This window comes from Schistocerca serialis, chromosome 5 (genome assembly GCF_023864345.2).
Source record: "Schistocerca serialis cubense isolate TAMUIC-IGC-003099 chromosome 5, iqSchSeri2.2, whole genome shotgun sequence".
NCBI lineage: Eukaryota > Metazoa > Arthropoda > Insecta > Orthoptera > Acrididae > Schistocerca > Schistocerca serialis.
The window spans coordinates 673,818,734-673,890,822 of NC_064642.1; positions in this window are offsets into that span (position 1 = coordinate 673,818,734).

Here is a 72,089-nt window from a genome sequence, read left to right on the forward strand (position 1 = left end):
TGTCTGTGACGATTACAGTGTCATGATGTACCGGTTAACGAACAGGCATTTTCCGTGTAGGTGAAGCAAGCAAAGACAAAATTCTTTCTTGAAAATAAATAAAAATGCTAGCCAGACCTGCAGGTTGCATTGTTGTGTTTGTGCACGGAACGGTACCTTTGCAATATCCTCAATATGTTGCAAGCTTCAGTCATTTTCCGACTAGTACTCTGTGTAGTTATGAGCGCATTATAGCGGAGCAAAGCGAATTCTAACGTTGCGAGATTTTTGCTGCTCGTTCGGTAGGTGCTTCAGTAACCAAGGGAGTGGAAGTGCTTGGTGTTAATGTCAAGAGGCACGGTGTCGAAGATTTGTACCACACACATAAAAAGCGTAAAGAGCATCATGGGTCATCATGAAAAGTGATCGCAACAGACAGTTACTGAAGAGGATTGTGACGACGAAAAATTTGACAACAGCTGGAAAAATAAATGCAGAATTAAATATCATACTCGCGAACCCTGTCTGTACTAAAACAAAACGAAGGAAACTCCATAAACAGGGAATTTCAGGACGAGTTGTAGTTCCAAAACAACTCATCAGTGATGTAAATGCCCGTAAAAGGAAAATGTGATGCCAAAGCCGTGAAACCTAGATTATAGCGCAACTGCAGAAAGTCACACTGTTTCAGATCTCCGGCTGAGTTTACCTCCCAAGAGTGACATATTCCATGGTTCCCACGGTTACTGAGAAAGGTCGCGTTACTGCCACGAATTATGTGATCATTTGGCCGGTTAACTCCGTTTTCTGCGAATGGCCTCACTTTGGTTTTAAAAAGACACAACATATTAAGATCTGAACAGCTAGGGGTTACTACACCAACGATAAGTGTAACGCTTGGAGGGAAAATAATAAATAAGGTGGAAACTTCAAAATCTTAGGTATCCATACTGATGAGAATTTAAACTGAATAAAGCATATTTCGGAACTCCTAAAACAAATTAGTTAAGACACATTTGCACTTAGAATCATTAAAAATATATTTGTGAGAGGCAAATCATCAAGTTGACATATTTTGCATATTTTCATTCAAAAAGTCATATGGAATAATGTTCTGGCGTAACTCATCTTTAACAAAGTCTTCGTTGCTCAAAAAGTGCTGTAAGTATAATATGGATGTTTAGCCACAATCATCTTGTAGACATCTGTTTAAGGAGTTGGGAATTCTGACGATTACTTCGCAGTATATTTATTCCCACATGAAGTTTGGTGTAAATAATCCACTACAGTTTAAAAGGAACAATAATGTATACAATTACGATAACAGAAGGAAAAATGACATTCATTATTCCACATAAAGGTTGTCTTTAGCACAAAAGGGGTGCACAATGCGGCAACAAAAATTATTGCTCACATACCCAATGATATAAATTGTCTGACAGGGAGCAAAGTAAAATTTGGTAACAAACTGAGAAAGTTTTTCCTTGACGACTCCTATTCCGTTAAAGAATTTTTGTTGTTGTAAATGTGTAAAAGGTGGTGGGAAGTTACTAATCACTCACATCTGTATGTCTTTTATCTTCTTAGAAAAAGGATTAATTTTAGCATGTAACCATTTGCACAAATTAATTTACGCTGTGAATGTAAAATGACTCGTTCCACATCATTATGAATTATCGTGCAGAATGTTCCGTGGAACATAAAACTGTGTATCGTGCATGTTCCATTTTCGTACAAGGTTATTCACCAGACACCTTTTGAACATTTAAATTTATACTCTATATTAGCAAATTTGTCAGAACCACTTTCCTTGTTACTAACTTACATTCAAATTCTGACATAACGAAACAGTAATCGCCAGTAGTTTTCTGATGTGTGGAAAATGCACGGAGCCTTGCACCCTCTCCAGTTTTCTGCCTCCGGGAACTGATGGCAAGGTATCCGGACAACACGTACGCAGTTTGTACGCCTGAAGAACCTATTCAGTGAGTTGAAGAAGGCAAAAAAAATGGCTCTGAGCACTATGGGACTCAACTTGTGAGGTCATTAGTCCCCTAGAACTTAGAACTAGTTAAACCTAACTAACCTAAGGACAACACAAACATCCATGCCCGAGGCAGGATTCGAACCTGCGACCGTAGCAGTCTTGCGGTTCTAGACTGCAGCGCTTGAAGAAGGCAGCTCAGCATCGATGGATGGTGCAGGGTACAACCGTTTGCAGATTTCCACGTACGTCACTATAAATAAAGTCAGTCACAGGTTCCGAAATAATGCTTTTCTTCTGGCAGAGAGGTAAAAAATATCAGAGTTGTTCTAGATGTCTCGCCAGATCTGTGTAAAATGGTCTCGGCAGTCTCTTTCAGTTGCCTTGACGTTTTGCGAAGACTGAGATAGACTTATCTTTCTATTCATACTTGAAGCGGCAGAAATACCGTAATATTCCAATCATTTTACGAAAGTCATAGAAATATGGTCTATAAGAGGATTCACCTAACAAGACACCAGTACAGAACAATCATCCACTGGCAGATCACAGCGAGGAACGCCTCCTCGTTTCAGGATGTAGTTGCTAGATCGGGTTGTTTGTGGGAATTCACAGACCAATAAATGTAATATGTATACTAGTGCGTCATCTGCTGTGACCTCGGAAAGCAGAAACGTAGAAGTCATCTGGCCTATTCCACGGGCACCAGGAATGCGGCAGAGCTTCAGGTTGAAGCCTAAACTGTGGGAGCCGGTTCGCCTTGGCAGTCTGCAGACGCCCACTAGCGCGTTGTACCCAACAGCCTCGTCTTCGTCCTTCAGGCCATCGCCATCATTTGCATAAGCGACCGGTACTCTTAGCGCCAAGTGCCGCGTTTCACTGACCACTTGCCACTTCAGAGGTGAACCGATCGTGGGACTTCCTAGCTGGTGCTGTAATCGTTTCCTCGCGCGTTTTCTACGCGCTACGTTCTCATTGCACCTTGCAACACCAATCTAGCTAGTTCTCTTCCTCGTTGGTAGTCCTGCTTCGTCATTACTGGTGTCAAGTGTTGAAACAGGTGCCTCGTCTGCATGCGATAAAATAATTTCACCTCATCGTGCCGCGCATGATAAGGCTCACTCGTACTGTAGGAAGCAATCCGCAGTTTCTAGCATTTATTTTCTTCAACCTCACCAGCCATCACTAGCGAGAGATTTACCGACGATTGACCACCTCAAATTTGGTATGAAAATAGGAAACAGTCAATCTTGATTTTTCATACGGTTTCATGTCGATAATGGAATGAAACGGCTGAAAGTAATGAAGAACAACGCAAATTCCGGTTCCAGGGATCAGGAAGGTCAAGTCTGAACTCCGCAGAGAGTTTTTCTCCTGCACTACCCCTTATGTGATTGCTGGCACCCTTTTGATGTATCGCTCTGTAAGCTACGGTGACATGTTTACTTTACTAGTGCTGACCACCAAAAGTTTTCGCCATCAGAGTGTACCTTCGCACACTAAATCACCTAAGTCCACATCCTGTCAATCATCGCGACGCGCGCGGCTAACTACATTTTTTTACAGTTCATTCACGGACACAAGTGGGGTAGAAGGACAGAACGAATGCTCTGTTTTAAACATCAGTGCTCTTAATATTCACGATAACTCAGTGATATTTAGTAGAAATTGAAGGCACTCGTGAAATAACCGATATGCCCACATTTGGTCTAAAATGAGGTTTTGAAAACTGGTCGATTACATGGTGCAAGGATGATATTTGTCCACGGGACCAATCAAGAATAACATAGGGAATGGACTTGTCTACAACGACTGCTTGGGGCAGGAAACCAGATATGTCTGGGACTTGACTTGTTAAAGCATCAAACAGTAGACAGATTCTGAAAGGTGAAAGCAGTAGAACAAAACCCAGCTATTTCTTCAGTGAAATCTTTATGTACAGAATGCCACGCTTAAATAAAAGGACATCTATTTATTTTATTGAATTTGTGCAATATAGCAACATATAAGGGACAGGCAAATGAAAACGAGACAAACTGGGAGAAAGTAGGTGAACTGTTAATTATCATAAAAGTAATCGCCAGAGCAGTTAATACATTTATTCAGTGTGAGACAGTTCGGTCAATGTCCTCACGGAGAAATGTTTGCTGTGGTCTATGGAATCAAGATTGTATCCAGATGGACACCTCTTTGTCCGAAGCAAATAGACGACCACGCATGTCTCTCTTTAGGTCACCAAAAATGTGTAAATCGATGGAAGGGATCGGGCAACCTCAAACGTTTTCGCATGAATGCACTGACCGTCTCATCTCACGATTGATGTAACTGTATTAACAGTTATGTAGTTCACATTTGAGATAATAAATAGTTTCATTATTTTTATTCATCTGTCTCGTTTTCATTTGACTGTCCCTTTATATAAACAGTATTTCACTCCAGTTCTCCGGTTCTGGATAAGTGAAAGACTGTGCATTCAGATAGGAGGTTTACTGTTTGTTGTATCTACTTGTTAGAATGTAGTTCTGACGTGTGTTCATAATTACTGTCATGTTATCGTAATGATAACAGATGTCAACACTATCGGCGGTATTCGAAAGGAAACAGCTGGTTAAGTTCGTTCCTGCTACTTTGCCTTTGGCTGCTAGTTGTACAACGCAGCTGAATATGAGATATGTGACGGAGATTTAAGTGCTTCAGAAGGTAATTAGAAAACTGATACGTGTACTTCTAATAATGAAGAAGTGTACCAAAAGCTTCTGTGAATCTCGCGATATAAGAAAAACTTCCTAAACTGCCTCTACCAGCAGAATCTGAGAAACAAAGGTGTTTTTAAGCTTGCCAATAAATACTTGCCAACTTTAGATACGAAGTTCTACAATAAACTGATCTGTAACCGAACTGTTGAGGATACTACGTCCAGTTCATCAGAAGCAGAAGCACGATGAACTCATCAACCTGCCACAGATTCGACTTTTATTAAAGTATAAATTTTTTTTAATTATTTGATTCCTCATAATATTCAGTAACCTGTAAAATTCTCGTAGTGGTCGTTTCCTCAGTTTTCATTTGACGTTATACTCATGAAACAAAGTCGTACGGTGCAGAGGAGAGACATGGTGTGATTTTTTAATAACTCAATAAATATCTGAAGAAATCTTTGTTTGGCCGGCCTGGGTGGCCGAGCGGTTCTAGGCGCTACAGTCTGGAACCGCCCGACCACTACGGTCGCAGGTTCGAATCCTGTCTCGGGCATGGATGTATGTGATGTCCTTAACTTAATTAGGTTTAAGTAGTTCTAAGTTCCAGGGGACTGATGACCTCAGAAGTTAAGTCCCATATTGCTCAGAGCCATTTGAACCAAATCATGTTTGGTTGCTGAATAAGCTATTTTGGTGTGACTTTGGTCTAAATAATGACTGAAAAACACCTATTAAAAGCTTTTTCCAATTTTTGGACAGTTTTTTGCGTTTTACTCGAATATAAGTAAGGGTGACTTATCTGTTTATCGGATGAATGCCTTCAATTCGAAGTTTCTAATCGGCGCTGCAGTTTGTTAACTGACGGTTTTCAATTACGTTTTTGTTGTATTGAAGGCGTCTGTTCTGTCGATCCAGAATTTACAATCTTTCTCACCAACCACCCAAAAGGGCCAGTTCTACTTAGAGCTTGACGCATCTGGTTAGTCTTGCCTCATACAGACTTAAAACATCACACTAGCGTTCCTTTAAAGGCTCTACAAGCGCTTTATAACCAGTGTCATTGGCACCCAAACTATGATTTCCTAGTATCTTACAAATTAACTTAAGTCAGCAATTTGCTTTAACTGCAAAAGAGTTAATATAACAGTTCTGTGCTTTGTTAGTCGCACATTTGTTTGATAATGTGACTGACGTTGAGATTCATTAGGCGTGCTTTAAAATGCTACGTTATTCGAGAACATAAGTCTTTATTTGTACGTATTAATAGTTGCAGATCGTTGTCCTGGTTAATATTTTCTCTGAATATTATTAAGGTACTATTTCCTCATTGAACAAGTCTGAGATTTTAGCTAACACTATGCAGGTAGGTATTCGCACGTAACGTAAACAGTACTGGCTATCACAGTTCATTGGAATAGTTGCAAATTCTGTGTGTCTGCAGATGACAAACCGAATAAGAAAATTTGGAGCCTTTTGCCCATCAAGAATAATTTAAAAACCTGGGCACTTACTCAACATAAACACATTTGCTTTATTGTGGTATCAAGTCTAAAACAGTTCGGGAAAAGAGAATAACATAACTTTCAAAATCAATATTTCACTCTACAACGAACGGTATTCTGGTTTGAAACTTCCTAGAGAGTGAGATTCGAATCGTAAACTTCGGCCAAAGTATGAGGGCGGCTTTTGTATCCCAGTGAGTAAGACTTTTCGGTTCCAGCCCAGGTCCGACTACAGTTTTAATTTGCCGGAAATTTAAAAACAAATCTACTTTCTCCACTTTATGGAGGGATTTACTGTGTAATGAGTGAAAACAGTTAGTCATTCAGCTGCAACGTAATTAGAAAATAAGTCAGGCTTGACGTCATAGAAACCAAAAATGACAAAAAAAATTATGAGGTTGGCCAGTGTAGCAGACTAACGCTCTTTATCCAGTGCCACTGGAGCTTTGGTGAACTGGTGTCATCAACGTGTAGATGGATTAACAGCAGATAGTTACACTGTCATCTAAAACTGCATCTACAGAGTGGGTGAGAAGTCACTCCCTAGATTTAAAAGTTCACAAGTTTTGTGATTGTTGATATGTATTACTTAATGTTATTGTCTTTTGTTATGAGTACCCTGAGAATACATCAATCGTTGCAGCATCATCTTACGGTGAATGACGCGATTGCAGGAAAGTTGACCGTACAAGAGAGCGCTCAGATCGATTCACGTTCCTGAGTGTACGATCTGTAACACTTGTTCAGCGATGGTGCCGGGATGTTTATGGCCCACATACTTGATCGTAAAACCATAGGGCATTGTCACACCAAACTAATGTCAACTGGGTCAGTTGTGAATAAGCCACGAGGAGCACGACCTTCAGTGGTGCTATCACCGGAAAATATAGCAACAGAGAGGGACAGCTTCACACACGGTGCAGGCGAATCAATACGCCAGGCAGTTCGTGAGAGTGGAATCAGCAGGCACAAGGAGAGTGATGTTTTAAGGAAGGATTTCACTTGGCCAATTAGGAAACCTCATTATTTAAATTTATCCACGTTATATGGATCTTGTTTAAGGTCTGCGATTGTATTATAAGATTACGTGGAATAATTCATACTGCTGCAATCACATTTTATTAATATTATATTAGCACAATGCATTTCTGCAGCATGCTGCCAACATCAGGTGCATTAAACTTATACATCAGCTGATAGGTTATTTGCATTAGCTGTGTGTGCCAGTGGGGTAGACGTCTCTCCAAGACACTAAAACGGCTGCGGTCGACGCACGGAACCTCTCCTGGAAGTGCAGTAGCTTCAATCTGAGGCACCACTAACGTTTACTGTAACCCTCGCACCTTTCCACGTTGGATGCGACAAAGAAATCGCGTCGCGAATGAAAACTATAGCCTCCATGACGTATTCTCTCGAAGAGACTAACATGGTAGCAGTCGCCGCATGGAACCTCTCCTGGGAGTCCAGTGGCTTGTATCCGATACACCACTAACAATTTACAGTAACCCTCGCACCCTCACATTGACGATGCGAAACAGAAATTGCGTCGCGATTGAAAACTACATGCTCCATGCCGACTTCTCTCCAAGACACTAACACGGCAGTGGTCGCCACATGGAACCTCTCCTATGAGTGCAGTAGCTTTTATGTGATGCACCACACCCGGTTTACAGCACCCCTCGCACCCTCATATTACGATGCGACACCGAAATTGGGTAGCGATTCAAATGTACAGGCTCCATGACGACTTCTCTCCAAGAGACTAACGAAGCTGTGGTCGCAGCATGGAACCTGTCCTGGGAGTCCAGTAGCTTGTATGCGATGAATCACTGCCGATTTACTGTAACCCTTGCATTATCCCAGTGAAATTGCGACACAGAAATTGCGCCGAGACTGAAAACTACATGCTCCATGCAGACTTTTCTTCAAGAGACTAACACAGTAGAGTTCACTGCATGGAACCTCTCCTCGGAGTCCAGAAGCTTGTAAGCGATGCAACATTGCCCGTTTACTGTAACCATCGCACTGTCCCATTGACGATGCCACACAGAAATTGCGTCGCGATGCAAAACTACATGCTCCATGCCGACATTCCCCCCAAGAGACGAACACAGATGCGGTCACCACATGGGGACGTTCCCAGGAGTCCATTAGCTTGTATCCAATGCACGACTGCCGATTTACTCTAACACTTGCACCCTCCAGTGCGAATACGACACAGAAATTGCGTCGGGATTGAAAACTACATGCTACATGCCGACTTCTCTCCAAGAGACTAACACGGTAGTGGCTGCCACATGGAAACTCTCCTGTGAGTGCGGTAGCTTTTATGCGATGCTCCGCACCCGGTTTACTGTACCCCTCACATCTTCCCATTTCGATGCGCCTAAGAAATTGCATTGCGATTCAAAAGCACATTCTCCATGGCGACTTCTCTCCAAGAGACTAAGAGGGATGCGGTCGCAGAGTGGGGTCCAGTACCTTGAATCCGATGCACCACTGCCCATTTACTGTAACATTCGCACCCTCCACAGTGAGGATGCGACAGAGAATTTTCGGGGCGATTGAAAACTTCAGGCTCCATGCCAACTTCCCTCCAAGACACTAACACGGTAGCAGTCGCTACATTGGAACCTCTCCAGGGAGTCCAGTTGCTTGTATCCGATGCTCAACTGCCTGTTTACTGTACCCTCACACTCTCCCATTGACGAAGCGACAGTGAAATTGCGAGCGATTCAAAAGCACAGGCTCCATGCTGTCTTCTCACCAAGAGACTAACATGGCTATGGTCGCAGTATCCTAGGCGCTCAGTCCGGAACCGCGCGACTGCTACGGTCGCAGGTTCGAATCCTGCCTCGGGCATGGATGTGTGTGGTGTCCTTAGGTTAGGTAGGTTTAAGTAGTTCTAAGTTCTAGGGGACTGATGACCACAGATGTTAAGTCCCATAGTGCTCAGAGCCATTTTGTCGCAGTATGGTGCTTCTCCTGGTAGTCCAGTAGCTTGTATGCGATGCAACACTGCCCGTTTACTGTAACCCTCGCACTGCCCAACCGATGATGCGACACAGAAATTGCGACACGATTGAAAACTACATGTTCCATGCGACTTCTCGCCAAGAGACTAACACTTCTGCTTTCGCCACATGGAAACATTCCTAGTAGTCCAGTAGCTTCTACCCGATCCACCACTGCCCGCTTACTGTAACTCTCGCTCCCTCCAAGGGTTGATGGGAAGCTGAAATTGCGTCGCGATTCAAAGCAACATGCTCCATGCCGACTTCCCTCCAAGACGCTAACACGGTAGCGGTCGCTACATACAACCTCTCCTGGGAGTCCAGTAGTATGATTATGATCCACCACTGACGCATCCTCTAAGTGCGGATGCGACACAGTAATTGTGTCGCGATTGAAAACTAAATGCTCCATGATGACCTCCCTTGAGACGTCATGGTGGTGGTCATAGCGTGGATCCACTACTGCGAACGCAGTAGCTTGTATCTGATGTACCACTGCCCATTTACTGTAACCTTCGCACCCTCCCCTTGATGATGCGACACAGAAATTGAATCGCGAGTGAAAACTACAGGCTTCATGCCAACTTCTCCCCAAGAGACTAACGCCTCTGTAGTCGCCGTATAGAACCTCCCGTCAGAGTCCAGTAGGTTGTATGTTATGAATCACTGCCCCTTTACTGAATTCCTCGCACCCTTTCATAGACGATGCTATACAGAAATTGCGTCGCGATTGAAAACTACTGGTTACATGCCGATATCTCTCCAAGAGACAGGCTTCATTCCGACTTTCTCTAAGAGACTAACATCGCTGCGATAGCCACATGGAACCTCTCCTCGGATTGCAGTGGCTTCAATCTGATGCCAATCTGCCCGCTTACTGTAACCCTCGCACCTTCCCAGTTAAAGCAGGAAAGAAATTGCATCGCGATTGTAAACTACAAGCCCCATGAGGACTTTTCTCCAAGACACTCGGATGCGGTCGCTGCATGGAACCTCTCCTGAGAATACAGTTGCTTGTATCCGATGCACAGCTGTACGTTACTGTAACCTTCGCACTCTCGCCTCGATGTTGCGACACAGAAAATTGCGTCTCTATTGAAAACTACAGGCTCCATGTAGAGTTCTCTCCAAGAGACTAACACACCTGGGATCGCCATGTGGAATCTTTCCTGGGAGTGCAGTAGCTTGAATCAAATGCATCACTGCCCGTTTACGGTAACCCTCGCACCCTCCTAGTTAGGATGCAGCACTGAAATTGCATCACGATTGAAAACTACAGGCTCCATCCCGTATTCTCTCAAAGAGACTAACAGGGCTGCAGCGGCCTCATGGAACCTCTGCTGGAGGGTTCCAGTAGCTTGTATGCGATTCGCCATTGCCCGTTTACTGTAACCCTCCCACCCTCCCATTGATGATGCCAGACAGGAATTGCGTGGCGATTGAAAACTACAGGCCCCATCCCGACGTCTCCCTTAAGAGAACAACATGCCAGCAGTTGACGCATGTAATCTCTCTTGGGAATCCAGTAGCTTGCATATGATGCACCACTGCCCATTTACTGTAACCCTCGCACCCTCCCATTGGCGATGCGACACAGAAGGCTGCGGTCACCACATGGAAACTCTCCTGGAAGTGCAGTAGCTTGATCCGAAGCACCACAGGCCGTTACTGTACCCCTCGCACACACTCATTGACGACGTGACACAGTAATTGCGTCGCGATTGGAAACAATAGACTCCATGTCGACTTCTCTCCAAGAGACTAATACCGATGCGTTCGAATCATGGAACCTCTAGCGATAGGCATTATCCAATGCACGACTGCACTTTTACTATAAACTTCGCACCCTCCTCTAGACGCTGCGACACAGCAATTGCGTCGCTGTTGAAAACTACAGGCTCCATGCGGACTTCTCTCCAAGAGACTAATACGGATGCTGTCGCCCGAACTGAACCTCTCCTGAGACTGCAGTAGCTTTATGCGATTCACCACTGCCCATTTACTGTTAACTTTCGAACCCTCCCATTGACGATGCGACACAGATATTTCCTCGCATTTCAAAACTATCGGCTCCATTTCAATATCTCTCCAAGATGCCAGCACGTCTACGATCGCGGCGTGGAACCTCTCCTGGGAGTGCAGTAGTATGATGCACGACTGCATCTTTACTGGAACCTTCGCACCCTCACCTTGACGATGCGACATAAATTGCGTCATGATTGATAACTACAGGCTCCATGTCAACATTTCTCCATGAGACTAACACGGCTGTGGTCGAATGATGGAACCTCCCCTCGGAGTCCAGTAGCTTGTACACGATGTACCACTGCTGGTTTACTGAAACCCTCGTACCCTCCCATTTTCGATGCAACACAAAAATTGCGCCGCGGTTGAAGACTACAGGCTCCATGCTGACTTCTCTCCAGGAGGTTACACGGCTCCGGTTGCCGCATGGAACCTAACCTGTGAGTCCAGTATCCTTACCCGATGCGAAACTCAACGTTTACTTTCGCCTTCGCACGTTCCCATTGACGATGCGTCTACTTTTACTAATTTGTTTCTATAAGTAATTTAATTTAGTTACTTTAGCAGTGTGTAAGCATTTGTTGAATCATATTAAATTTGTTTGTAAAACGATTTATCAGCTTCTTTCAATAACCCTTGATTTTTCACAGCTATTATCGTCTATGTACTATCTGATTATGGAATATAGTAAACACTGGGAATGTCTCGTATATTTCTGTTTTAATGACACAGTTAAGTTATTAAATTAATGAGAGACGGCACTGGGAGATTAATGAAAGGAAAGTTGATCCTAGTGCGTAATGTTTCGGTATGATAACAGTCAGTCAGTACTACATTCCTTCGTGTACCTATCACCAAAGATATGCTTTCCCATGAAACTGACCTTTGCCATTAATGTCCGAAAAATTATAAATATGTCTCTGGTCCTTACAATATCTAAGCTTCTCCATTCTCACGACACGCTGTTAATTATGTGTTTGAATCCTTTCAATGCCCGTTCTGCACAAGTTTAATCTTTTAACGGGCACTGTTTTTCACTTCTCGTTTATTAGCGGAATCACCTTGACAACGATGAGCAAAGATACTAGCGCGATAAGGTCTAAACTATTTTCGGTCCCAATACTCTTTAATAATTCACTTACAGCGAATAAAGTCCTAATTCAACATAAGAGTTTCTGTATTGCAAATAAATCTCTTCACAGACGTGAGTATATGATTGTAGCGTTTCGTTTAACACGTAAAAGCACCATTCACTTGAATATCAATGTTCGTACACCCAGTCACCTCTAATTCACTCTGTCTCTGAGTTTATCCCAAAATAATCTATTCTCCACCACTCCAATGTCTAATCCAGTACTAAGAACACAATTTAATTAGGCTTTAAATCGAAAAATTCCGACTACCACGGATGAACTGCGAACACACTCGCCAACACTCAAAAAAGAAACTCAAGAGACCTAACAATGCTGAGCATTGATTTATGTATTACATTCCTTGGATTCTCTTTGTTCTATTTTGCGTTACTCTATTTCGAATATCTACTTTTTGTAAAACTTTAACTAACTATTACTTAGAAATACTACTACCGATTTTTGGCTCTTAGGATATTTCGTATTGCATAATTAAATCAAATACTTGTTTCTGCCCCCCCCCCCCCCCCCAATGAACCATGGACCTTGCCGTTGGTGGGGAGGCTTGCGTGCCTCAGCGATACAGATAGCCGTACCTTAGGTGCAACCACAACGGAGGGGTATCTGTTGAGAGGCCAGACAAACGCGTGGTTCCTGAAGAGGGGCAGCAGCCTTTTCAGTAGTTGCAGGGTCAACAGTCTGGATGATTGACTGATCTGGCCTTGCAACATTAACCAAAACGGCCTTGCTGTGCTGGTTCAAAAACGGTTCAAATGGCTCTGAGCACTATGGGACTTAACATCTGAGGTCATCAGTCCCCTAGAACTTAGAACTACTTAAACCTCACTAACCTAAAGACATCACACACATCCATGCCCGAGGCAAGATTCGAACCTGCGACCGTAGCAGTCGCGCGGTTCCGGGCTGAAGCGCCTATAACCGCTCGGCCACCACGGCCGGCTACTGTGCTGGTACTGCGAACGGTTGAAAGCAAGGGGAAACTACAGCCCTAATTTTTCCCGAGGGCATGCAGCTTTACTGTATGGTTAATGATGATGGCGTCCTCTTGGGTAAAATATTCCGGAAGTAAAATAGTCCCCCTTTCGGATTTCCGGGCGGGGACTACTCAGGAGGACGTCGTTATCAGGAGAAAAAACGGGCGTTCTACGGATCGGAGCGTGGAATGTCAGATCCCTTAATCGGCAGGTAGGTTAGAAAATTTAAAAAGGAAAATGGATAGGTTAAAGTTAGATATAGTGGGAATGAGTGAAGTTCGGTGGCAGGAGGAACAAGAATTTTGGTCAGGCGAATACAGGGTTATAAATACAAAGTAAAATAGGGGTAATGCAGGAGTAGGTTTAATAATGAATAAAAAAATAGGAATGCGGGTAAGCTACTACAAACAGCATAGTGAACGCATTATTGTGGTCAAGATAGACACGAAGCCCATGCATACTACAGTAGTACAAGTTTATATGCCAACTAGCTCTGCAGATGACGAAGAAATTGAAGAAATGTATGATGAAATAAAAGAAATTATTCCGATACTGAAGGGAGACGAAAATTTAATAGTCATGGGTGACTGGAATTCAGTAGTAGGAAAAGGGAGAGAAGGAAACGTAGTAGGTGAGTATGGATTGAGGGTAAGAAATGAAAGAGGAAGCCGCCTGGTAGAATTTTGTGCAGAGCATAACTTTATCATAGCTAACACTTGGTTCAAGAATCATGAAAGAAGGTTGTATACATGGAAGCAGCCTGGAGATACTAAAAGGTATCAGATAGATTATATAATGGTAAGACAGAGATTTAGGAACCAGGTTTTAAGCTGTAAGACATTTCCAGGGGCAGATGTGGACTCTGACCACAATCTATTGGTTATGAACTGTAGATTACAACTGAAGAAACTGCAAAAAGGTAGGAATTTAAGGAGATGGGACCTGGATGAACTGAAAGAACCAGAGATTGTACAGAGTTTCAGGGAGAGCGTAAGGGAACAAATGGCAGGAATGGGGGAAAGAAATACAGTAGAAGAAGAATGGTTAGCTTTGGGGGATGAAGTAGTGAACGCAGCAGAGGATCAAGTAGGTAAAAAGACGAGGGCTAGTAGAAATCCTTGGGTAACAGATGAAATATTGAATTTAGTTGATGAAAGGAGAAAATATAAAATTACAGTAAATGAAGCAGGCAAAAAGGAATACAAACGTCTAAAAAAAGGCTAAGCAGGGATGGCTAGAGGATAAATGTAAGGATGTAGAGACATATATCACTAGGGGTAAGATAGATACTGCCGACAGGAAAATTAAAGAGACCTTCGGAGAAAAGAGAACCACTTGTATGAATATCAAGAGCTCAGATGGAAACCCAGTTCTAAGCAAAGAAGGGAAAGCAGAAAGGTGGAAGGAGTATATAGAGGGTCTATACAAGGGCGATGTACTTGAGGACAATATTATGGAAATGGAAGAGGATGTAGATGAAGATGAAATGGGTGATAGGATACTGCGTGAAGAGTTAGACAGAGCACTGAAAGACCTGAGTCGAAACAAGGCCCCGGGAGTAGACAACATTCCATTAGAACTACTGACGGCCTTGGGAGAGCCAGTCCTGATAAAACTCTACCATCTGGTGAGCAAGATGTATGAGACAGGCGAAATACCCTCAGACTTCAAGAAGAATATAATAATTCCAATCCCAAAGAAAGCAGGTGTTGACAGATGTGAAAATTACCGAACTATCAGTTTAATAAGTCATGACTGCAAGATACTAACGCGAATTCCTTACAGACGAATGGAAAAATTAGTAGAAGCCGACCTTGGGGAAGATCAGTGTGGATTCCGTAGAAATATTGGAACACGTGAGGCAATACTGACCCTACGGCTTATCTTAGAAGCTAGATTAACGAAAGGCAAACCTACGTTTCTAGCATTTGTAGACTTAGAGAAAGCTTTTGACAATGTTCAATGGAATACTCTCTTTCAAATTCTGAAGGTGGCAGGGGTAAAATATAGGGAGCGAAAGCCTATTTACAATTTGCATAGAAACCAAATGGCAGTTATGAGAGTTGAGGGGCATGAAAGGGAAGCAGTGGTTGGGAAGGGAGTGAGACAGGGTTGTAGCCTCTCCCCGATTTTATCCAATCTGTATACTGAGCAAGCAGTGAAGGAAACAAAAGAAAAATCAGTAGGTACTAAAATCCATGGAGAAGAAATAAAAACTTTGAGGTTCGCCGATGACATTGTAATTCTGTCAGAGACAGCAAATCACTTGGAAGAGCAGTTGAACGGAATGGATGGTGTCTTGAAGGGAGGATATAATATGAACATCAACAAAAGCAAAACGATGATAATGGAATGTAGTCGAATTAAGTCAGGTGATGCTGAGGGAATTAGATTAGGAAATGAGACACTTAAAGTAGTAAAGGAGTTTTGCTATTTTGGGAGCAAAATAACTGATGATGGTCGAAGTAGAGAGAATATAAAATGTAGACCGGCAATGGGAAGGAAAGCGTTTCTGAAGAAGAGAAATTTGTTAACATCGAGTATTGATTTAAGTGTTAGGAAGTCGTTCCTGAAAGTATTTGTATGGAGTGTAGCCATGTATGGAAGTGAAACGTGGATGATAAATAGTTTAGACAAGAAGAGAATAGAAGCTTTCGAAATGTGGTGCTACAGAAGAATGCTGAAGATTAGATGGGTAGATCACATAACTAATGAGGTGGTGTTGAATAGGATTGGGGAGAAGAGAAGTTTGTGGCACAACTTGTCTAGAAGAAGGGTTCGGTTGGTAGGACATATTCTGAGGTATCAAGGGATCACCAATTTAGTATTGGAGGGCGGCGTGGAGTGTAGAAATCGTAGAGGGAGACCAAGAGATGAATACACCAAGCAGATTCAGAAGGATGTAGGTTGCAGTAGGTACTGGGAGATGAAGAAGGTTGCACAGGATAGAGTAGCATGGGGAGCTGCATCAAACCAGTCTCAGGACTGAAGACCACAACAACAACAACACTCGTTTCTGCATTTCGACTCGCTAAAGAGCGGTTACAGGTACCTGTCGCCACACGAAACCTCTCCTGGGAAACCAGTTACTTGTATCCGATGCCCACAGCCTGTTTTCTGTAGCCCTCACACTCTCTCAGCGAGGATGCGACACAGGAATTGTGTTACGATTGAAAAGTACAAACTTCATGCCGTCTTCTCTCCCAGACACTAACACGGCTTCTGTCGGGACATGGAATCTGTCCTCGGAGTCCAATTGCTTGTATCTGATGCACCACTGTACGTTTACTGCAACTGTTGCACCCTCCCAGTGAGGATGCGTCACAGAAATTGCGTCGCAATTGAAAATAACAGGCTGCATGCCAACTTCTCTCCAAGAGACTAACACGGCTGTGGTCACTGCTTGGAACCTCTGCTAAGAGTACAGTAGCTTCTATCCAACATACCACTGCCTGTATAGTGTAAACCTCGCAACGCCCGCGCTGCAGTGGGCGCATGGAACCTGTCCTGGAAGTCGAGAGGCTTGTATCCGACTGCAGTTGGCGCATGGAACCTCTCCTGTGTAGCCCCCACACCCTCCAATTGACGATGCGACTTGGAAATGGTGTCGCGATTGAAAACTACAGTCTCCATGCCGATTTATCTCCAAGAAAGTAACACGACTGTGGTCACCGCGTGGATCCTCTCCTGGGAGTGCTCTTGCTTGATTCCGATGCACCACTGCCCGTTTACTGAAACCCTCGCACACACCTATTGACAATGTGACACGCAAGTTGCGTCGCGATTGGAAACTAACAGCCCCATGCTGACTTCACTTAAAGATACTAACACGGTAGTCGTCGCCGCATGGAACCTCTCCTGGGAGTCCAGAAGGTTGTATCCGAAGCACCACTGTCGTTTACTGTAACCCTTGTACCCTCCCAAAGAGGATGCAACACAGAAATAACATCGCGATTGGAAACTACCGTCTCCATGACAACTTCTCTCCAAGAGACTAACATAGTTGTTTTCGTCACATGGAGCATTTCCTCGGATTATTCAGCATTAATATTTATACAATAGAACCCACTACCTTAGTGATTAGTGGGTCTTAACTGATCTACATACATGATGTTCAGCAGCTATTTCTGTTATTATTATTATTATATTATGCTATGTTAATTATTGTAAGCTACAGACAGAATACTAGAAGACAATAGGCAGACTACAGCTAAATTCTACTTACTAATTGTTAATATCTTCCTACTAGTTAATTCCTAACTGCCTGCAGCGTTACAAGTGTGTCAGCATAGATATAAACCTACTGCTTTAGCCCTACTCATCGAGCTAATCCCGATGAGCGTGCCCCTGACACTGGGCTGGCCAAGACTGTTTGTCGCTGCAGGTTCCTAATTTAATATCTATATCTAAAGCTACAACTACTACTAACCTACGTCAATTCCGGTGCTTTGGTCTTCATTGGTGTACCCTGATCCTCCTAGTCCTGCACGTGGCGGATTGCAACTAAGAAGTCGACCTGTCCACGCGCAGGCGGTATAGGATGAGGGTAATTGGACACATTCGGTAAATATCACTAATCGTGAACGACCCTCATGTATCTCGTAATGGGACACATTTGGTATATGTCTTAATCATGAAAGTCAGTCAGGTATGCCGTTAATACTTTTCGTGACATCTCGTCTGCCAATTTGTTTAAAGTGTCGAAAGTTCCTTCGTGTCTTAATAGGTCATATGTGTTATTGTGTGGAAGTTGTTGTCTTAGTGTCATTGCTACATCATCGAAAAGGGGGCACTCGTAAACCACATGGTCGGGAGTGCCCTCCGAAGCACCACAGTCACACTCGGGTGTAGCCTTTTTCCCAAACCGACACAAGTATGTCAGGTAGGGCCCATGACCAGTGAGAAAGTGTATTAGACCCCGCGTTGGCTCAAAGTACTTCATCCCTAACCTTTCTTTTACGTCTGGCAAGAACTCAAAGGTTCTTCTGCCAGTTTCTTCCGTTTCCCGAGACCGTTGCCATAGGTCCTCGCCCCTTCTACGTATTTCTCTCTTATCTATTACCAGTATTCCCATGATGTTCTTTGTTTTCGCGTTGTTATCTTTCTTAACCCAGTACCAAGCTGCTTGTTCCCGAATTTTGATGTCTAAAGGACAGAGCCCCATTATTATTAAGAGTGCATTTCCTGGAGAAGTTCTATACGCCCCTATGGATCTTAGAAGCATGTTTCTTTGTACTCTTCTCACTGCCATGGCGGGCACCACCCTTGTGAGCCTATGTGCCCAGACTCCCAATCCGTAACCCACTACTGATGTTAATATACTATTGTGATACAACTTGATTAGATGTGGTGGAAGATGAAATCGTTTGTGACCTATTGAGGTAAGATTGTTTAATAATTGCAATGCTTTTTGGGATACGGACTCAATGTGCTTTCCAAAGTTCCACCTTTCATCGATGATGACGCCCAGGTAGCGAGTCTCTTGTCGTCTTATTACTGGTGAGCCTCCGATTCTAACTGTAGGGTTCCTCGCCAGCTGTCCCTTCAGTAATAAGTACGTCGATTTGGTCGGTGAGATCGTCATCTTAGTATTTGTGCACCACAGTTGTAATTTGGTCATCGCTCTGTCTATTTTTGGTTCGATGTCCTCGCGGCTTCGGCCGCCGACCAGCAAGAGGAGGTCATCCGCGTAGGCTATCACCTCTAGCACTTCTTCACTCTGTTCCAAACTGTCTAAAAGCGGTTCCATATGGATGTCCCAGAACAGGGGACCTAGTACGGAGCCCTGGGGACATCCCTTAGTTATGGATTTTCCTACTCTGCCGCTAGGGGATGATAGCCAGACCTGCCGCCCTTCACAATAGCTCCTCAGGCAACCATATAGCGACCCTGGACACTCCTTCTCCCGCAAGCAGGAGAAGAGCGAAGGCCACCACAGGTTGTCAAAGGCGCCACTGATGTCAACCATGATGCCAATCACGTACTTGTATGGGGTAGAGTCGCAGACCTCAGCCGCCAGAGCGATCGCATCAGTTGCCGATTGCCCCGGCCTGAAGCCGAACTGCCCGCCACTCATCCCACACAGCGCTCGGTATGCAGTCAGTCTGTCAGCTAGCAGTTTTTCGAATAATTTCCCGAGGATATTCAATAGGCAAATCGGCCTATAAGACTTAACATCCGCTGGGTCCTTGTTGGGTCCCTTTTTGATTATGACAACGTTTGCCTCTTTCCAGATTTTCGGGAATTTTTCCTGTCTTAGGCATTCATTATGCAACTGGGTTAGTGGTGCCACCAGTTGGGGTGCCAGGAATTGCACCACCTCCGCCACAATGCCGTCTGGGCCGGGAGCTTTTCCTGTTTTCAGTGCTTTAATGTGGCCAGCCACCTCCTCTTCAGAGAAGGGGTAGACTGCCCTGTTGTTAGCAACACTATCCAGATCTTGATTTCGTAACTGGGACTGTCCCTCCGTGTCGCTGGCCTCATCGTCATCAGGGAGCAGGGACCGGAGAAGAACCTCGGCAGTCTCCTGCCAGGACTCTGTCATCCCATCCCCGCGCCTGACCGTTGATAGCATCATTGGGGACCGGATCTTTTCCCTCACTAGTTTGTAGGGTATTCCCTATGGATCCAGGGCCAGCTGGTCCAGCACAAATCTTTCCCAACTACGTAGTCTGACTTCTTTTAGTTCTTTTTGGAATTTGTCTTTTGCCTCCCGGTATAGCTGTAACCATCGTTGTTTTTCCCACCAGACGACACTGCGCTGGTAGTGCCTCCTCAGCCTTCTGACAGACTGACGCATTTCCTGAAGTTCAGCTGACCATGGTGACGGGGAGGCCGCCATGGCTCTCCTCCTGGTTGGAACAGCTGCCTTGACCGCTCTGGTTACTGCGTCTACCAGTTCTTCGGCCCGCTTGTCTATGTCCAAGTCCTGCTGTGCATCACCTTCTGGCAATGGAGGAATGTCGCACTCTCTCGCTAGTCTCTCCCAGTCAGCTCTCTTGAAATTTAGTTGCAACTCCCACCCTGTGGCCCAGTGACAACCTCCATTTCCTAAGCTGAACATTATAAGATTATGGTCGCTTGTTGTCGCGTTTTCCTTGACTTCCCAATTCTGAATGATGTTGGCAGAATTTGGTGTAACTAGCGTTACATCTATATTGGTGCCGCGCCCCCCTCCCGCTGCGTAAGTGGGAGGGTTGCCAGGTCTATTTGCAACCACAAGTTGTAGAGCCATAATCATTTCCTCTACTTTTTCACGATTTTCATCTCTTGTGCCACTGTACCACAGGGGGGATTTTGCATTTATATCTGCTGTTATAACCAGTTTGCGACCTCGCAACGCCGTGGCTACTCTGGTCAGGTGATCCAGATGTTGTTCGATGTTATCCCCATATTGAAAGTACATGTTTATAAAGGTTATAATTCCCATGGGAGCCTGTACCTCCACGACGTTGCAGTGACTGGTAGAAAACTGTGCAAGTGTTGTTACTCGTAGAGACTGGTTTGTGATGACAATTGCCGCTTTGGGGGATTCCCCACTACTAGTTATCTGCCATGTAGCGGCTGCAAATGAGAGTTTTCCAGCTTGAGAGTACGGCTCCTGCAAGCAGAGTACGTCAAGCCTCTTCTCCTCCACCTCTCTTCGGAGCTCCTGCATCACAAGTCTGCTGTTATGCGTGTTCAACTGTCCAACAGTTAATTTTGTCATTATGGGAAGTAAGTGTGCATTCTATCGTCAGGCCAAGTCTTGCTCCAATCAAAAGCGATTCGACCATGATCTAGGACTGATTGAGTGTAGATGTCATTTAAGTCAAATTTCTCCCCACGTCTGTTAAACACTTTCTTAAGTAAGTCTCGCAGGGCCCCGAAGTCGGTGGGAAGATTCACTGACTTTAATTGTATTCTATCCACAGCCTCCATTACTGAGAAGGTGACCTTTCTTCCGTCCTCGTGTCCTACCCGGACCACATGTCGTAAGGCAGTGGTCAGGATAGCCGGCTGCTCCAATCTTGCCAGTTGCATTGTGAATTCTATATTGGGATACACCCTAATCGGATCTACAGGCGGTAGCCTGATTACTGGGGTATCTGCCTCAGTTGGGTTGGTGCTGGTGCTAGTAACTGTACTTTCTTGGAGAGGTTGTTTGGTTCGTACAGCTTCGTGTGTAGGGGCCAGGGAGGCCGCCACCACTACAGGATGCTTCTGCCGTTGAAGGTTGTTGTTCGGCCTTTCTCCCCGGTTTAGGGAAGGGGGAGCTGTGTTTCTGTCCGGAGGATCAGTTTGTATGCATCTGTCCACCATAAAGGGATCTGTTTGAATTTCCCTCTCAACTGTCATGATGTTTGAGGTGCCCGAAAGCGACCTTAGAAATTCCTTAAATTTATTAGCCCTCACAGCATCCCTCCTTCTTTTACTCGGGGACTTGTGTTTGAGCATCCTGTTAGCTGCGCTCTGCTCAGCCATAGTCAATTCTTGAGATCAGGCGTTGTTCAAGCATCCGGTAAGTGGGGCAGTTCCGTCCCGTGGCACCACAGGATTTCTTTCCCCGATTTTTACCTGGAATGCAGACCCCTGTTGTTTTACATTCCTTGCGGTTGTGACCACTCTCACCGCAACTGGAGCAAGCCGACCCACTGGTGCAGTGCCTCAGAATGTGGTCCAGGTCGACACCGTTATGGCAGCGAGGTACCACAATATAGTCCCTGGTGTTAATGGTATGAAAGCCTGCATATAGTCTGCCCATTGTTCTTATCCTTTTCCATAATTGCACAGAGACCTCGGCCACGTGATGTACCACATCGCGATCTCGAGGTCCTGTTTTAAATTTCAGCTTAAAAGAGTTTTTGAATTCTTGCTCATTGGTATCATCGAAATTTTGTGATCTGACTGTCTCATGTAGCTCCTCATTGGTCATAACCGTGGGTACATCGTATAATATTATTAAAGGGTTTCTTTTTCTGGGTGGTTCACACTTAACGACTGCATTTAATTTTTGATTATTTAAAAGTTTCTCTTTGTCCTCCTCACTAGCAACTTCCACAATAACAGAATTTCTACTGGGTTTGACCTTTTTGATTTTGATTTTGTCCTTCACTGGGTCTATTGTTGTTGTTAGCAGCTCTTGGATTCTCTTTACGCTGGTGTCTTGGCCAGGCAGAGTCCTCAAGAAGACTGCTGTGTCTGACCGTTAGGCAACTTTTTCTATAGTGTCCTTTGTTGAAGTCTGTTTAGTTGGCGCCTGTGCAGCCACAGCCGCCCAAGTCTTACTAGGTTGCTTTCTTAGCCTTTCGTTTTCCTTTGTTAACTCCATTACGCGGCCCTCCAGTCTTGCATGAGCTATGGCCCAGGCCGATAGCTCATTTTTAATTGTATTAAGAGCCGCTTGACTTATCTTACCGTTTTTTACATTTTGCTCTAAGAGCATGGTTATTCTTGTATGTCTCTGTACTACGCTCTCATCGTCTGCCTGTCCCATCCCGTCCTGTGGTGAGGGAGAAGACATCATAGAAGCCCGTAAAGGCGCACTCGTATCACTCGCTTCGGTTTCAGCCATCATAGGTAACGAGTGATAAAAGATGTGGGAGCCCGTCTCTTGCCCCGGACCGGCTCCTCTGGCATGGGGGGGGACTACTGCAGCTCGCCCACCGACCTCGCCCCTAGGTCAAGGGCACTTCTGAGCTGCCGGGTTCAGCGCGCCGTCACCAGCGCACTGGTCCCCATCGATGGCCTCGTCGTCGACGATTTCACACGACGCTCCTCGGCAACTGCACCCCGCACTCCGGAGAGGCGGATGCACCCCTCGCCCTTCGCCGCCTACTTGCCCGAGCTTCCACCTGAAGGCCAAGGACCCACTCCTACTCAGGTGGTGGGTCGGTCCCCCAGTCGTTCGGCGGTCTGGGCCCATCTAACCTAGCCCAGGCGATGTCACCACCTCCTGGGTTTGGCAGAACACGCCCCGGTTATCCAGGGGAGCGGCGAAGCACCCTTGCCGACTCGCGCCGTGATCCCACGCCGACAAACGAGGTCGCCGGCATGCAGAGCACCTGCTGGTCTGTGCCCTGCGAACAGAAAGGGACTGGTGTTCGGTCCCTTGACACAGCCCCCCCCCCCCCCCTGTGCCACGCACCCTTCACTTTCGCATCGGGTTGGGTCGCAGCTCTCCCTTTTGTCGCAGGGCAGAATGCCAAGCTTAACATCTGGCACCACGGGAAGGCGGAAAGAGCCACCTGGGAAGGAGAGGCTATGAGAGACGCATCACTTCCCCTGTGAGGACTGCCGCGGCACACCCGACTGGAAAGCGATACGCCCCGGTGCGAGCTGCCGGCAACGGGCGGGCCCGCCCCGAAACGCGCCGTCAAGCGACTGACCTCACGCCTCGGATTCCATTAATCTGTACGCCAAGCAGCATTGCATAATTATTGTAGCTCTCGCACCCTCCCAGTGAGAATGGGACACAGAAATTGCATCGCGACAGAAAACTACGCTCTCCATGTCGACTTCTCTCCAACACGGTAGCCATCGCTGCATAGAACCTCTCCTGGGAGTCTTGTTGCCGACTTCTCTCCTGAAGACTAACACGGCTACAGTCGCTGCATGGACCCCACCTGGCAGTCCATTTGTTTGAATCCAATGTACCACATCCTATTTGCTGTAATCCTCGCACCTATCAATCGACGATGCAACACAGAAATTGGGTCGCGATTGAAAACTACCGGCTCCATGTCGACTTCTCTCCAAGAGACTAACAGAGTAGTTTTCGCAGCATGCAACATCTCTGGGAGTGCAGTAGCTCTGATCCGTTGCACCACTGCCAGTTTACTGTATCCCTTGCACCCTCTCAGTGAGGATGTGACGAAAAAATTGCGTCGCAGTTAAAAATTACAGGCTCCGTGTCGACTTCTCTACAAGAGATTAACAGAGTTGTGGTCGCCTCATGGAACTTCTCCTGTGAGGCCAGTAGCTTGTATCCGACGCACCACTGGCGTTAAGTGTAAACACCACACCCTGCAATTGACGATGCGGCATACAAATGTCGTCGCGATTGAAAACTATAGGCTTCCTGCTGGTTTCTCGCCAAGAATGTATAATGGCTGTGGTCACCGAAATGAACCTCTCCTGGGTGTGCTCTAGCTTGAATCCGATGCACCACTGCCCGTTTATTGTAACCCTCACACTCACCCATTGACAATGTGACACAGAAATTGCGTCTAGGTTGGAAATTCACTTCCCCATGCCGAATTCTCTCCAAGAAACTAATTTGGCTGCGGTTGCTGCAGGAAACCTCTCCTGGGAGTCCAGGAGCTATTACCTGATGCACCACTGCCCATTTACTTTTGCGCCCTCCCAGTGATGATGCGACACAGAAGTTGTGTCGCAATAATAAAATACAGGTTTCATGCCGACTTCGCTCCAATACACTAACACTATACCAGTCGCCACATGGAACGTATCCTGAATGTCCCGTAGCTTTTATCCGATGCACCACTTCCCATTTACAGTGAACATCGCCCCCTCCCATTGGCGACTGGAAACAGAAATTCCATTGGTATTCAGAACTGTAGGCTCCATGGCAACTTCTACCAAAGAGACTCACACGGCTGCAGTCGTCGCAAGAAACACCTCCTAAGATTCCAGTAGGTTGCATCTGATCCACAACCGTCCATTTACTGTAACCGTCCCACTCTCACCTTGAAGATGCGAAACAGAAATGGCGTCGTGATTGAAAAACGCCATCTCAATGCCGACGTTTCTGGAAGAGACTATCACGTCTGCGGTCGCCGAATGTAACCTATTCTGGGAGTCCAGGGGCTTGTATCTTGTGCACCACTGCCCATTTAAAGTAACTTTTGCAACGTCTCAGATAGGACGCAACTCAAAAATAGCGTCGCAACTGAAGACTACAGGCTCCATGTCGTCTTCTCTCCAAGAGATTAACAGAGTAATGGTCGCCGCATGGAAATTCTCCTGGAAGTTCAGTTGCTTGAATCCGATGCACCACTGTTGGTTTACTGTAACTATCGCACCGTCTCAGAGAGGATGCGACACAGAAAATGCGTCGCAATTGCAAACTACAGGTTCCTTGCCGACTTCTCTCCAAGACACTAACACTGTACCAGTCACCACATGGAACATGTTCTAGGATTTCAGTAGCTTTGACCCAATGCACCACTTCCAGTTTAGTGTAACCCTTGCTCCCTCCCCTTGACGATGTGACACAGATATAGCTTCTCAAATGAGAACTGCAGTCTCCATGCCGACTTCTCTCGAAGAGACCAACATGGCTGCGGTCACGGCAAGGAACATTTCCTCTGAGTCCATTATCTTGCGTCCGATGCAGCATTGCCCAATTGCTGTTGCTCTCGCACCCTCCCAGTGAGGACGGGACTCAGAAATTGCCTCGTGATAGAAACCTATAGGCTCTATGCAGACGTCTCTCCAGGAGACTAACACTGATCAGGTAGCCGCGTACAACATCTTGTTTAAGTGCAATAGCTTGAATCAGATGCCCCAGGGATACGTCAATGTATCCCTCGCACCCTCCCATTGGCGACGCGACACAGAAATTCCGTCGAGATGTAAACTACAGACTCCTTGACGACTTCTCTACAAGAGAATAACACGGCAGCGGTCGTAGAATGGATCCTCTCTTGGGACTCCAGAGGCTTCTATCCGATGCACCACTGCCCATTTGCAGTAACCCTCGTACACTCCCAGAGAGGTTGCGACTCAAAAATTGCGTAGCGAATGAAAACCGCAGGCTCCATGCCGACTACTCTCCAAGAGAGTAACACTGCTGGAACCTCTCCTGGGAGTCCGGTAGCTTTTTCCGCTGCACCTCAGCCCGTCTACTGGAACCTTTGCACCCTCCCAGTGAGGATGCGACACAGAAATTGCATCGCAATTGGAAACTAGAGGCTTCATGCCGACTTCTCTACAAGAGACTAACACGGTAGCGGTCTCAACACGGAACCTCTGCTAGGAATCCAGTAACTTGTATCTGACGCACCACTGCACATTACTGTATACCTTGCACCCTCCCAGTGAGGATGCGACACAAAAATGGGTCGCGAATGATAACAACCATCTCCATGTCGACTTCTCTCCAGAGACTAACAACGCTGCAGTCGCCACATAAAACATTTCCTGGGTTTCCAGTAGCTTGGATGCGATGCACGGCTGCCGTTAACTGTAACCACCACACCCTCCCATTGCCGATGCGACACGGAAATGGCGTCTAGACTGAAAACTACATGCTCCATGCCGACATCTATAAGAGAAAGTAACACGGCTGCGGTCGACGCACGGAACATCTCCTGGGAGTGCAGTCGCTTGAATCCGATACATCACTGCCCGTTTAATGTAACCCTCGCACCCTCCCCTTGACGATGAGACATAGAATTCGCGTCGCGATTCAAAACCATAGGCTCCATTCCATCTTCTCTCCAACAGACTACAACTGCTGCAGTAGATGCATGGAACCTCTCCTGTGAGTGCAGTACCTTGAATCCGATGCACCACTGCCAATTTACTGTAACCGTCGCACGGTTGCGATTGAAAACTACAGGTCCCATTCCGAATTGTCACCGAGAGAGTAACACAGCGGCAGTCGCCGCATGGAACATCTCCTAGGAGTCCAGTAGCTTGTATCCGGCGCACATCTGCATGCTTACTGTTCCTCTCACACATTCCCATTGACGATGCGACACAGAAATTGCAGCGGATTGAAAATTATAGGCTCTGTGGCGACTTCTCTGCAAACGACTAAGAAGGCTGTGGTCGCTACATGGAAATTATCCTTGGAGTCCAGTAGCTTTTATGCGGTGCACATTTGCAATTTACTGTACCACTCGTAACCTCCCGCTAACGTTTCAAGCACCATGCCAGCTTTTCTCCAAGAGACTAACATTTATGCGGTCACCACATGGAACCTTTGTTGGGAGTGCTGTAGCTTGGATTGGATGCACCACTGCCCGTTAACTGTAACCCTCACACCCTCCTAGTGAGGATGCGACACAGAAATTGCTTCACGATTGTATCTATAGTAGCCAAGCCAACTTCTCTCCATGAGACGAACACAGCTGCGTTTGCCGCATGGAACCTTTCCTGGGTGTCCAGTAGCTTGCATCCGATGCACCACTGCCCTTTTACTGTAAGCCTCGCACCCTCATATTGACGATACGAATCATAAATTGCGTCGCGATTGAAAATTACAGGCTCAATAGCGATTCTCTCCAAGAGACTAACAAGGTTGGCGTCGCCGCATGGAACCTCCCCTCATAGTCCAGTATTTTATATGCGATGCACCACTGCCGTTTACTATAATAATCTCACCCTGCCATTCTGTAGCGATTGAAAACTACAGGCCCCACCCAGACGTCTCTCCAAGAAATTAACACGTTAGCGGTCGCTGCATGGAACTTCTCCTGGGTGTCCAGTAGCTTGTATCTGAAGCACCACTGCCCGTCTACTGGAACCCTCGTACCCTACCAGTGACCATGTGACACAAAAATTGCTTCGCGATTGAGAACTACAGCCCCAATGCCGACTTCTCTCTAAGTGACATGGCACTGAATCTCACCTGGGAGTCCAGTACATGTATCCGGATCACAACTGCCCGTTTACTGTAACCCTTGCACCCTCCCATTGAAGATGTGGCATAAAAATTGCGTGGGGATTGAAAACTACAGGCTGAATGACGACCTCTCTCCAAGAGCCTAAGACGGTTGCGTTCACCACGTGGAACCTCTCCTCGGAGTTCAGTAGCTTGTGTGCGATGCACCACTGCCCATATACTGTAACCCTTGCACGCTCCCATTGATGATGCGGCATGGAAATTGCGTAGCGATTGAAAACTACTGGCGCCATGCCCTCTTCTTACCAAGTAACTAACAGGGCTGCGCTGTATGCACCAAATCTCTTCTGGGAGTCGACTTGCTGGTTTCCAATGCACCACTGCAAATTTACTGTAATCCTCGCAACCTCCCAGAAATTGAGTGGTGATTTAAAATTACTGGCTCAATGGCGATTCTCTCCAAGAGACTAACATGGCTGCGTTAGAGGCATCGAATCTCTCCTGTGAGTGTACTATCTGATCTGATTAGCATTCTTCGACTTGTAATATCGTTTATTGCGTTCAGTTTGCTACTGTTTGTTAAGATCAACCAGCGGTATTTTTCTTCTCTCTTGGCCGCTAACGGCCCTGTTACCTACCCTGGGGATTAGTGTATGTTTTGGCAGTGCACGTTTGCCGGCCTTGCCGCTGCTGTCCGGTGAGGCGTGTAGTTTTGACAACTTTCTTGATTGTGGGTTGGTTGGCGATTCTTCTACTCTGGTGGTAGTGATTTCTTTCTCGTTCCGGGCGCTCTGAGCAAAGTATTCTGCGGGCGGAGTCCAGACCGCCTGTTCCGGATTTGGCGAATTTTTACTTCTTTGCATTTGGTTTATTGGATGTCAGGTAGCAACAGTAAGATTATCATTAGTCATTCGTTAGACTGCCACTAGTCTGCGTTACCATCTTGTGAAGTGATTGCAACTCTTGGCTGCCTCTCTCATTACTCGTGAATGTTTTTTTTTTTTTTTTTGCCGGACCTACTCAGAGGTCGATTCCTGGTGCACCGTCTGTGACTGGCCCTTGTGTTTTATTATTGTATTTGCTATTTTATACAGATATACAGGTTAACCATAATTTTGCCTCACCTGTTTGGTGATCAGTTGCTTCTCCTTTTAAATTAACCTTTGCTGTTGTACTTGCTGTTTTACTGTATGTTTTTAAATTTTTTTATTTAATTGCCATTCTTGGCGTTACAGCAGGTTTAAATGGATGTGCTATCAAGTTTACCATCATTTTGTCTTACTCGTTTGGTATCAGTTGCCTGTCTTTTTAAATTAATTTTGCTATTGTATTGCTGTTTACAGTATGTTTATTATTATTATTATTATTTTTTTTTTTTTTTTTTTGTAATTGCCGTTCTTGGCGTTTAAGGCCTTCAGTCGTCACTGTGATTACTTGCCCTAAAATTCAAATTTGGATCACATTTGATTGTTTTTGAAACATTATTTGGTGTGTCTCTATTTCATGCTGATTTGGTAAATTGTAACGCACTGAAAGCACCATTAACTACACAGGTGTTTATTCCTTCATTAATAACATGTGATATCTTTACTTATTGCTCAGTCTGGAATTACCGTTTTCAAATAAACGTGTGTAACTGCAAAATCGAACCAACAGTAACTGATTATGGCCCCCTCCACATCCGTAACAGAATCCTGCCTTCCATGACTGTTTGTATCTGATTCACCACTGTCAGATCACTATAACCATCGCACTCTTCCACTGAGGATGCGATACATAAATAGCGTCGCGATTGAAAACTACAGCACCATTCCGAATTCCCTCTAAGAGACTAACAAGGCTGAGATCACCGCATTGGAACTCTCCTGGGAGCCCAGTAGTTTGAACCCGATGCAATACAATCCATTTACTGTAACCCTCGCACCCACCCATGGACGATACGACACAGAAATCGAGTCGCGATCGAAAACTGCAGGCTCAATGCCGACTTCGCTCCAAGAGAATAACATAGTTGTGGTCGCCACATCGAACCTCTCCTCGGAGTCCAGCAGCTTGTATGCGATGCACCACTATCCCTTTACTGTAACACCCACACCCTTCCCGTGCGTATGCGACACAGAAATTCAGACGCCATCGAAATCGCCAGGGTCCATGCTTACTTCTCTCCTAAAGACTAACACGACTGGCGTCGAAGAATGGAATCTTTCCCGGGAGAGAAGTGGCTTGTATCTGAGGCACCACTCCCCTTTTACTGTAACACTCCCACCCTCCCAGACAGGATGCGACACAAAAATTACGTCGCGATTGTGGACTACTGGCTAAATGCCAACTTCTCTCCAACAGTCTAACAATGTACCGGCCCCAATGTAACCTCTCCTAGGAGTGTAGTAGCTTAAATCCCCTTCACCACTGCCTGTTTACTGTCCCCCTCACATGCTCCCATTCGCGATGCAACAAAGAAATTGCGTCATGGTTGATACCTGCAGCCTCCACGCCAACTTCGGGGTATCGAATATATTGCTTCCCCGACTTATACTTCCCGAGAAGATCACGAATGTAAAATTAGAGAGATTCGAGCGCGCACGGAGACTTTCGAGAATTACACGGCTGCGCTCACAGCATCGAACCACTCCTGGGAGTCCAGTATCGTGTATCCGATGCACCACTGCTCGTTTACTGGAACTCTCGCACCCTCCCATTGACGATACGACACAGATATTGCGTCGCGTTTGAAAACTATAAGTTCCATGGCGACTTCACTCCAAGGGACTAAGAAGGCTGCGGTCACATCATGGAACTTCTCCTGGGAGTGCAGTTGCTTTTACCCGATGCACCAATGCTAGGTTACTATAACCATTGCACACTCAAAGTGAAGGTATGACAATGAAATATCTTCGGAATTGAAAACAACATCTTTCATGACAACTTCTCTCCACTGCCAGTTTAGTGTAACCATTGCAAACTAAAAGTGAGGATGTGACACAGAGGTTGCTAAGTGATTGAAAACAACATGCTTCTTGCCTAGTTCTCTCCAAGAGGCTAACACGGTAAAGGACCCAATGTACCCGCTCCTAGGAGTGTAGTATCTTAAATCCGGTTCACCACTATCGTACCCCTCGCATCCTCGCAATAACGATCCAACGTAGACATTGCGTCATGGTTGAAAACTGCAGTCTCCCTGCTGACTTCTCTCTAAGAGCATTACACGGCTGCAGTCACTGCATGGAACCTCTCCTATGAGTCCATTGTCGTGTATCCCATGCACCACTGCTCGTTTACTGTTACTCTCGCACCCTCCCATCGACCATGTGACACAGAAATTGAGTCGCGTTTGAAAACTATAAGCTCCATGGCGACTTCACTCCAAGGGACTAAGACGGCTGCAGTCACATAATGGAACTCCTCGTGGGAGTCCAGTTGCTATTACCCGATGCACAAATGCCAGTTTAACCATTGCACCCTCAAAGTGAGGCCGTGACAATGAAATATCTTCGCAATTGAAAACAACAGGTTTCATGACAACTTCTCTCCAAGAGGCTAACACGGTAATGCTCCAATGTAACCACTCCTAGAGTGTAGTAATTTAAATCCGATTCACCACTGCCTGTTTATCGTACCCCTAGCAAACTCCCATTGACGATGCAACATGGAAATTGCATCATGGTTGAAAACTACACTCGTCACGCCAACTTCTCTCTAAGAGAAATACACGGCTGTGGTCACAGCATGGAACCTCTCCTGGGAGTCCAGTGTCGTGAATCCGATGCACGACTCCTTGTTTACTGTTACTCTCGCACCCTCACATTGACGATGCGAGGGGAAAATTGCGTCGCGTTTGAAAAAAGCTCCATGGCGACTTCACTCCAAGGGACTAACATGGCTGGGGTGACACCATGGAACTTCTCCTGGGCACCCAGTTACTTTTATCGGCTGCACCACTGGCAGTTTACTGTAACCATTGCACCCTCAAAGTGAGGGTTATAACTGCCCACGTCGTGTTGTGTCGACTCCACTGTAGCTTTTTAAGTTTGTTTTACATGCCCGTTTTCTAATTTCACCACACAAGTCTCCAGGGTTGAGCAGTTATTGCCCGATGTCGACACGCAATACAGTTTGTTAAGGCGGAGTTCGCCGTTATTACTTATGTTTTTAGATTTAATTTTATTACTCGTACAGAGATCAAAGTTCCTTTGCTTAACAGCACGTCGTCAAAATAAGTATGAAATGCTAATGTTTTTGCAATACATAATGTCGTCTATTCAGTTAAAGTTCGTACCTATTTTGCCATTTTAGAGAAGAGAAACTTTAAACGCTTCTGCTTCTATAGTCTCAGTATCAAATGTTCACTAATTTCATTTTACTTCCTGTCTCAGTTCAGTATTTAACACAAATTATATATCAGTGTTATTTTAGAGATATTACGTCGGTTCCACACTAACGTAATAACACGTAATTGTCATTTAACATCACTTTTATTAATAATCCTTTTTCTTATGACGTAAATGTTAATGAATGATCACTATCTAGGAGGAAAGAGGGATTGATCCTAATCATGAGATAATAGCTTTTAATGAGCCCGAAATCGTTAATTAAATAAAAAGTCACGTTCAAGGATGATATGAGAACAACTTACGTTACGTCCGTTTTCACGTATCTGTCAAAATTTATCCTGTCGCCCACAATTCAAATTAACACTGACGTTAACCCCTTTTGTCGGAACATCGAATCGTAACTATTATGTGAAAGTTTATTCTAGTCCCCGAATTAATTCCTTTCGATACGCGCACGACAGAACAGTAGAACGAAACACAAACGACCTGTTCTAACAACCGAACAACGCAAGGACGTTACATTACGGCAATGTCCGCCCAATGAACATCTCTTTGACTATATTTTCTCTACTCTGCTTAATTAAATGATTCCTAACTACAATATATTCAACTATTTAACGAAAACATCTAACAAAAAATAAAATAAATTTACCCCAACGTAAAACATCCGTTATAGGTGTGGTGTCACCGCCAGACACCACACTTGCTAGGTGGTAGCTTAAATCGGGCGCGGTCCATTTAGTACATGTCGGACCCGTGTGTCGCCACTGTGCGATCGCAGACCGAGCGCCACCACAAGGCAGGTCTCGAGATACGGAATAGCACTCGCCCCAGTTGTACGACGACTTTGCTAGCGACTACACAGACGAAGCCTTTCTCTCATTTGCCGAGAGACAGTTAGAATAGCCTTCAGCTAAGTCCAGGGCTACGACCTAGCAAGGCGCCATTAGCCTTACATAGTTTGATAGTTATCGTATAAATGTCTCAAGAAGAACGATGTATACAACAAGGATAAATAAAAGTTAAGTATTCGAGGAGCTGCATACTTTTCTTATTAGAATTCACTACTTATCCTGTTCCAGAATTCACGCCCGTCTGCGTTAGATAGCGTGCATTTCGGTCTCCTACATCTACAAGGTGTTGGCACATTCGCCAACACATCAATAGGGTGTGACACAGAAATTAGGTCGCGATTGAAAACAACACGCTTCATGCCAACTTCTCTCCAAGAGGCTAACAAAGTAAAAGCTCCAACGTAACCTCTCCTAGGAGTGTAGTAGCTTAAATCCGATTCACCACTGCCTGCTTACCGTACCCCTCACACCCTCCTATTGATGATGTGACACAGAAATTGCGTCGCGGTTGAAAACAGCAGTCTCCATGCCGACTTCCCTCCAAGAGTATAACATGGTAGCGGTCGCCACATGGAACCTTCCCGGGGAATAATGTAGCTTGTATCCGATGCACCATCTTCCATTTACTGTAATCGTTGCACCCTCATATTGAAGAAGAGACACAGAAATTGCATCACGATTGAAAACAACACGCTCCATGCCGACTTCTCTCCAAGAGACTAACACGGAAGCGGTCGCTATATGGAACCTGTCCTGGGATTTCAGTAGCTTGCATCCAATGCACTACTGCCCGTTTACTGTATTCCTCGCACCCACCCATTGACGATGTCAAACAGAAGTTGAACCACGATTGAAAACTATAGTCTCCATGCCGACTGCACTCCAAGTGACTAACACGTCTTCGGTTGGCGCATGGATTGTCTCCAGGGAGTTCATTTCATTTCATTTATTTATTTCATTTCAGTAACAGTATAGAGTATCCCACCGCCTTGAGATGTAAGGTGGGTCGGATGCTTCTGAATCGAATAGCAAAGACTTCTCATTGTTACATTTTTATGGGTATACAGTTCTTAATGCTTTTTTTAAATAATATGAAGAACATAATATATTAATATTTCTCTGAGGTTACAGCGAATTGAATGCTTAACATTTGTTAAAATAGTTACGTATAATTAGTTACTATTTGCTTGACCAGAATATAATTTAATTTATACAATGCAAATATCAAAGAAAAAGAAAAATTAAAAAAATGTAACACAATGACTAGTTAAGAATAATTTGTAATATATAGAGGGAAGTGATATGCTGTATTTGGATGAGTAATACAGTCTAAGTAGCATGTTGGTTAGTAATGGTCTATTTCTATCTATTTCAGATGAGAAGGTCTCGGTAAAACCTTGAGCTATTCTCATCTGAAATCGTTTGCGCTAATGTATGTTTACACAGATTATACAGATTAAATGGTGACTGAGCACTTCATACATGGAATACATGTATTTTAGCTTCACATGAGAAATACACTTATGTTTTTAACTTGTTAGTTGAACTAGAATAAAGTTCTTTGCTACTTGAATGCATTATTCCTTAAATAACTTAATACATTTCTGATATATGAAATTTATTGATTATAGGTTTGAATAGAGAAGAAAATATACTTCTATTTGCACACAGCAAGACGAGCAATACATTACTGCTTGTGTGCAGTATACTTTAAACACTATGCAGGATGCCATTGGGGAGGATGAGCCTCGGAATAAAAGTTCTTCGAGCCTTCTTATTACTACAGTCTTAGTATGTGGTACCGCTGTTTATTTGTTTTATGATTGTTATGTTGTTCGTGACAGTGTAGTGCCATGCAGTGCCATACATTATTGGTTTTAGTCCCTTAAATGTTGATCCATTCTCAGTCAAGTTCACTTAGTATTCCTTGGTTTCGGAATCTGTGGTCGTGTTTGTGTTCTCCCATGTGGTTTATTGTGTTGTCTGTGCTTGTATACGCCTCCTCCCATATGAGTTTTGGCGCTTGTATTCTTTCTGCAGAGTGTTCGATACAATATCGGCTACGCTATTTATTGTGTTCCAGTCATCGGGATTACGTATTATTCTGGCGATGTCGTTGTCATTCTGTATAGGTCTCGTTTGTGCTAGCGTGTTGCACAGCAGTGTAACATGTCCTGGTTAGTTAGTCCCATACGGTTTAAATGTACCGGATACGGCCCGTGGCCTGTCAGGCAATGGACTATCCCCCGGCTTGGGTCGACATGTTTGTTTCGTGTGCGGATATTTAGTAACAAAAAAAAATTTTGGGCATTTAAAATTAGGGAGCGATTTCTCACTTACCCTGTTTATCCACATCCACACTCCACAAGACACCATGCTGCGTGCGGCAGACGGTACCTTGTACCTCTACTAGTCATCCCCTTTCCTGTAGCAGCCAAAAACAGAACGAGGCAAAACGACTACTTACATGCCTCTGTAAGAGCTCTAATATTGTGTTTCCGGTCCTTACATGAAGTGTATGATGGTGCGAATAGAGTCGTTCTGCAGTCAGCTGCAAATGTCGATTCTCAAAATTTTCTCAATAATGTTTCGCTAAAAGCACCCTCCCGGAGAGCCGCGGGCATCTGAAGGTCACTTCTGGGATTTGGAGAGAATGCGCCCAGCGGATTAACGACGAGGGTCGGTGTGCCGGTCAGCCTGGATGTGGTTCTTAGGCGCTTTCTCACAAGGTAAATATTGGGCTGATACCCATGTTCCATCTCATTTACACGATTCGCCAATGTTGAGAAAACGATCGCACTTTCCCACGCAGATAGAGTACACAAACTCAGTTGCCTGGAGGAAAGGAACTGTATCCCGTAGGGGAAAGGATGGGGACTGGAAGGGTGTGTGGCTACCCTCCACCACTAAAATTGCAAAACGAAGAATGAATGATACGCCGGGCACGTGAATATCACGGCCAGCAAGAAAAGAGAAAATAAGAAAAGAGTGTTAAAAAGAAAAAGAAGAAGAGCCTGTTCCACAACAAGAACCCCGCCTTTCCTCAAGGATTCGCATTTGAGTTCACGCGGTATCTCCGTAATACTCGCGGTACTCGCGGCTTGATGGAACTTTCCAGTAGCGAAGCTCTTAGCACGCCTCTGAATTACTTCGATATCTTCCTGTAATCCTATCTCGTGAGGATTCAACCCAGAGAGGAACGATCCTATTTGATTTGAGCCTCCGCATGGAAGGTGATCAATGCTGCCCTTAAGTTTCTATTAAACCTTTCGGTAAAAGAAGGTTGAGGGTAACATGGAATGTTGACACATTAGTAACACCATGCCGAAAGCACAAACGCCGAAATTCGCGAGAAACAATGACATGAAGATTGTCAGTGACCAATACCTTGCCGGCTGGAGTGGCCAAGCGGTTCTAGGCGCTACAGTCTGGAACCGCGCGACCGCTACGGTCGCAGGTTCGATCCTGCCTCGGGCATGGATGTGTGCGATGTCCTTGGGTTAGTTAGGTTTAAATGGTTCTAAGTTCTAGTGGACTGATGACCTGAGAAGTTAAGTCCCATAGTGCTCAGAGCCATTTGAACCATTTGAACCAATAACTTCGGCGGACCAAAGAGCGAAAATATTCAGTTTAGATGTTTGAAACTGATATTGGTAGTCACTCATTACTCTAAAACAACCAAACAAACCTAGTAAAAGCGTCAATAGCCACGAAAATGTGTCTGTAACCTTCCTGAGTATGGGGTAACGGACCCACATAATCAACGACAATTCTTTCTCTACCATAATCTGTCTTCATCATAGTCCGCAAGCCATCTAATGGTGTGCGGTGGAGGGTACTTTCGGTACCCCTATCTGGTGTCTCCAACCTTGTTCCACTCGCGAATAGTGCGTGGGAAGAATGATTGTCGGTAAGTCTCGTTATTGATTCTAATTTCTTGAATTTTCTCCTCGTTGTCAATGCGCGAGGTGTATGTGGTGGGAGGGGGAGTAATATGTTGTCCGACTCCTCCTGAAAACTGCTGTCCCAAAATTTCAATAGTAACTCTCTCCGTGATGCACAACGCCTTTCTTGTAACATCTGCCAGTGGAGTTTAGCATCTCCATAACGCTCTCTCGCCAGCGAAACACGCTGCACTTCGTTGGATCTTCTCTATCTCGTCTATCAGTCCTACCTGATAGGGATCCCAGAGAGATGAACAATACACAAGAATCAGCCGAACAAGCGCCTTATAGGTCCCTTCTTTCGTGGATGAGTTACATTTCCTTAAGATTCTTCCGACGAATCTGAGTCTGGTGTCTGCTTTTCCCAGTAAATATTTTATGTGGTCATTCTACTTACGTTCTCTCTGGATACTTACGCCTACATATTTTACGACAGACGCTGTCTCTAGCTGTTTGTCATCAATAGTGTAGCTGTACAGTAGTGGATTTCTTTACCTATGTATGCTTAATGTATTACATTTATGTTCGTTCAGGGTCAACTGCCAGAGCCTATACTAGTCATCAATTCTCTGCAGATTGCTCTGCAAATTATCACTATCTTCTGGCGTTGCTATTTTGGTATAGATAACTGCATCATCTGCGAATAGCCTTAAAGAGCATCCGACGCTTTCTACTAAATCATTTATATATATTGTAAACAGCAACGGTCCTATCACACTTCCCTGTGGTACTCCGGATATTACCTTTGAAACGTCCCCTTTGAACAATTTATACAGGACTGTGCTTAAACTGACACACAATATTTTTAGCGCAACGCAATCTGACTTTCAAAAATCCCTACAAAAGAATGGCCCTGACTAACATTAAACTATACCTTTCACAAATCACTAAATCACTTACCTCACAATAATCTTCGTTTCTCCCACTACTGCAATACAGCAAGCGCCACTACTGCCAGCTAAATAAAAGATTCAAACTATGGAAGGCACTAACTACTGATAGGGATAGTTAGCAAATGAAAGATATTAATAGAGAACAAACAATGTATTTACCTTGATATCATCATATATAAATATAGCAGTTCATGACAAATTTCAAAACTCCGCCATCTCTCTCTCCACATCCACCACTGCTGGCGGCTCACCTCCAACTGCGCAACGCTACGCGCTGTTCACAGCCAGCTGCCTAACACTACAATGGCGAGTATTACAACAATGCAAAGCAGCCACAGACTGCACACAGCACAGCCAGTGATTTTCATACAGAGGTGGCGTTACCAAAAAAAAACCTAAACAGCCTACTTACACCTTTACATCTATTGATTTAGTCCCGTTAAGAGCGACGTGTTGAGCTCTAACTGCAAGACAGTCATGAATCCAACCTCAAGTCTGCTCCGATGTTCCGTAAGCTCGTATTTTTTTTAATTAAACGGCAATGCGGGAAGGTGTCAAATGCCTTACTGAAATAAAGGAACAAGGTAACAACCTGAGCGCCGTTGTCCACTGCGCTGTGTGTCTTACGGAGGAACAGAGCGAGCTGAGTTTCGCATGATCTCTGTTAGCGAAATCCATGTTGATTTTTATAGAGGAGGTCTTCATTTTCCGAAAACGTCATAATTCTTGAGCATAAAACATGTTCCATAATTCTACAATTGATTTACGTCAACGATATAAGTCTATAATTGTGTGAATATGTATTACGGTCTTTCTTTAAAACGATGATGACCTGTGCTTTTTTCCAGTTGTTAGGTACCTTCTGTTGCTCAAGCGATATGCGATAATTACAGTTAGAAGGGGAGTAAGTCCTTTCGCATAATCTTTACAGAACCTTTCAGGTATCTCATCTTGTCCTGACGCCTTTCCCCTACTAAGTGACTGCAGCTGCTTTTCAATTCCACGATCAGTTATCTCAATATCTGCCATTTCGACGTTCACACGACGATTGTAAGGAGGGACAGTGTTACGATCTTCCGCGGTGAAACAACTTCGGAAGACCGAATTCATATTTCGCCCTTCTCTTTGTTATCTTCCGTTTTGGAGACGGTGTGGTCGCTGAGAGAATGAATAGATGATTTTGGTCCACTTACTGATTTTACATACGACCAAAATCTCTTAGGGTTTTTACTCAGGTCGGTTGACAAAGACTTACTTTCAAAATCATTGAACGCTTCTCTCATTGCTCTCCTTAAGCTCATTTTCGCTTCGTTCAGCTTTTGTTTGTCAGTTAGGTTTTTACTTTTCTTGAATATGAGATGAAGTGCTCTTTGTTTACATAGCGCTTTTATAACACGGCTATTAAACCATGGTGGATCTTTCCCATCCCTTAAAACCGTACTCTGAACGTACTTGTCTAGGGCATATTGAACGATGCCTTTGGATTTTTTCCGTTTGCTCTCCATATCTTCGTCCTCATCACCGAATTTTTATGTTGATTGCTGAAATACTCTGAAATTTATGTCCTGTCACCCTTGCTGAGCAAATACATCTTCCTACCTTTCTTAACATTCCTTGTAGGCTCCGTCGTCATGGATGCTGTTACAGCTTTATGATCACTGATGCCTTCCTCTACGTTAAATGATTTGACAAGATCAGGTCTGTTTGTTACCATTAGGTCCAAGACGTTACCACCTCGAGTTGGTTCTCTAACTATCTGCTAAAGCTAATTTTCGGACAAGACATCCAGATTTGATGACATAACACTCACAATCTGTACCTGGTAAGTTGAATTCTCCCCCTATTACAACGGCATAATGAGAAAAATTACTAATGAAATTCTTCAAGTTATGTCTGAAGCGCTCTGCAACTGCAGATCCTGACTCAGGTCGTATATAGAAGCATCCGATCACCATTTTTGACCGTTCTTTGATACTCAGTTTCACCTAGTTTAATTCACATTCGGAATCCGTGGTAACCTCGCTAGATCTTATCGAATTTTTTACTGTAATAAACACGCCGCCACCATTGGCGACTAACCTATCCTTTCCAGGGGCTGTTCTACACTGGAGGATTGCAGCAATCCCTTCTGCTTACCTGAACTGAGCTTCACTATCTTACACGCCTGGCACAGGCCGACTAGCTGCCTAATATCTCTATACAGAGGCGGCCAAGTTACAATTTTTCTAACCTGGTGTATGGTCCTGTATATCCCAAGGTGTTCTCCTCATGATAATATTTAAAGACTGCTGGCATCAAGTCCTGGGGCAAACAAACCTTCAACTGCTCCTCAGCTTGAGGCCTGAATCTTAAGATTCCCTTTTTGATTTGATACCGTGGCACCCTCTCACCTAATGAAACTCGCCGTCTAAGAGCACACAACTCAGGGTCCGCCTCTTGTTACTCCTCTAAGTTGGTAAACAATGTCGGCACCTCATTAAGAACAGCTCCCACGATTTCCTGCTTGTCAGAGGGTCATATAAAATCTTCTGCCTCTTGCTCCACTGAGGGCATGAGCCACCACATTCTCATAGCCCATAATATGCTTCAACGAGAATTTGAAAGCTGATAGTTATACTGCGCAACGAGCAATGCGACCGGTCTTATGTTGGTGAGCCAGGTTGTCAGTTTGAAAGTTTTGGTTCTCGAGATAAAACTTAATTTTTTCAACAATGAACAGGACCATGGGTGCCTACAACTCATACGTGGAACATTTAACTTTGGCCAGTCAGGGAACAGAAAGTATAAGCATTAGGCCATCTATCCCCATTTTGCTTCAGGAGTAGCACTGCTTCTACTCCAAAGTTGGAAGCATCAGTTTACACAATAAATGGGAGGTCATAATCAGGGACAACTAACATGAGAGGATTACTCAGTGCGTCTTTCAAACTATCAAAGACCGCTTTCTGGGTTTCCGTCCACTTTAACTCCACGCACTTTCGGCGCAAGGCTTTCAAAAGTGCCACTAGCTGGGCAAAGTGTGGAATACACTTTCGAAAAAAAGTATAATACCCATGAAACAGGCTATCGCTTTCTTAGTTTTCGGAAGTTGGAACCTATATACCGCCCAAGTTCGTGAGTGGTCCACATGCACCTACCAGCAGAAACCAGGTTCCCAAGAAAGAAATTTCAGGGAGCATGAGATTGATCTTCGATGCCTTCACCATGTTAAGCCCGCCTCGTCCAGCCTCCCCAGTGCCTGACGGAGGTGTCCCACATCCTCAGAAAAGGTCTTACTACATACCACAATGCCGTCCAAATAATAATAAATGAACTGGAACTTTAGGTCACACAAAACAGAATAAGCAACATAGATAGCAACAGCAGAGAGACCAAAGGCTGGGACACCTTGTCACGGTCCGCGCGGCTCCCTCCGTCGGAAGTTCGAGTCCTCCCTCGGGAATGGGTGTCTGTGTTGTCCTTAGCGTAAGTTAGTTTACGTTAGATTACGTAGTGCGTGAGCTTAGGGACCGATGACCCCAGCAGTTTGGTCTCATAAGACCTTACCACAAATTAAAAAAAAAAAAAAATTGCTAAAGGCTACTCGGTGAAATTCACACAAATTCCAGTCCGTGGCGCCCTTGGATTCCTCCACTAGTGGTATCTGGTAATACACTTGATTTAGATAACGTACCGTAAAGTGCTGGGCGCAAGTGAACCAGGTACAGAAATGGTTAAGGTTAGAAAGATGGACAGATTCAAGAACTACCTTCCGATAAAAGGTGCGATAATATACTACGGGCTGGTAACCGCCTCCATTTGCCTTTATGATCAAAAACATGGGCGACGCATAGGAGGACAAACCACCTCGTCTGCCAACATTTTGTCAGCTTCCTGTCTCAACGTTCTCATCTTAGGCAGTGTAAGTCTATAGGGAGACGGCCCAATGGGCTCTAGATGCGATAATTGAAATGGGTACTCTGTTTTGTTAGTCATACCTAACATGTCGGTTAATACGTGAGGGCCGCGCGGGATTAGCCGAGCGGTCTAGGACGCTGCAGTCATGGGCTGTGCGGCTGGTCCCGGCGGAGGTTCGAGTCCTCCCTCGGGCATGGGTGTGTGTGTTTGTCCTTAGGATAATTTAGCTTAAGTAGTGTGTAAGCTTAGGGACTGATGACCTTAGCGGTTAAGTCACATAAGATTTCACACACAATGCGTGAGGGAAACCACTCAAGTAGCTACAACACCTATTGTGTCTCTTCATTAGGTAAATAACTCAAACTCACTAGATTAAGAAACCACGGAGCGAACACCTAGACGACGAGTATGCCTGCTGAACAAAATCTTTTTGAAGTGCGAAACCTGAAATAAAAGACGTCCTGAGCATACTCCAACACCAACACAGTTTTTCCTGCAAAATCGCACCCTAAGAAGAGGTTATTACACAAACGCTTCATCATAGTGACCAGGACAGGCCAGGAAAATTTCCCAGTACCGTAATACATACTCAGTGTGCCTACCAAATCCAATTGCTGCCCATTAACTGCCCTGCATCTTGCTACGGTGGGTTGTACCTTGGGTAGTTTACAAATATGCCGATATCTGGAATACTACCGTTAGTCCAAACAGAACATAGTACTGCCGGTGTCGAGCAAGGCGCACACTGCCTCGTGAGTGAGGTACGCACAAGCAAAAGCAAAGACGGAGCATTAACACTTGCCACTTTGCTACAAGCTCGCGGAAAGGTGTGTGAAGCTGCGCGCATACCTTTACCCTGGCGTCAGCTGTTCGAAGGCTTTCCTTGTGGAACACGACAATTCAAACAAAATACCCGGATTTGCCGCTACAATGGCAAAGCACTTGCATCCTCTTGCCCTTGCCCGAGGGGTTTGGTTTAGCGTGAACTAGACATGATTTAGGTCTTTGTAGGCACTTGGTTCTTTTGAAAACAAAATGCGGGAACTATCCTCGGGATTAATTCCCTGTACAATGACACTGACTACCTATGCCTCTGATAGCAGCAGCGTGAACTTTACTTGTATACTTAGAAGTTTCCCAGTGTCCTCAACACTAAAAATACACTGATTAATTAAACGACTCCAAACTCTTTCGGATCGGTATTCTCTTAAAATGCGGGTATGCAACTGCCTGCAGTGACTACCTTAAACAGCGCTAATTCAAGTCGCTTAATGAACCCGCGGTCTACGCTACGTCTTTGATTCATAATCAAAACGTCTTCGGTCCCGGGTTCGATTCCCGCCGCTGCCTAAATTTTGATAAATAATCAGCATTGGCGGCCGAAGATTTCCGGCATAAGAAGTCAGCCTCATTCTGCCAACGGCATTGTCAAAGAGGGCGGAGGAGCGGATAGAGGTTCAGGGCACTCTCTTGTCCTAGGGGTGGGAAATTTCCCCTAAAGGCGGAAGAATCAGCAATGATCAACGACATGAGGATGCAGAAGGCAATGGAAACCACTGCATTAAAGACACGTAACGTGTATCCACAGGACATGTGGCCTGTAATTGAAGAAGTGTCATGATGATCTTTCCATTGGCAAAAGATTCCGGAATAGTCCCCCATTCGGATCTCCGGGAGGGGACTGCCAAGGGGGAGGTTACCATGAGAAAAAGATTGAATAATCAACGAAAGGATAACGTTCTACGAGTCGGGGCGTGGAATGTCAGAAGCTTGAACGTGGTAGGGAAACTAGAAAATCTGAAAAGGGAAATGCAAAGGCTCAATCTAGATATAGTAGGGGTCAGTGAAGTGAAGTGGAAGGAAGACAAGGATTTCTGGTCAGATGGTATAACAGGTGTAGGATTCGTTATGAATAGGAAAGTAGGGCAGAGGGTGTGTTATTGTGTACAGTTCAGTGACCGGGTTGTTCTAATCAGAATCGACAGCAGATCAACACCGACAACGATAGTTCGGGTATACATGCCGACGTCGCAAGCTGAAGATGAACAGATAGAGAAAGTGTATGAGGATATTGAAAGGGTAATGCAGTATGTAAAGGGGGACGAAAATCTAATAGTCATGGGCGCCTGGAATGCAGTTGTAGGGGAAGGAGTAGAAGAAAAGGTTACAGGAGAATATGGGCTTGGGACAAGGAATGAAAGAGGAGAAAGACTAATTGAGTTCTGTAACAAGTTTCAGCTAGTAATAGCGAATACCCTGTTCAAGAATCACAAGAGGAGGAGGTATACTTGGAAAAGGCCGGGAGATACGGGAAGATTTCAATTAGATTACATCATGGTCAGACAGAGATTCCGAAATCAGATACTGGATTGTAAGGCGTACCCAGGAGCAGATATAGACTCAGATCACAATATAGTAGTGATGAAGAGTAGGCTGAAGTTCAAGACATTAGTCAGGAAGAATCAATACGCAAAGAAGTGGGATACGGAAGTACTAAGGAATGATGAGATACGTTTGAAGTTCTCTAACGCTATAGATACAGCAATTAGGAATAGCGCAGTAGGCAGTACAGTTGAAGAGGAATGTACATCTCTAAAAAGGGCCATCACAGAAGTTGGGAAGTAAAACATAGGTACAAAGAAGGTAGCTGCGAAGAAACCATGGGTAACAGAAGAAATACTTCAGTTGATTGATGAAAGGAGGAAGTACAAACATGTTCCGGGAAAATCAGGAATACAGAAATACAAGTCGCTGAGGAATGACATAAATAGGAAGCGCAGGGAAGCTAAGACGAAATGGCTGCAGGAAAAATGTGAAGACATCGAAAAAGATATGATTGTCGGAAGGACAGACTCAGCATACAGGAAAGTCAAAACAACCTTTGGTGACATTAAAAGCAGCGGTGGTAACATTAAGAGTGCAACGGGAATTCCACTGTTAACTGCAGAGGAGAGAGCAGATAGGTGGAAAGAATATATTGAAAGCCTCTGTGAGGGTGTAGATTTGTCTGATGTGATAGAGGAAGAAACAGAAGTCGATTTAGAAGAGATAGGGGATCTAGTATTAGAATCGGAATATAAAAGAGCTTTGGAGGACTTACGGTCAAATAAGGCAGAAGGGATAGATAACATTCCATCAGAATTTCTAAAATCATTTGGGGAAGTGGCAACAAAACGACTATTCACGTTGGTGTGTAGAATATATGAGTCTGGCGATATACCATCTGACTTTCGGAAAAGCATCATCCACACAATTCCGAAGACGGCAAGAGCTGACAAGTGCGAGAATTATCGCACAATCAGCTTAAAAGCTCATGCATCGAAGCTGCTTACAAGAATAATATACAGAAGAATGGAAAAGAAAATTGAGAATGCGCTAGGTGACGATCAGTTTGGCTTTAGGAAAAGTAAAGGGACGAGAGAGGCAATTCTGACGTTACGGCTAATAATGGAAGCAAGGCTAAAGAAAAATCAAGACACTTTCATAGGATTTGTCGACCTGCAAAAAGTGTTCGACAATATAAAATGGTGCAAGGTGTTAGAGATTCTGAAAAAAGTAGGGGTAAGCTATAAGGAGAGACGGGTCATATACAATATGTACAACAACAAAGAGGGAATAATAAGAGTGGACGATCAAGAACGAAGTGCTCGTATTAAGAAGGGTGTAAGACAAGGCTGTAGCCTTTCGCCCCTACTCTTCAATCTGTACATCGAGGAAGCAATGATGGAAATAAAAGAAAGGTTCAGGAGTGGAATAAAAACACAGGGTGAAAGGATATCAATGATACGATTCGCTGATGACATTGCTATCCTGAGTGAAAGTGAAGAAGAATTAAATGATCTTCTGAACGGAATGAACAGTCTAATGGGTACAGAGTATGGTTTGAGATTAAATCGGAGAAAGACGAAGGTAATGAGAAGTAGTAGAAATCAGAACAGCGAGAAACTTAACATCAGGATTGATGGTCACGAAGTCAATGAAGTTAAGGAATTCTGCTACCTAGGCAGTAAAATAACCAATGACGGACGGAGCAAGGAGGACATCAAAAGCAGAGTCGCTATGGCAAAAAAGGCATTTCTAGCCAAGAGAAGTCTACTAATATCAAATACCGGCCTTAATTTGAGGAAGAAATTTCTGAGGATGTACGTCTGGAGTACAGCATTGTATGGTAGTGAAACATGGACTGTGGGAAAACCGGAACAGAAGAGAATCGAAGCATTTGAGATGTGGTGCTATAGACGAATGTTGAAAATTAGGTGGACTGATAAGGTAAGGAATGAGGAGGTTCTACGCAGAATCGGAGAGGAAAGAAATATGTGGAAAACACTGATAAGGAGAAGGGGCAGGATGATAGGACATCTGCTAAGAGATGAGGGAATGACTTCCATGGTACTAGAGGGAGGTGTATAGGGCAAAAAATGTAGAGGAAAACAGAGATTGGAATACGTCAAGCAAATAATTGAGGACGTAGGTTGCAAGTGCTACTCTGAGATGAAGAGATTAGCACAGGAAAGGAATTCGTGGCGGGCCGCATCAAACCAGTCAGTAGACTGATGACAAAAAAAAAAAAAAAATGAACTTTCACACAAAGTGTGTGTCACCTGAAAAGCTACCTCCAAAGGAATATTAAAAACACTGATCTGTCTTTTCAGGCTGACCGAAAACAAAACTTTACTAAACAAGTAATAGCACTGACTTATAAATAATCTGTTACTTGTTTCACGCTGTAAAGTGGTTTCAATAGCTTGGCAAAATGACCGTAACCGCAGCCATTTTGGGTGCCTGACGGCCCCTGGTCCTGATCAGAGTTTTCCATCCACTAACTACCCTCGGCGCTTTTTCCTAAACCCTTTCCCCATCATATAGCACTTAACGTCCCCTGAAAGCCTATTATCCCACCGGGCAATTCGCTAACCTTGCCTTTTAAAGAAGGAACAGCCGTTACTAAAGTTAAATCCTCAATGTGATTACGGAAGTGAGTAATCTGCGCCTGGTGCCCATAGAGTTGGGATCGAGAACGGGAACTGCCTTCTAAGAAATCGAAATTCTTGCCTAAATCACTGACGGAGGCCAAATGATATTCCAGCATGGCACTTATCTACCCAATATGCTTCGGCGTAATTCGCATTGGGAGCATGAGGACGCCACAAAGCAGCGATCACAAATACGGTGCATCACCCTCTTTGGACTGGACATGAATATTGAGTTTGTACCCGAAATGCTCCTTACATAACACACTCAGCATTATCACCTGGCTCGGTTCCATGCCAGACAGAGAAAGCTTGCAAATATCGACTGGCAGTCTCTGAAACAAGGACAGAATAAACCAAACTCTAAAAATAACCAATAATCAATAATGTGACTGATGTGAAAAAAAATGTTGCTTACCGTTTTAGTCAAGTTTAGTGTTGTTTCCTTCAAAGTAGTTCCCTTCTGATTGCACACAATTTTTCCAGCGCTTCTGCCATTGATGGCAACATTTCTGGAACTCATCTCCTGTAATATCCTCCAAGACCCTCGTCACAGCTTTTTGCACATCTTGTGTTGTTTGAAAATGGTGTCGCTTGACCGCCATTTTGACTCTTGGAAATAGAAAAAAGTCACACAGAGTGATATCTGGTGAATAAGATGGCTTTGGTAGTACTGAAATTTATTTTGAGGTTAAAAATTACTGCAGTGACAAAGCAGTATGGGATGGCGCATTATCGCGATGCAGAATCCAATTATCAACAATGTTGGCACAGACACGAAGAACTCTTTTACGAAGTGTTTCTAAAATTTTTTTGTAGTAATATTGGTTAACTGTTTCTCCAGGAGGCACCCACTCTTCATGAACAATTCCTTTGCAATCAAAGAAGCACACAAGCATGCATTTCACTTTTGACTTTGACAGGCGAGCTTTTTTTGGTCTGGGTGATCCCTTTGAGCACCATTGCGAACTTTGGCGTTTTGTTCCTGGATCGTATTGAAAAAAAAAAAAAAACTTTCATCAGCAGTGATAACACGGCTCAACAACTCTGGATTGATTTCCGTTTGCTCTAACAGATCGGCTGCAACATTTTTCCGTGTTTCTCGCTGTTGTGGTGTGAGACCTTTGGGGACCATTTTTGCACGAATCTTTCTCACACCAAGATCTTCAGTTATTCTTAGACAAATCGTTTCTCAGTTGATGTTCAATTCGTCTGCAATCATTTTCACAGATAATCTTCGATCAGATCGTATGAGTTCATGCACCCTGGTCAAGTTGACATCAGTCCGTGAGGTTGATGGTCGTTCACTGCGGTCTTCATCTTCAATATTCGTTCTGCCTTCACTAAACATTTTATGCCAATGAAAAACTTGAGCTCTTGACATAACCTCCTCTCCAACAGCATTATGAAGCTTATCCTAAGTTGTCGTTGCGTTTTCACCCAACTAAACTCAAAAAGAAATGGCATACCGTAGAGCAATATTATGCAGTTCCATTTCCGTGACGAGAGACACAAACACGTGTTAACTTATTACAGCACAACTCACGACTGAGCAATTGCATCGATGTGCTGCTTGGACTAGAAGCAGTTTATAGACCAAGGTCAAAGATATTATAGCTACACAAGCCTGCAGGGTTGCCACATCTTGCAAAGGAAATCAGTCTCATTACTTTATTGTCGCACCTCCTATAAAAACGAACAACAACCAATCTACCATAAATCCCAGAACGTAAACAACAAAACCAAGCTCAGCTACCAGAATGTAGTGTGGCACAACAATACCAATGCATGTGCTAGGCTTAATAAATTAGGAAGTGCTGGACCAAGGGGGCAGGCGAATTAAGCATCATTAATTTAAAACATTTTTAAATATATTAGGTCACAAAACTACTGTTACTACAAACACAAATTGAGCACCAGATAATTATTGTGCATTAAAGTGATTTTAACAAAGGAATCGCTATTTCATTAGAAATAACGTAAAACAGGACCATTAAAACTCACAATATATGTAACAAAATTTGGGCACTCTTTCAAGACCATTTAAGGTTTACACAAATGTCACAGGTTGAAGATTCTTTAGTCAAGAAAAAAAAAACCACACACTAGTAAATTTACAAATTGTAAAAGATAAAAATACCAAAAATAACAGGCTGAATACAGAAAGAAGTGGTGGCTGTAAGGCATGACCAACAACGACGTGTCCTAAGACCGGTAAAGGCTCCCGGCTGACGCGTCAACCAAAACAGGCACACACAAAATCCACCAAGGTCGCACAGGAACACACCAAAGCTGACATGACAGACCAAGTAATATCTGAATTGTATAACACACCAAAACTCTTTAAGACAGTTGAGAAAATGTGTATTACAATAGCCATTTTTAATGTAACTAAAAGGAAGGGGGGTGCCTCAGGAGAGGTTTCAACTTTGAACAAATTCAAACATGAAATACCAAAAGGTGGCTCAAATAGCGAAACATGCTTAAAACAAAAATTGTAGCAGGCACGCTAGTCCAAATACACTCCTGGAAATTGAAATAAGAACACCGTGAATTCATTGTCCCAGGAAGGGGAAACTTTATTGACACATTCCTGGGGTCAGATACATCACATGATCACACTGACAGAACCACAGGCACATAGACACAGGCAACAGAGCATGCACAATGTCGGCACTAGTACAGTGTATATCCACCTTTCGCAGCAATGCAGGCTGCTATTCTCCCATGGAGACGATCGTAGAGATGCTGGATGTAGTCCTGTGGAACGGCTTGCCATGCCATTTCCACCTGGCGCCTCAGTTGGACCAGCGTTCGTACTGGACGTGCAGACCGCGTGAGACGACGCTTCATCCAGTCCCAAACATGCTCAATGGGGGACAGATCCGGAGATCTTGCTAGCCAGGGTAGTTGACTTACACCTTCTAGAGCACGTTGGGTGGCACGGGATACATGCGGACGCGCATAGTCCTGTTGGAACAGCAAGTTCCCTTGCCGGTCTAGGAATGGTAGAACGATGGGTTCGATGACGGTTTGGATGAACCGTGCACTATTCAGTGTCCCCTCGACGATCACCAGTGGTGTACGGCCAGTGTAGGAGATCGCTCCCCACACCATGATGCCGGGTGTTGGCCCTGTGTGCCTCGGTCATATGCAGTCCTGATTGTGGCGCTCACCTGCACGGCGCCAAACACGCATACGACCATCATTGGCACCAAGGCAGAAGCGACTCTCATCGCTGAAGACGACACGTCTCCATTCGTCCCCCCATTCACGCCTGTCGCGACACCACTGGAGGCGGACTGCACGATGTTGGGGCGTGAGCGGAAGACGGCCTAACGCTGTGCGGGACCGTAGCCCAGCTTCATGGAGACGGTTGCGAATGGTCCTCGCCGATACCCCAGGAGCAACAGTGTCCCTAATTTGCTGGGAAGTTGCGGTGCGGTCCCCTACGGCACTGCGTAGGATCCTACGGTCTTGGCGTGCATCCGTGCGTCGCTGCGGTCCGGTCCCAGGTCGACGGGCACGTGCACCTTCCGCCGACCACTGGCGACAACATCGATGTACTGTGGAGACCTCACGCCCCACGTGTTGAGCAATTCGGCGGTACGTCCACCCGGCCTCCCGCATGCCCACTATACGCCCTCGCTCAAAGTCCGTCAACTGCACATACGGTTCACGTCCACGCTGTCGCGGCATGCTACCAGTGTTAAAGACTGCGATGGAGCTCCGTATGCCACGGCAAACTGGCTGACACTGACGGCGGCGGCGCACAAATGCTGCGCAGCTAGCGCTATTCGACGGCCAACACCGCGGTTCCTGGTGTGTCCGCTGTGCCGTGCGTGTGATCATTGCTTGTACAGCCCTCTCGCAGTGTCCGGAGCAAGTATGGTGGGTCTGACACACCGGTGTCAATGTGTTCTTTTTTCCATTTCCAGGAGTGTATGATAACGTATAGAGATCAATCAACAGGTGAACACTGTGAAACAGAAACACTTGGCAATAAAAGAAAAAAAAAAGCAAATTACATCCAAGAGGAATTCTGAGCATAGCGTTGCTAGGTCGAAATGAACACGCCGAAGGCCCACTAAATAAGCAATACCAGCATGTATCTCAACAAAGAAGAAAGTGATGCACCACGACAGGGCAAATGGGCTGGCTGCTGGATAACATTCCTAGAAATGTGCTAAACACTCCACAGTCCGGACCTGAGGAAAACCTCCAACACATGAGGATAGTTGCGGCGCTCACCCAATCGTAATAAGTCCAGGAGCAGCAAGGCTTCGTCCTCTAGACTTACCAGCACCGGCAGCAAGATCTGGAAAACCGAAGTTGCCACAGGCCTCATGTCTTCTGGTTGCGGAGCATCCCCTGTGCTGAACGTCATCCTTGGCGTGTTGACGCTGTTTCTCCTTCCTAGCCCAGCGAGCTCCAAACAGAGGCCTTCTCTACCGAGCGCCTCGTAGTCAAAACAGACCACCAGCGACGTCTTTCACCGGAAACCACCAGATCCTCGCGCTCTTCCCCAGCCTGCTCTGTCCATGCAACCCAAAGAGGGCCTCATATCTCAGCACCAAAGACATACTCGCGAGTCGGGTGCGAGGTATCGATCTTGCAGCACGACTCAGTCTTACAGCGCGAATACGAGATGGTGTAGTGGCGGTGATGGAAAAAAAAGACATGGAATGACATTGAATATCGTCAGACTTTCTACGGTAACAAACGGAACACATGTGGTAGTGTATCCTTAAAAATCTTTGTGAGTTAACCTACCATTTGCAACAAACTGTACACCTACGAGGGTGAGTGAAATGAAAACCTTAAAGCCGTATCACTTTTCAACATAATCTCCCCCACGCTCAATGCAAGTCCTCCAGCGCTTGTAAAATGCATAAATTCCTTTAGAAAAAAAAAATTCTTTTGGTGGTCCGCGCAACCACTCATGTACCGCGTGGCGTACCTCTTCATCAGAACGGAACTTCTTTCCTCTCATTGCGTCTTTGAGCGGTCCAAACATATGGAAATCACCTGGGGCAAGGTCTGGTGAATATGGTGGATGAGGAAGACACTCAGAATGCAGGTCTGTGATTGTTGCAACTGTTGTACGGCCAGTGTGGGGCCTTCCATTGTCATGTTGCAAAAGGACACCTGCTGACAGCAATCCACGTCACTTTGATTTGATTGCAGGTCGCAGAGATCTGTGTATGATGCACTGGTAACAGTAGTCCCTCTCGGCATGTAATGCTCCAAAATGACGCCTTTTTCGTCACAAAAGAGAGTCAGCATAACCTTCCCTGCTGATGGTTCTGTTCTAAACTTTTTTGGTTTTGGTGAGGAGGAATTGCTCCATTCCTTGCTCGCTCTCTTCATTTCCGGTTGGTGGAAGTGAACCCAGGTTTCGTCCCCAGTAATCCTTCTTGCAAGGAAGCCATCACCTTCTCGTTCAAAGCGCCGAAGAAGTTCTTCACATGTATCAACAGGTCGTTCTCTCATTTCAGGAGTCAGCTGCTGTGGCACCCATCTTGCAGACACTTTGTGAAACTGGAGCACATTGTGCACAATGTGGTGTGCTGACCCATGACTAATCTGTAAACATGCTGGAATGTCATTCAGTGTCACTCGGCGGTTTTCCTTCCCTACGACTTCAACTGCTGCTATGTTCTGTGGAGTCACAACTCGTTGTGCCTGACCTGGACGAGGAGCATCTTCCACTGAAGTCACACCATTTGCGAACTTCGTACTCCATTCGTAGACTTGCTGCTGTGACAAACATGCATCACCGTACTGAACCTTCATTCGTCGATGAATTTCAATAGGTTTCACACCTTTACTACGCAAAAACCAAATAACAGAACGCTGTTCTTCCCTGGTGCAAGGCGCAAGTGGGGCGGCCATCTTTATACTGATACTGCGACGGTATGTGTGCATCTGCACTATGCTGTCACCTACAGGCCATTCTGCACGCTGTTTGTAGCAAGCTTACCAACTTACAGGAAATTTCGACTTGTTATTACAAATGTAAGGTTTTCACTTCACTCACCTCGTATATCAGGCATAGTTCCTTAGAAATAAATTTTTGTAATAAGGAAAACACGTTAGGCTTACCCACTACATCATTTAAGAACATTCCAAGCATATTTAATTTTCCTGTAACGAGAATAAAGGTATCATTAAATTGCCAACACTTTTTCAGGTTGGCTTTCTCTTAGCGAAGTAATTACTTCCGGATTCGAAGCAAACATCTTAAACATACAAGGCTAGCTTCTTTGCATCACGTGATATGATTCACGTATATCGAGTGACAGATGCAGAGGTTGTTTCCAGCGAGTGGGAGGTCTGAAATGTGACACCTTGATGCCATTAAATTCCAGAAAGGGAAAATTGAACACTGTCTTTCCATCAGAATTACTCTGAGAAATATATATATATATATATATATATATATATATATATATATATATATATATATATATATATGAGACACATTGTTCCATACCAAGAAGATACTATGTTCTTGGGACGATACGATGTATATCATTTCCTTATCTAACTCCATCAGCATCACCCGACAACTCCAGTACTATTCGAGCGGCCTTGTTCAACTTCTGCTGATGCTCATCTTACAAGCACTTTTCAAGCCACTACTATTCCATTCAAATTATAAGACCTTTCTGTCTCTGTAAGAGCATCATCGGCAAACCTTAAAGTTTTTATTTATTCTCCTTTAACGTGAATCCCATTTCCAAATTTCTCCTTGGTTTACAATGCCACTTGCTCAATTTTCAGATTTAATAACATCGGGGATCGGCTGCAGCACTCTCTCATTCCTTTCTCAGCTAAAGCCCCTTTTTATGTCCTTCGTCTGACAGCAGCAGTCTAATTTTTTGTACAGTTATGGATAATCTTTTAGTCGTTGTATTTTATCCTTGCTACCTTGAGAATTTGTCAGGATACTCCATCCAGCATTACTGAAATGTTTCACGATATCTACAACTAGCAAAAATTACGTTTCTCTATCCTCAGTCTAAGAGAAGTCATGGGATCAATGTTGCCTTACGTGTTCCTATAATTCTGCAGTATCATAGTTGATCTTCTCCAAGGTTGGCTTCTGCTAGTTGTTCTGTTCTTTCGTGTATAATTCACATTTGGATTCTGGGATCGAGATTTATTAAACTGGCGGTTCGGTAATACATGGCAGTCTCTGCCTTCAGTTGTTCGCCCCATATTTGACGCATCCCAGGTAGAACAGTACTGTCATCGTTTGTTTCTCATAAGGCTCTTAATAACTCTTAAGGAAGATTATCGACTACATGTGCTTTCTTCCGTGTAAAATCGACAAGAGGACATTATGCCTCTAAAATTATAAACATTATCTATTCAACATATGAAAAAACAGAGAAAACGATAATAAATATTAATTACGTATGTAATATTTTATGATGTAATTGGACATATCGATGTGTATCATACAAAGACAATGATAATTGTAAATTCCTTTCATGATCTGCGTTTGCCTTCCTTTGTTTTTACCTTTTGTCGGTTGGCTTTTGTAGGCTGCGGACGCATATCAAACTGAGGTCTGTTAAGAAATTGTAATTATTTGTTAAATATTACTTGAGAATAGAGTTATTTATTACTATAAATATGAGTGAATAATTATTTGTAGCTTTAATTCCTCTCTCAGTAAGCATTATCTGCGTTAGTTATTTCTTTCCGCTGCTAGGAGCGCAGCCATTGATGGTAGCGATTTGTATCGCGTTTTTGTCTGTGTTTTCCTTAGAAAAAAATCAAATGTTTGCTTGATGAAGTCTAAATCGTGCACAATACGAAAGTAAAGTTTAATATGCATTTCAAATACTTATCGCGTTTGCTCTAACAATAGAAAGTCTATCAATTGTCTGCCGCCATCTTAACAATTATCTCAGCGGCAAATTCAAATTACGCAACACTGTAGACATAAATGCCGAAGGTAATACAAATGTGTAAAAATAAATGTGCACCGGTGGTCCCGAACTCATTTTAATGAAAATAATTCGAATCAGATTGGTTCTTCAAAAACAGTGCTCATAGCACGATCGTTATAACAAACTTTTCTAGCTGATGTATGGAGCCGAAATTAATTAAGCACGAGTTACGACGAATATTGTTTCAGGTAACATACGTTAGTGTTGTGCGCGGCTGATATTCGATGGTTTTAATGATCATTTTGCTGAAGATAATTGTTTTTATCATAATCAATAGTTGTATAGAATCTGTTGTAAGAACTGTGATTTAATGACACTTACACAACTTATAGACAACACTTTAACACGACGTTAACTTGGAGTTCTTTAGCAACTTGACCAAATCTTTAGCCGGGAGAAAAATTATTTAGTGCTTACTCAATGTAATAAAATAAGATTATCATTTTCATTTACAAATTAATAAAATACCAAACCACCGAATAATACAGCGAACCCCACATCCAACATCGGTCTTACAGTGTTTAGTCTACTCAACTCGTAGTAATGCATTCGCCATCTCATCTTTATTCATTCTTCTGCCATTTCCGTAGTACTGTCCTCAAGTTACTTTCCTACAAGCATTCTCATCTTTACTTTGGCTTGCCATCTAAGCTCTTGGTATTCATACAGCCACCTCTCTTTTCGCTAAAGGTCCCTTTAAATTTCCAATTAACATTTGGTACTGGTTGCGGATAAATTTTAGTGACGTTAATAGGAGAGAGAAAGCAGGGATTGCGAACCATGATCTGCTGTGAAAGATACAAATGTTGTCACGGAACGATACTTTCTCTGTTTTGACAGTCTTAGCACAGCTCGTGTACCTGAACATAGTAAGAATCCTCATATCGCTACAGTCCTCTTTAAAATGAGACGTTCGATAGTACTTGGATAAAACACGAAATATGAAAAATAATTTTATCAGTCGCTAATTATGGAAACTGAGTACGGCAAAATGGCAAAATATTCGCCCTTTTTCCTACTAAAGGGTCATAATACACTACTGGCCATTAAAAGTGCTACACCAAGAAGAAATGCGGATGATAAGCGGGTATTCATTGGACAAATAAATTATACTAGAACTGACATGTGATTACATTTTCACGCAAATTGGGTGCATAGATCCTGAGAAATCAGTACCCAGAACAACCACCTCTGGCCGTAATAACGGCCTTAATACGCCTGGGCATTGAGTCAAACAGAGCTTGGATGACTTGTACAGGTTCCGCTGCGCATGCAGCTTCGACGCTATACCACAGTTCATCAAGAGTAGTGACTGGCGTATTGTGACGAGCCAGTTGCTCGGCCACCATTGACCAGACGTTTTTAATTGGTGAGAGATCTGGAGAATGTGCTGGCCAGGGCAGCAGTCGAACATTTTCTGTATCCAGAAAGGCCCATACAGGACCTGCAACACGAGGTCGTACATTATCCTGCTGAAATGTGGGGTTTCGCAAGGGTCGAATGAAGGGCAGAGCCAGGGGTCGTAACACATCTGAAATGTAACGTCCGCCATTCAGAGTGCCGTCAATGAGATCAAGAGGTGACAGAGACGTGTAACCAATGGCACCCCATACCATCAAGCCGGGTGATACGCCAGTATGGCGATGACGAATACACACTTCCAATGTGCTTTCACCGCGATGTCGCCAAACACGGATGCGACCATCGTGATGCTGTAAACACAACCTGGATTCATCCGAAAAAATTACATTTTGCCATTCGTGCACGCAGGTTCGTCGTCGAGTACACCATCGCAGGCGCTTCTGTCTGTGATGCAGCTTAAAGGGAAACCACAGCCATGGTCTCCGAGCTGATTTTCCATGCTGCTGCAAATGTCGTCGAACTGTTCGTGCAGATGGTTGTTGTCTTGCAAACGTCCCCATCTGTTGACTCAGGGATCGAGAGTGGCTGCACGATCCGTTACAGCCATTCCATAAGATGCGTGTCATCTCGACTGCTAGTGAGACGAGGCCGTTGGGATTCAGCACGGCGTTCCGTATTACCCTTCTGGACCCACCGATTCCATATTCTGCTAACAGTCATTGGATCTCGACCAACGCGAGCAGCAATGTCGCGATACGATACACCGCAATCACGATAGGCTACGAACCGACCCTTATCAAAGTGGGAAACGTGATGGTACACATTTCTCTTCCTTACACGAGGCATCACAATAACGTTTCACCAGGCAACGCCGGTCAACTGCTGTTTGTGTATGAGAAATCGCTTGGAAACTTTCCTCATGTCAGCACGTTGTAGGTGTCGCCACCGGGCCCAACCTTGTGTGAATGCTCTGAAAAGCTAATCATTTGCATATCACAGCATCTTCTTCCTGCCGGTTAAATTTCGCGTCTGTAGCACGTCATCTTCGTGGTGCAGCAATTTTAATGGCCAGTAGTGTACAAGTTGATTCAAAAAGAATACCACAACTTTAAAAATGTGTATTTAATGAAAGAAACATAATATAACCTTCTGTTATACATAATTACAAAGAGTATTTAAAAAGGTTTTTTTTCACTCAAAAACAAGTTCAGAGATGTTCAATATGGCCCCCTCCAGACACACGAGCAATATCAAGCCGATACTCCAACTCGTTCCACACTCTCTGTAGCATATCAGGCGTAACAGTTTGGATAGCTGCTGTTATTTCTCGTTTCAAATCATCAATGGTGGCTGGGAGAGGTGGCCGAAACACCATATCCTTAACATACCCCCATAAGAAAAAATCGCAGGGGGTAAGATCAGGGCTTCTTGGAGGCCAGTGATGAAGTGCTCTGTCACGGGCTGCATGGCGGCCGATCCATCGCCTCGGGTAGTTGACGTTCAGGTAGTTACGGACAGATAAGTGCCAATGTGGTGGCGCTCCATCCTGCTGAAATATGAATTGTTGTGCTTCTTGTTCGAGGTGAGGGAACAGCCAATTCTCTAACATCTCCAGATACTGTAGTCCAGTTACAGTAGCACCTTCGAAGAAAAAGGGACCAAAAACTTTATTGGCTGAAATGGCACAGAAAACGCTCACCTTAGGCGAGTCACGTTCATACTGAGTTGTTTCCCGCGGATTCTCAGTGCCCCATGTACAGACATTGTAACGGTTGACTTTCCCGTTAGTGTGGAAAGTTGCTTTCTGTTGAGCGGTCGCCATCTTAGCATCAACTGACGCTGATGCCTAGTCAACAGCGCCTCAAGCGAACAAATATACAACTAAATGAAACTTTATAGCTCCCTTAATTCGCCGACGGATAGTGCTTAGCTCTGCCTTTTGTCGTTGCAGAGTTTTAAATTCCTAAAGTTGTGGTATATCACCCTGTATATCTTGTCTCGTTGCCTTCTACGGCTTTGATCGTATTTAAAGATGATATATTGTATTCTATGAAGTAGTCTGCAAATTACATGCATATCCGACGCTATATTTAATGTTCTCTCATCATTAAAGAGTTTTTTCTTTTATTGATGTTGATCGTACGAAGGTACCAGTATCCGATGTCTGCGTTTCCTGTTCGGTTACGTACGGAATATATTATTTCAGAGAGACTCCACATGCCGTAACCAGTTATCGGTTATTACTAGCGCGAAAGTGCACTCGAGACTGCGCGGCAGTAATCCGGTTATGTGAAACACACTTCCTGCTTGGGCTGCACGCTTGTTCCGGTCTCCGCAGACCCGGGTTCGCTTTCCTGCTGCTGCCGCGCACCGCTCACCGCGCCAGGAGAAGCGGTTCCGAAACCCCCAAATGGAGAAAGCTAAGTGCCACCAGTAACGGAACTGCCAATTACGTGCGCCGTCGACAAGAAAAAAACGGAGATAAATGTGTTGAGACTTGGCGCTAGCGCTGGCGAGCTGCTACCCATTCCGCTCTAGCGCGGGGGCTGTCTGGACCGTGCTACAACTTATACACGCAGCAGTCCGCTTCCTGCAGTAGTGTGTCATTAATCTAGCCTGTGTGGACGCACAATGTCGGACGAGGTCGGCGCTACCTGTTCCATAAAGCGTGCGGGTCCACTCCTCACGACACAGCTACCGGGCGGTTGAGAGTTCTGCGCTTTCTCTGTAGTTTAACTTCCGCTTAAGGTAACACGCCTGTGAACACCTGCATAAATATTAACAGTTTTCATAAAGTTTAGAAGACTTCAACGAAAAAAGGTGAACTCTTAGTAGGATGAAAATTGTACGACGATAGCAGTGTTTCTTGCTGAACATTTTGCTACATACATAATCACATTAGTTCTCACACTGACTTTATAAGTAGGCTGTTTAGGTTTTTATGTTGGTAACACCACGTAGCGCTCTGTATGAAAATCACTGACTATGCTGTGTGCAATCTGTGGCTGGTTGGACTCATTGTTGGAACATTCGCTTGTGTAGTGTTGGGCAGTTGGATGTTAACAGGGCGTAGCGTTGCGCAGTTGGAGGTGAGCCGCCAGCAGTGGTGGATGTGGAGAGAGAGATACCAGAGTTATGTGAGGTTGCTATAAGCGGACGATCTGGTCGTGTGTCCGCCAGAAAAAGGAAATTTGTAAAGATGGATGTCACGAACTGATATATATATATATATATATATATATATATATATGATGACTTTTGAACACTATTAAGGTAAATACACTCTTTGCTCTTTATTAAAATCTTTCATTTGCTAACTATGCCTATCCGTAGTTAGTGCCTTCAGCAGTTAGAATCTTTTATTAGCTGTCAGTATTGGCGCTCGCTGTGGTACAGTAGTTCGAGTAACGAAGATTTTTGTGAGGTAAGTGTTTCATCAAAGGTATAGGTTATTGTTAGTCGGGGTCTTTCTTTTGTAGGGATTTTTGAAAGTCAGATTGTGTTGCGCTAAAAATATTGTATGTCAGTTTAGTGATGATCGGAATAAGTAAAGAGAAAACTGTTTGAGTACGTTGAGTTTTGCTCAGCTGTTTGAAAATCAAATAACGTAGAAGTTTACCAGCACAGTCATTCATAATCTTTCTAAGGGGACATTTCAACTTTATTCCAATTTTTTTTTAATATAAGTAAATTACATTTTTATATGCCAGTCCATACTTGGAATCTGTTCCCTGATAAACTACATTGCTTAGATGTCTGAAACTTTAGATACACATTAACAACTTCTCTATCTAAAAAGCAGACTACAATCAGTTTATTTCAGCCGCACGTTTCTGTTCCAGAAATATTGACAACCCATAGTCAAAATTAAGGCTGCTTTGTTATAATTAATTATTTCTGTTGACAGTACTTTAGTATCTGTAACCTGAAACATCCCAGAAAGTTTCAGACTTCTAGCCACAATAGGTTTCCTGTGCATAATATAAACAGGCACGAAAATTTGACTCTCGGGAAATTCAGTTCAGAGTTCTGTTTTATCAATGACTCACCTCTGTTGCTCCTAATACACTCCAGTTGCATAACCTTCTTGGTTTACATATTCCACATCATCTCTCTTCCACCTCTTGTTTCTCCTTGTTATTCTGCGGTCTTTAGCTGTTTCAGGGATCCACTTGTCAGCTTTGGCCACTCTCACGGAATCACTTGCCAACTGTGATTGCCTCATATTAAACTCAAAATATATTCCTAGCAACTCTAGAACTTCACACCTGCTAAAAAAACCAAATTAAAACAAATAACAGGGTTAATAACTTTAGAGAATGACAAAATAACAGCAACTCAAAAATGGTTCAAATGGCTCTGAGCACTATGGGACTTAACATCTATGGTCATCAGTCCCCTAGAACTTAGAACTACTTAAACCTAACTAACCTAAGGACAGCACACAACACCCAGCCACCACGAGGCAGAGAAAATCCCTGACCCCGCCGGGAATCGAACCCGGGAACCCGGGCGTGGGAAGCGAGAACGCTACCGCACGACCACGAGATGCGGGCTAACAGCAGCTCAGACTGTGGATATGTTTATAAGGAAAACAACAGTAGAAACCAGATATACAAGCTAAACATCAAGAGCATCTCAAAGCGCTGTCTTCTAACAGGACTGCCAACTTGTAAAATAGTTGTACGGTACATGTTTATCGAACAGGAGTGTAATGTCAAGACTGACATATGAAACAGCGTAAACTGGGTGTGGACGGACGTCGACAGATCTTTAAGATGATTTTTAAACGACTTCTTGATGTCCAACTCAGTTCTTTTAAGCACAGTTTTGTTCAAAAAAATCTAAATATTTATTTAAGATGCAAAACAAAAAAACCGATGTTTTTAAGCCGAATCATGGGCAAGTTACCTTAACGAGTCATGTCTTGTTGTATGCTTCTGCTGTTCCTCCTTACGCACGGTGCGGGTATCTCTAAAACGACTGACTATATAATGATAACGTAAGTCGCTTACATACAAGAACATTGTTCAAAGAATCATCGTGGACTACTGTTCAAGGTAGAAATTAAGTACAATACGGGATGAATTATTTTTACTTTATGGTTATTGCACCCGATTGCCGCGCTGGGTTGCCGTGTGGTCTCAGGCGCCTTGCTACGGTTCGCGCGGCTCCCCCCGTCGGAGGTTCGATTCCTCCCTGGGCCATGGGTATGTGTGTGTTATCGTTAGTTTAAGTTAGATTAAGTAGAGTGTAAGCCTAGGGACCGATGATCTTAGCAGTTTGGTCCCCTAGGAGATTACCACTTACCTTCACATCCGATCGCTCCCCAGATTTCGTCTGGAATTAAAATGAGATGAGATGAAATTCAATTTCAAAAATAATACAGTGCACTGCCTGACAAAAACAATGAAGTATCTAGAAGGACTAGTCGGATGTTAATGTAACATAGAATTCGTAGACGCCATATAAATGATTAGAGACTGTTCTCTGTGACAGGTGGAATGAGCATCATAGTGCATTAACGTGCTTCGTGTTTAGTGTTGTTACTATTCATGGTAGGGTATATAAGGGTCGCGAACAGTGTCAGGTGTGATGGACACAGAAATGCCGCTTACACACAGGGGGCAGCCGTACCAGAACCTGGCAGAGTTTGTATGAGGCCTTATTGGCGGTCTCGTTTTGGCTGTTTAGTCCAGATGTGCAATATGGAGATTTGTGGGGCTTGACGGATGTGACAGCAACATGATGCTGGACTGCATGAGAACGTGAGGGCAGCTAGACTCATCGCAAGGTTCCCGTCGACCACGTCTGGTCACCACAAGGGAGACTCACCGTATTGTACACCAAGCACATTGTAGGCCCTTCACATCTGCGGCTGCTGTTCGAGAACAAGTAATGGAGTCTCTCTAACATTCTGTGCCATCCTGTACACTGGTCAGAGACGAGCAGCTGGGAGCCTACGAAAGTACCTTCCCATGAGCAGACTGTTGTTAAGAGGACAACACTAATGGTTGTGTTCGGGGCTATACCGTGATGTGGACGCATGAACTGTCGACGAGTGGAATCAAGCGTGAACCATGGTTCTGTACTACCCCGGATTACAATCTTCGGTGCCATTGTTCCAAAGTTTTGGAGAAGTACTGCGGTGCCGCTCCTTATGGGGAACCATCTTATGTGACTTCAGCTGACGTTCGGTTGTAACTGACATAACTCTGACCATACAACGGTATGCCAGATTTTCCAGCGTCCTCATATCTCTCATGCGACAGTACCGTGGCGCCGTTTTCCAACACGACAATTCTCGTCCACACTTGGCACATGTCCCTATGAACTGTCGGGGTGATATTCAGGTAATTCCATGCCCAAAAAGTTCCCAATATGTGTCCATGAAAGACTGTATGTGGGACCAACACGTACGTCACTTCTGTGCCAATTAGTGTTTATTACACTGAAGTGCCAAAGAAAGTGCTATAGGCATGGGTATTCAAATACAGGGATATGTAAACAGGCAGAATACGGCGATGCTGTCGGCAACGCCTATATAACACAAGTGTCGGGCGCAGTTGTCAGATCGGTTACTGCTGCTAGAATGGCAGGTTATCAAGATGTAGGTGAGTTTGAACGTGGTGTTATAGTCTGTGCACGAGCGATGGGACACAGCATTTCCGAGGTAGTGATGAAGTGGGGATTTCCCCGTACGAGTTTACAGTGAACATTAAGAATCCGGTTAACATCAAATCTTCGACATCGCCGCGGCCGAAAAAGATAGTGCAAGCCGGGACAAAGACGACTGAAGAGAATTTTTCAGCGTGACGGAAGTGCAACCCTTCCGCAAATTGCTGCAGATTTTAATGCTGGGCCATCAACAAGTGTCAGTGTGCGAACCATTCAACGAAACATCATCGATATGGGCTTTCGGAGGCCAAGGCCCAGTCGTGTACCCTGCACGTGTTCCCCACACGACACAAAGCTTACATCTCGCCTAGGCCCGCCTGCACCGACACTGGACTGTTGAAGACGAGTAACATGTTACCTGGTCGGATGAGTGTCGTTTCAGATTGTATCGGGCGGATGGCAGTGCACGGGTATGGAGACAACCTCATGAATCCATGGACCCTAGATGTCATAAGGGGACTGTTAAAGCTGGTGGAGTCTCTGCAATGGTGTGGGGCGTGTGCAGTTGGAATGATATAGGACTCCTGATACGTCTAGATACGACTCTGACGGGTGACACGTAAGTAAGCATCCTGTCTGATCACCTGCATCCATTCATGTCCATTGTGCAATCCGACGGACTTGTGCTATTCCAGCAGGACAATGTGACACCTCACACGTCCAGAATTGCCACAGAGTAGCTCCAGGAACACTCTTCTCTGTTTAAACACTTCCGTTGACCACCAGACTCCCCAGGCATGAACATTATTGAGCATATCTGGGATGAGAACTGAAAGGCATTTTCACTCTGCAGCGGAGTGTGCGCTGATTTGAAACTTCCTGGCGGATTAAATCTGTCTATCGCAGGAAAGCTTCTGTGAAGTTTGGAAGGTAGGAGACGAGATACTGTCGGAAATAAAGCTGTGAGGACGGGTCGTCAGTTGTGCTTAGGTAGTTCCGATGATAGAGCACTTGCCCGCAAAACGCAAATGTCCCGAGTTCGAGTCTCATTCGGGCACAGAGTTTTAATCTGCCAGGAAGTTTCATATGCCTTGCAACGTGCTGTCCGGAAGAATCTCCACTCTCTCGTACTCTTACGGATTTATGGACAGCCCTGCAGGATTCATGGCGTCAATTCCCTCCAGCATTACTTCAGACATTAGTTGAGTCCATGCCACGTCGTGTTGTGGCACTTCTGAGTGATCGCGGGGGTCCTACACGATATTAGGCAGGTGTACCAGTTTCTTTGGCTCTGTTGTGTGTATCAACGACCAGTTACAACAGTTGGGGGGCAGCTTACGTCAGGAAAAGACAAAGCGGCTTTGTGACGACCTACACAACGGAATCAGTGCAAGTAGCCAGGGCAGACGGGGTGCAACGTCATACTCATTAGTGGGCTCGTACTGGCAAGCTCTTTATAAATTTGATTTGCTTTCCATATTACTGAAATAACTCGCCGAATTTCATTTTGTTTCTTCCTTCGCTTTTAGATTCTCTATTTATTTTGTCAGGCAGTGTACATACCAATTTTTAGAGTCTCGAAATTGCAGTAAACATTCGTTTAGTAACAAATTGCGTGTTCCGAATATTTTTTAAAACTATGCTGATTAACGTTGGAAAAGTTCGTGAGAAAGAAGGAATGTTCTATAAAGGGAAGGACCCGCACAGGAAAATGATAACTCTGCAGGAGTAAAGATTGTAAGATTTTGGGGACTTGCAGAGCAGAAATAATGAATTTAATTGTGGGTCTGTTTTAATGGTAACTGCAGTTTTGAGGCCATAAGACCTTTAAATAAGAATAAATGGATGAATTTCAGGTAATAGTTATGCAGACGAAAAGAAGTAAAGATGCTGAACATATGGATGGGGCTGAAGGGTTAGACGTCAGGGTGGAATTTTAGTCTGAATGTGAGAGCCGGTGTTACATGCGCTGAGAAAGCATCTGCGTAGTGCGAAGGTGTGTGACAGGGTGATGTGTGTTTATAGGAGCAGTAACATTCCAGGGATAGACGTGAGAGGAGGTTTGGTCTTGTCACTTAGTTTTTGAGATATATTCCAATATGAACATGTGCAGCCCGAACCTTCTTTGATAATGTGACGGTAACACTTTTCTGTAAATCAGACTCTGTGTCACCCATTTCGTAGATTTTTAACATCAACTCAAAACTTTTCTCTACCACCTACAGATTTCAGTAACACCGCTGGTATGACATCAAATGCTGCTGAATTGTTTGAGCTGGGGTCATTTTGTGCTGTCAAATCTGACTGCGTAACTGGATCATCCATTTCTTCCTATTTCACTTTCTCCTCCGGTTACAATTGTGACCGTTCCTAACGATCGTACAGGCCTTCAACATTCAATAGAGGTTCCCTATCTTCATATCGTATGTCAATGGCTTCAAATGTAACTTCTCCGAAGTTACATTCGTCATCCTGAACATCGTGTGATTTTTCCACTAATCGCATCTTTCACAACATACTTTCATCTTTCTCTCATCCAATCTGATTTGGCCTGTTTGGGCTTTCTATTAATTTTATTCAAGTGCAACCTTTACTGTTCTGTTCCTATCCATTTAGTATGCATCTTGTATTTTTCTTCTTTCATCTGCAAGCTTGAGAGTTTCCTAAGTCATCCATGGCTTCTTCGTCTTTACTTCCGCTATGCCTACAGTTTCTTATTCTGCTTTAACTGTTTCCTGTTTCTGTTGTATTCCACCTTTAATGAATTAATGTGAAAGCATTTGCTCACATGTTCTATCGCTACCTCCAACGATTTTCCCACAGTCTCAGCCCATCGTATGCGCTTCCCTTTTCGTCCTACTCATTTCCAAACTTCTGTTCATCACTGCTATATTATGGTTCGAGCCTAAGAAGTACCATGTCGTAGACCACCCAAGCTCGCCGTCGAAAGTTCGAGTCCTCCTTTGGGCGTGGCTGTGTGTGTTGTCCTTAGCGTAAGTTGGTTTAAGTTGGATTAAGTAGTGTGTACGCCTAGGGACTGATGAAAAAATTTGTAAATTTGTGGAAAAATCTAATGGGACCAAACTGCTTAGTGCATTGGTCCTTAAGCTTACACACTACTTAATATAACTTAAACTAACTTACGCTATGGACAACACACACACGCCCATGCTCGAGGGAGGACTCGAACCACCGATTGGGGAGCCGCGCGGACCGTGACAAGACGCCCAAGACCGCTCGGCTACCCCGCGCGGCAGGGACTGATGATCCCACCAGTGTGGTCCGATAGGAATTTACCGCCACCACCCAAGCTTATATCCAAATGCAATTCCTTATTAAAATTGTAGTGGAGCCAAAAGTCCATGTAACTTTTTCTTTGTTTTCACTTGTTTCATTTGACCAACGCGTGCATCTTCAGAACTGTGGAAATACAATATGTTACCCCACCATACAATAAAATAAATTCACAGATTCAACTTACAACACAACTTACATAACGTAGCCGAGGCCCATATGTTACAAAATCGGGCCATGTATAGTGCCGCTGTCTTACATGAAATGGAGTAAGTTAGTTGTGTACAGTTAACATAAAATTTCTGATCAGGTATGTTCTAGGACTGAACAGAAAGACAGATCACTTTTTGCCGAGCAAGTCAAAGACCCATCGATGTGCGCTTTGGTTGGATCTACCACAAGAACCCTAACTTAAACATTGCAATATAAAAAAAGACATCGATATCACGATATTTGTCATAGTTTAGTGATAGTGTTTCTTGCATTACACTGTTTTACGTTTCGCTTCATGATATTTCTTGCAATTTAATCTTAGAATGTACCTGACCAGAAGAATTACATTAACTGTACACAACCAACTTACTACATTTCATGTATGACAGCGGCGCTATACAAAGCTCGATATAAGTGACGTGTGGCCGTAGGCTAACTAATCTACACTGATCAGCCATAACATTATGAACACCTACCTAAAAGCCGGTATTTCCACCTTTGGCATCTATAACAGCGCCGACACGTCATGACATGGAAGAAATGGGGCCTTGGTAGGTCGCTGGAGGGAGTTGGCACCACATCTGCACACACAAGTCACCTAATTCTCGTAAACTGCGGGGCTCTGACACCACGTTCAATCACATCTCAGATGTGTTCAATAGCGTTCAGATCTGGATAGTTGGGGGTGGGGGGTGGGGGGCAGCACATCAAATGGAACTCGCCACTGTGTTCCTCGAACAACTCCATCACACTCCTTGTCTTGTGACAAGGTACGTTATACAGCTAAAAAGGCCAGTGCCATCAGAGAACATGATCATCATGAAATGGTTACGTGGTCTGCAACTGTGTACGATACTCTTTGCCTGTCCATAGTGCCTTGCACGAGCTTCCCTCGACCCATGGATGCCCATGTGAATGTTCCCCAGAGCATAATGGAGCCGCCGCCAGCTCTTTCCGTCCTGCAGTACGGGTGTCATGGAACTGTTTCACAAGAAGGCGACGAATTCGCGCTCTTCCATCGGCATGATGAAGAAGATATTGGGATTCATCAGACCATGAAGCGCTCTGCCACTGGCCCAAATTCCAGTGCCTATGGTCACGTGTCCATTTCAGTCGTAGTGCCGATGTCGTGATGTTCACATAGCCACATGCACGGGTCATCGGCTGTGGTGGCCCATCGTTAGGACTGTTCGGTGGACTGTGTGTTCAGACAAACTTGCACTCTGTTCAGCATTAAAGTCTGATGTTGTTCCGCCACAGTTCGCCGCCTGTCCTATTTTACCAGTCTGCCCGGCCTCCTACGTAATGAGGTGGGGCCGCCCAATCCCACGACGTCTGGACGTCATTTCACCTTGGTTTTGCCACGTCTTAAAGACACTGACGTCAGAACTCCTCAAACGCCCAACAAGTTGTGCAGTTTCTGAAATACTCGTGCCGAGCCTCCGGGCCATGACAACCTCTCTTCGATCAAACTCAATTAAATCACGCACTTTCCCCATTCTACACACGTACAGCACGCTCACTGTGCGTGTGTCTGGCTAGCGGTCATTCCTCGTCAGGTAAGGCTGTTTCACCTGGTAGGGTTTATATAGATAGTAGGTCTGTGGTCATAATGTTGCGGATGATCAGTGTATGTTATCACGTAAGTTGAATATGTGAATTCATCTTATTGTGCGGTGGTGTAACACACTGTATTTCCACAGCTCTCAAGATACTCGCGTTGGTCGAGTTAAACATGTAAAAACCAAGAAATAGTTATGTGAGACTTGTGGTGGCTCTACAGTTTTAATTTCCAGCGGTCACTGCTCCCCTGCAGCAAAATGTCTGCGCTCGCTACAACTATGTAATATGAAATTGCTTTCGATAAGCGATCATCAAGTGGCACACACTATTTCTTACAACTTATGGAGATGGAGAGCTTTTACGTGATACGTATAATGTCAGGGGTGGGGAATACCATTCACGTGTAGCGTAGATGTAGCACGGCGCGATAGTATGAGAAGGCTTGAGTATAGGTGTGAACGATAACATTATGTATTGATTATTTATGACATTATTACCAAATATAGTTGTTAGTACTCAGATACCTTTTCATCACGGCTTGTAATTTGACTCCACCAGTAAGGATATTTGTTATAACTGAACAATCATGTTAATTACATCGACCAGCGTTGGGGATTGTGTTCTTTCCCATACCAACAAACAATATGATTTGCAATCGCTGTGGTTGCATCTTGTCACTTATTTCAGTCATACCATCGATCGCTCCTATCTTCTGCAGGGACATATGGGCGAAAATGAGAAGTATTTGACCTATATCTTTCTAGAGCTTATACAACAATGTTCAGTCCACAGAGTGAGCACCAAACTGAAGCTCGTGGGTCATGGTTTTAGGTGAGAAACGCTTTGTGCAATGTGGTTAGTGACAGTATAAATGACGATATGTGAAGCAAACGTTTCAATGTGATCGAGATGTCGCAGCCGGTGGCCACCTAACAACGCTTGCTGTCGGAGATGTATGACTTCCATGCGTCGTCTCTATGTTGTAATGTTGTACTACCTGCTACAGCGCAAAGTCTTGCCGCATCAAAGGAGAAGTGACGTTACTAAGAGAGTACGGTGTTGTTGCGTCTATATACGACGTTCCAAGTGAGTGTTACACAAGCTGCGCGATGAAGAACGGTAAAAAGAGTGCAGGGTATCAGAGACTACTACTGTTAACGAAGTGGTGTATCGTCGGTAAGAGTGATCAGAAAGCATTTCACTTAGCATCACAACAACGCTTACTAGCGAAACTACCATCGCATTTGGTATAAAACGTAACTTGTGACTGGATGGGTGATTTGTTGGTAGGGGAGACGGGACGTATTATCTTAGATGGAGTTATCAGCAAGTGTAGAAGTAAATTCTAGTTCGCCCCAGGGAAGTGCGTTCGGAGCTTTACTTCCCAAATGGTTCTAATGGCTCTGAGCACTATGGGACCCAACATCTGAAGTCATCAGTCCCCTAGAACTGAGAACTACTTAAACCTAACTAACCTAAGGACATTACACACATCCATGCCCGAGGCAGGATTCGAACCTGCGGCCGTAACGGTCGCGCGGTTCCAGACTGAAGTGCCTAGAACCGCTCGGCCACATGGGCCGGCTTACATTCCATGTTGTGTATTTATAAGCTCGTAGAAAATTCTTGTATTCATCAAATGCACTCGGCGTCAAACGTATGAATGTGTCACGAAGAGAACTCCCCACTACCGAAGTAGTTGCTGTTGTGATGTGGCTGGACTGCACGCAGCTGTCACAGTGCGAAACAGGGTTAGGCCGGAGCTATGGCAAAATTAGATTTCTACGCAGATTAATAATAATTTACAATGATTGATTGATAAAATATTTACAATACTTAACTGGAGTATGAAGATTGTGCATGGTAATGCAGATCAGTGTTCACTTGCACTAATGTGTCTTTGAACAATGGTATAGTCCTAGATCCACTACCTGTTTAATGATGTCGTTTGACACTTCATGACGGCAATTGTTAATAAGTCCTGAAACACTCATTGAAATGGTTCAAATGGCTCTGAGCACTATGTGACTTAACTTCTAAGATCATCAGTCGCCTCGAACTTGGAACTAATTAAACTAACTAACCTAAGGACATCACACACATCCACGCCCGAGGCAGGATTCGAACCTGCGACCGCAGCGGTCGCCCGGTTCCAGACTGTAGCGCCCAGAACCGCACGGCCACTTCGGCCGGCAAACACTCACTGAGACACATTCTTGTGTTTGAGGTACCATCCGGTGGTACTGAGAAGCTTCACTGGCGAGAAAGGTTCACCATCCTCAAGGAAAAGGTCATTTTATTGCCAAGTGAGCTAACAGTTAGTTCATCATTGTGGGATTATACGACAACATATTCAGACCAAATGAAACATACAGGGCACAGAGAAGAGTGTAAAGTCGCAACAGTACACAGTTGATCCCCTCTGATTGTAACGCAGGGGGGTATTGTCTCATTCAAGGATCACAAAGGTGTCCTGTGATAAATTGTTGTAAGCACTTCCACTTTTGTTGTCATTCGGCAACAGTTCTTGCAAGCCCCGAAGAAAGAGTAAGTTTCCGCTCTATTGGCGAGAGATCTGGTGATCTTGCTAGCGAGGGCAGTTGTTGTACATCACGAAGAGGACACTGCATGGTAGCAATCGTATGTGGACGTGCATTATCCTACTGAAAACAACATCAACTTCTTGTCGAAGAAATGGCAGTAGCATGGAGACAACAGCCGGAGCAACGTAGCGGGCACTAGTTACTTTATCCCGCAGAATCACCAAATGTGACCACTAGTCGTAACAGATGACACCCTACACCATGAAGCCTGTGAGTCCTGTGCGAATGCATTCTGGAATAGGTAGCTCACCAGGTCTATGTCATACTCGTGTATGTCCACCACTCGTATACAGTCAGTAACTGGTACCATTACCGAAGAGCGCCGTTCTACTCTCCTCCATTCGTACTCTGTAAACGACCGTGAAGTGCATGGTAGAGGTTGCATCACATTTGAGGGATTCTTCCCACACCAGTAGCGTATGATGCGCAGGAAGAATGACTGCTCTATACGCACTGTAATTTATCTAATCTTATCTTCTCGATCCCTGCGAAAGCAACTCGTGCGAAGCTGTAGTACACTGTATTCATCATGTGATACTGATTCCTGAAACATTGTAAGAAGGCTATTGCGGCATACAGAGTAATTGGCCTCTATCTGGAAACGTCTGACTGTTCAACATTTTTAGTAATCCGGTGAAGTTCTCCCGTGTGGCAAAGAACTTTGGGACCCTACATGCTCGATTTTTTTTTAAACTTCAATATCTCCTCTTCTAGTGGTCACATACACTACAACATTATCCTAGGACGTGTCGCACTAGCGTTTTGTAAACAATCTCCCTGTACTCCACCAACGAACCGAAGCCTGTTACCTCCTTTATCTACGATTGATCCTGGGTTGTCTTGCAATTTCATAACGAACCGAAGTCTGTCACCTCCTTCACCTAGGCTTGAGCCTGGGTAATCTTGAAATTTTATATCACTACAAATTATTATATCGAGGAGTTTTTATGGACAGACTGATTCTGCTAGTGACCCATTGACTTTTCAGAGTGGTGTCAACTGCAGCCTATGGATGGACTGCTGCTGGTCTCCGACCAATGGTGCGGGATGACACAGAATATTAAAACGTTTCCATTATTTGTTCTCGAATGGTAGGCGCAAATGGGAGGGGTGCGCGTGGGCGGTTTGTTGCACGCCTGATGCCCAATGCCGCCTCTCCCCTTGTGGAGCAAGGGGCAATAGTAGGCCACACTGAAAGCTTATGCTGCTTCAAGGGGCGCTTGGCGTATGAGTGCTAGGCGGTGGTGAAACTTCGTTATCTGACAAGAATGAAACTGCCAGTCTGCACTAATACGGTTCAATGTTTGTAATTACAGCAAGCACGACGCGGCAAAACGTAGAACACAAAACGCTTTCTTTTCTCCTGGGGCCATTTTTACTAGAACTGAAATGGGTGCACACTGCTACTACCTAGCGGGAACCATGCAAAACTCCAGAGTCTTCTCTTCCCAACAGTAAGTTGTTCACGCATGCATCTCGAATAACATAATTGTTATGATTCTTTTAAAAATCGGGTGATTGTTTTTGATACACCCTGTATATTGCGAAGAATAAGCAAATCAGGAGAAAGTGTCCATAACAAATTGCCATGCAGTTACATGACTATACACAGTGAATCACGTAAAATTTGCACCGTAAATATTGCGGAAATGGAAAGTGCTATTGATGTGCAGAATGGATTGG